The following is a 51,084-nucleotide window of genomic DNA, read 5'->3' as shown; positions in this document are numbered from 1 at the left end:
CATAATATCCATAATATATAACTATTCAAGTTTGAGAAAAAGCAAAAATAATATTTTTATCCATTAAAAAAGTGAGTGTAATTCACTCATTTCAATCTTGTGCCAGCTGGTTTCTTCACTAAAAATTTTCTAGCAGTAATATTTTCGCTAATGCCAGCTGGTTTATTAAAAACATTTATTGTTTTTTTTTCCTTGTGAAAAAAGTATTTTAAATCCAAAGGTTTAATTAAAAGTGAATTAGCGAAAAGGCGACCCAGTTAGTTCATGCTGACTTATTTCAGTATTAGGGGAAGGTGCCTATGCTTGATACCATTGGAAGCTTCGTTATGACTAAATTTTTCCTATGTTTCTCAATAAACGTGACTCCGCAATAAATTTTAAAAACTGGCCACTTTCCCATAGTTTTTAAAATATGGTTGCGATGAGTCACATATATACACTCGGCTCTTCGTTATCCGGGTGACAGCTCCAAACACTGGTCGTTGATGCATTTAAAACGGTTTTTTTTACGAAGCATTCAGTTTGTCCAGAGTGAATTAATGTGTCATTTTCATTTTATCAAAGTTTTTGACCCACAATCGTGTTACAAAATGAAACATAAACACACCACAAAGAAAATTCTATTGTTTTTCGACAGAAAACAAATTCCCACAGCAGAAAATATAAAAAAAAACTTTGACCAGATTAAAAAATCCAAAATGTCATTTTGTCTCCACGTCAGCCGGATAACGAAGAGTCGAGTGCATTGTGAAACATAGAAAATTTAGTCATTACGAAGCTTCCAATGGTATCAAGCATGGGCACTTTCCCCTATCATTATTTTATAAATTTTCTTTAATATTTTTTTTATATTATGTTTCTGAGTGAAACAGTGAATAATTCTATGGATTTAGAAGAAGTAAAAAAGAATTTCATCAGTCCAAAAACAAACGTTTAAGTAGCACTCTTCGGAAAACGATCCAGTTATCCCACCTTACTATAAACAAAAAAATCTTTAGAATATTTTGATGTTTTTTTTATGTCAATCATCCATTTGACATTTCGGTCCCGTTCACACGGATAAGCGAGTCTACTATACTTCCAATTTGATGTACACCACATCCGCGAAATATATGCCCCTTGATTAATCACTTAAAAGAGAAAAAAACTCATTGGACCCATGTTCCACTCATTCTAAAAGCTTTAAAAACATTAACATCTCAATTTCCTTGTTATATATTTCTTTTGTAAAGAAAATTAATTTTTTTATTGCGAATTCTTTCAAAAATATTTTATTTTCCCTTTGGAATATTCCTCTTCTGAATTATTCAGGAGCTAATCGTTAAAATGTATGCCATTGGGTAAAATTGAACAAAAAATTTTAGAAGTTATATTTCCCTCTCAAAATAAAAATTTAACTGCTGTACCTCTCTTTTTTGCATGTTCCAGCAATTAAGTTTTTTGTGGAATTATTCTTCTCATCCGACAGGACGTCATCATGTCCGGAAGTTCTCAATTGTGCTTCTCGGCTGCCCACCGGAGAAGTGCCTCCCCCTTTTTGTCCCAAAACATGGGAAATCACTCCTGTGTGCATACAAAATGCAATTGCAGTCAAGTTTATAACTTAATTTATCTGCCTTTTTTGCCACCTTTCCATATTTTCTCAAGCGCCCGTCGTCAACCCAGAGCACTCGACAAAGAGCGCTAAACGCTTTTATGGGCGTCTCTGCTCTCTGTGATTTCCTTCTTCCCCAACATGCAGGTAATAAAAAAGATCTTCAAGGGAAATTGGCATGAAAAAGATTCGTTTTTGTTTTTTTTTTTGTTTATTCATCAAATGTCGCAGGATTTTTTTTGTTTGCTTAATTGTAACCATAGGACTTGATGACTTCATTGTGTTGGGCAGCTCTTGGGGCGATGACTTCGCGAGCCTTGAGTGTCAACTTTTGCAGTTTCCTCTTCTGCACATTGGCCACCAGTGCCTTTGCCTTCCTCTTGGCCTCCAGATTCTTGATCACATCCAAATACTGCCATCCCACTTCATGAGCCAGACGGCCCAGGCTGCAGTATTTGCGATCAGATCGCAGGCAGAGAATCCTCATGGCAATCGGCACGCATACAGTCTTCTTCTTGCTGTAGGCTGGCGGGATGCCCTCGAACACCTTAAGACGCTTCAGAGCCTGCTGTCCACGCTTGATCTTGTGTGGCACCATTCCTGCAACAAAATAAAAATCTCTCAAGCTTCCTGACTCCTGACCAAGTTTCTTCCGGACTCAAAATTTGCACTTTTCAATTTAGTTCAGATTTTTAGAATTATCCTATCACTGATCATTCAGATAATGTAGGTAAGTTAGTATAATCATCACGAAAGAATTCCCTCAGCGAACCACTGTACTTCCGGAAGGGATTTTTCTTACCTCTAACGGCCTTGTAGAACATCCTTGAAGGAGCTCTAAAGTGGTATGGACCACGAGCTGGGTTCACATTGCAGCGCTTACGCAAATATGATAGGTATTTAACCTTATTTCTGCAAAAAAAAAGCCAATTAGAAAAATTCTCAAACTGTGTCAACATTTTTGAGCGGGAACTGTACCTGTAGAAGTGTCCGGATTGATTGAGTTCTTCACATCGGACAACGACGACTTTTCCACCCTGCAGCAGATACTTTGCCACAATTGAGGCAAGACGCCCAACCAAATGGTTGCGGCCGTCGATTATGATTCGCTAAAATGAGAGAAAAAAAGAATTAGAAGCATTTTCATCAGAATTCCCAGAAGGTGAAAAGTGAGGTTATGTCTCTTTCCCAAATCCCAAAATTTTAGCATTTTCTCTGTTTTTCCTATTTTTTTGTGTTCTGTAACCCCAAAAGTAACACACTCACTATCAATTTTAACAATTCCCTATGAGATTATCCCAAAAAGAAGAAATTTGTGTGGAAAACAAATGAAAACAATACACGTGTAAGCCGCATGAAGCAATACAGTTTTCTCCATTTTCCCACAAACTCCCACACTCAACTCCACCTAAATTCACTTTTTGAGAATTTTCAAGACATTTTCCTTAACTTTTCCACCGCAGAAACTCTGTAAAACCTTGCAAAATGATAAAACTTACTTTGCCCGTGATGCCAGTCATTTTGAGGTTGAAAACGAAAAGACAGAACGCCGGAAGCAGTGTTGCCAATATTACGGTGCTCTCCTAAATGCGAGATGCTCAAATCTCCCAAAGATCTCCTAAATTTTAAATGTTTGAATTTGAATTCACTGGGAGTCCCGGTCCCGGGACATATATGACCCGGGGTTTCTCCGAGTTTTCACGCAATGGAAAATATTTTGCCTCTCTGAACTACAGTAGACTCTCACTCAATCGGCTCTTTCTCAATCGGGCGACAAATTTTGTTGACAATTTTCACGTTTAATTATGAAGCTAATTCCCTCAAATTCGCTATAGTTCTTCCTATTTTATCGTGATTCTTTATAATCTTTATAATTGAGCGCTTTTTGTGGAATTTACAAAGGCTTTGACGCTCAATACTATCGCTAAACCGGATGACATTTTGCCCCAAATGCCCAATTGAGAGAGAGTCTACTGTATTATATTTGATCATAAAGCATAAGGAAAAACTCAATTTTACATGAATTCATCTGCTGAATAAAAGTGTGACGCGAAAGAGTTAATTCAAGAGAGAGTTTCGTTTGAAAATGCTGTTGTTGACATTTTTCATGCGTTAGATTGTATTTGTCGCAATTTTTCTGATAAATTTTATAGATAATTTCGATAATTTCTAAAAAAAAAATATTCTCCTAAATAATTCTCCTAACTCCTAGATCTAGATCAAAATTTTCGGACCTAAATGCCCAATAGAATCTCCTAAGAGAAAATCTCCTAGAGTTGGCAACACTGGCCGGAAGATGCCATCTTTCGCAAATAAATCGCATGTTCGAATAGAATTTTCGAAGTCTCCAAAGTGGAATTGTCCGTGTGAAATGTCCGTGGGACATGGCTTACTCCGATGATGAATCAGAGAGAAAAACAAGTGCAACATAATAAATCCCTGTTGTATCAATTTTCGCGATAAATGTTAGTGATAATCTCATAGGAGGGAATTTGGTGATAAGATAACCCACCCAGTGAATGTGAAAAAGTGAATTTTTGAGTAATTTTATGCCTCTGTGAAGCACAAAAATTGTCGTCTTCCCTTGTTTTTTGAGGTTATAAACCACTCCCTGGGGGCATATAATTTTCATTTGGGGCTTTTTGTGTTTATTATTTTGTGCAATTTGTGAGGAAAATGTGGAAAGCGGCTGCAGGACGTGACACCAAGGCATTCAGTGAAGTGGATGGGGGTGATGATGACTGGGAAACTGATCCGGATTTCGTCAATGACGTCTCAGAAGAAGAACAACGATGGGGGTCAAAGGCAGGACGTACAGCCGGTGCAATTGAGTAATTATTTTATTTATTTGGTGTCATTGTCAAGCCATTGAGATGATTATCATTGTTGCTTGGTGTGCAGCATGGAGAAACTGAGAATTGAGACGGAACAGGCAGATGCCACGAGAAAGAAGAAGATGCTGGATGAAACGAATCCAGGGTATGGGTATGGGGGGAAGTTTGGCCTAGAAGCAGACCGGATGGATAAATCAGCCATGGGGCATGATTATGTGGGAAAGGTGGAGAAGCATGCTTCGCAAAAGGACTACAGTGAGGGATTTGGGGGGAAGTTTGGCGTGCAAACTGACCGGGTGGACAAGAGTGCTGTAAATTGGGATTACAAGGAGACAGTGGAGAAGCATGCTTCACAGAAAGACTACGCCACTGGGTTTGGTGGGAAGTTCGGTGTGCAGAGCGACAGGGTGGACAAGAGTGCTGTGGGATGGGATCATGTGGAAAAGGTGGAGAAACATGAATCCCAGAAGGATTACAGTCGTGGTTTCGGTGGGAAATTCGGTGTTCAGGAGGATAGACAAGATAAATCTGCCCTGGGGTGGGATCATTTAGAGAAGCCACAGAAGCATGAGAGTCAGTTGGATCACAAAAAAGGTTTCGGTGGACAATTTGGGGTACAGCAAGATCGAATGGATAAATCGGCCGTGGGATTTGGGAATACCGAAAAAGTGGGCACAAACTACACGAAAGTCAAGCCGGACATTGGTGGGGCCAAGCCATCGAGTTTGCGGGCCAAATTCGAGAATCTGGCCAAGCAGACCGAAGAGGAAGCTGCCGCCAAGGCAGCCGAGCAGAAGAAATTGCGTGAGGAGAAAGATAGGCGCGATCGCGAAGAAGCTGCCAAGCGTCAAGTGTTCGAGAGCGAAGGTACTCAGGATGACCAGAAGCCACAGAGGAAGTCGGCGATTTCAACGGGCAGGGCTGAGGGTGTGGGAAATGCTATAAGTGCTTTCAATACTCCTTCAGTCCAGGAATCCGTTCCCGAGCGAAAGCAACCCATTTCCATTCCACGAGCAGCACCTGAAGAGGTAAGAAACCTCATTTCTCAAAATACCCTAAAGGCCCTAAAGTAGTAACAAATTATTTTCTTATAACCGGTTCAAACCGATTTTTAAATATCACAAAAATAGCATAAATCCAACACAATAGATTTTTTTGTTTTTAATAAAAATTAAATTAGGGGAGTGTGGGGTAGTTCACGAATACATTACTTTCGAAAATCAAAATTTTTAGGACGAAAAATAATCTTTTAGGAATTGTCTTATTTTAAAATAGTCAATAATTTCAATAATATAATAATAATACATATTCGTTTTTAGCAAATTAATCCTAAAAAAAGTTCATTGCCCTACCCTGTGCTATAGATTGGTAATCGGTTCACAACCGATTGGAACCGGTTTAGATAGAAATTCATAGACCTTTCCAAAGAATTCCAACTTGCCTAAATCGGTCGAGAATAAATTATGCTCTCTAGAGTGATATTCGAATAATGATTAGATATCACTTCACAACCGATTCTTTGTTCTTACTAAAATTAGTTTTAATACGTTTAAAAATGAATTGATACAGTAGACTCTCTCTCAATCGGAAATATGGGGCGAAATGTCATCCGGTTTATCGATAGATTTGGGCGTCAAAGCCTTTGTAAATTCCACAAAAAGCGCTCAATTATAAAGAATCACGATAAAATAGGAAGAACTACAGCGAATTTGAGCGAATTAGCTTCATAATTAAGCGTGAAAATTGTCAACAAAATTTGACGCCCGATTGAAAAAGAGCCGATTGAGTGAGAGTCTACTGTATGTAGAAGTGAATTTGACTCTTATTTTGGACAACTTGGTTATTAATTTGGACAACTTGGCTGTAAATTTGGACAGCTAATCCGCCATTGTACTTCATTTCATGAACCAATCTTACCAAGTCCTCTTCCTGTTCATGTAAGGGAAACGTAGATTGTCACAAGAAGCCCGAAAACTTTCCATATCATTCATTAAAGTGAATTGACTTCGATACTCCAAGTACGTGCGGATTCGCTCATTCCCTGGCCTTTACGGGAGCCTTTCAAGGCATTTCTCGCTACATCTCTTTCGTAGAGATGATGCTCCTTTGTTTCTCCAGGCATTTGTCCAACCTAGTCATCACAAAAGCTAAAACTTCACGAAATTTCGTGAGAAAAACACGTGTCCAAAATAAGGAGTATCACCTTATTTTGTATCACACTGGTAAATGTCTTAAAAAAAATTTCGCATTTTTTACACGAAAAATCTAATTCACAAGGCAAATCTCACTTCAGATCAAATGTACAAATCACTACTAACGTGAATCAACACAATGTTGAATGAATATTCAATAATATCAGTCAAAAAAAGCGAAGAAACATTGTTAGTACTTCACCACAGCTAAATAAGACTGAAGTAAACACGAAGTTCTGTCATATTTCTCATAAGCAATTGCTCACACTGAATTTTCAACAAAGCAATTTTAACTCAAATCATATTCAAAATTTAACGTATTTTGTGTTAAAAGTTAAAATCTTCCACAAAGAACAAATATTTAGATAGAATTAGATATTTTTAGATAGAATTTAGATAGAATTAGAAATATTTAGATAGGAATAAAAATCCCTAATTTTAATCAATTTATTTTTAGTGTCCAATTTTATCCTCAAAGTGTCCAAATTAAGAAACTGGACAAAATTATGAGCCTTTCCCCCATTAAAAAAAACTTAGGTAAATTCTAAAATTTTGTACTAAGCAGTAATAATATTTCAACACAGACATGTTTGAAAGATCCTCACTCTCCCCTAGCCGTCATTTTATTTTTATTTTTAAAATATAATTACTGAAAATTAACTAAAATATCATTATTAAAATCCTAAGTTTACCTAGAGTAAAATTATGCAAGGTGGATAGATACTTACGAAACTGCCCCATTTCATATTTATTTATGTGCTGAAGTGTCATTTTATAGTCCGATTTTCGGTGTGTCCGATTTTAAACACTACTGTCCGACATTTAGCAAGGTACCCTAATTCCATTTATTTTAATACTATTCTTATTTTTGTAGTACCTATTCATTCACATTTTCGTGATATTTTGAAAAGAACAATGTTTCATTATTACGATAACTTTATCAGTGATCTTGGAAAAAAGTTCTTCCGTTTTTGCTGTGTTTCTACATTATTATCAGTAGATGATTCACTTAACAAAGCTTATTTATAGAGGGCACATAAAGTGAACAAGAGAGTATCATAGAACTTTAACATTCTAGTTTAAAAACATTTAGTGATTTTTTTTAAATAATTGTGGGAAGTTGGGTACCTTTGAAAATGAACTTTTTTCTTCTATTTTTAAAAGGAATTAAGGCTTATTATAAATAATAATACGGTAATGTCCAGTTCCTTTTAAAAATTGGAGAAAAAGTTCATTTTTAAAGCTGCCCCAATTCAAAGTTGCCCCACTTCTCCCTAAGGTCAGGTTAATAGACCATTTAATAATTTTTTGTGGCTTTGTAAAGGAGAAGCCTGAGGTTCATGAGGAGGTCAAGGAGGAACCAAGAGTGGCTTCTGTTCAGCCCGATATCATTCCTGAGAATGACAGAATCGATCCACCAGCCAGTTTTGCCAGTGATTCAGTACAAGAGGACACCCAGCAAGTTGTCACAAATTCTCAGGAGATCCCCGAAGAGGCAATTTATCAGAATTTAGCTGACTACATCGAAGATACTGGACTGAAGGCTGTAGCACTTTATGACTACCAAGCGGCTGCAGAGGATGAAATTTCTTTCGATCCTGAGGATCTTATCACGCACATTGAGATGGTGAGATTTTAGATGGAAGGAAATGCTTTTAAATTTATTTCAAATGAATGATTTTTTTTCTGCAGATTGATGAAGGATGGTGGAGGGGCTTGTGCAAGAATCGCTATGGACTCTTCCCGGCTAATTATGTGCAATTGCAGCAGTAAGATACGGAGCTCAAAATGGGAATACTCCTTTCCGCCAAAATTCGAACAAAACATTAATAGTGATTTTACTTGTTAACTGGGCAAGGGGGGAGGTCATTTCAGTGGAAATTTAATAATTTTCCAAGCATTTTAAACAACATTATTTTATCCCAGTCATGAGTAAAAACGAAAAAATATCTAATTTTCGACTGTCTCGTATTATTTCGTATGTATTATTTTTATATTCACAGAAAATGTCTTTTATAGTTGAGACATGTGACTCCTTTGAGTCAGAGCAATTGTACTTCTTTTTATTATTGTGAAAGAAAAAACAAATCACTTGAAATTAATAAAGAAAAAAACTATGATGATAATGTTCGTGGGAATTTCTTTTAATTCTTTTATATTTGAGTCAACGTACGTGATTGATGGGATTGATGAGAAACACGGCTACTTGGATGATAAGTTCTACGTGGTTACAAAGTAGGCACTGGAAAAACCCTAGGAAAATGTTTTATCAAATGAAGAGTGAAAATGTGCAGGTAATTTTTTGAGTTTGGCGCCATGAAAAGTCTCCAAAACGCACGTTGAATGTTGAAGCATATCAAATGTCAGAGTCAGATGTTACGTGGAGGGGGCCAATATAAAGAAAAGAGCTCATCTTTCTCCGCTAATTTCCAAATGAATTTCCTGGCATTTTTCATGGTGTAGCAGTGGTAAGTGGACAGAATTACATGTGGCAGTGATTTGGTGGACTGTGTGAGAAAGTGTTGCGTGTGAAAAAAGCCCTGGGGCCAGCAGTGTTAGTGAAAACGAGGCGCATTTCTTTTGGGATTATACCAGCACAAACTACCTGGAGTCAGGCCACTTGTCAGGTGAAAGATTTTTCTTACTTCGCAGCACCTATTTCACCGTTCAATTATTTGGCATTGGACTCAGTGTCATTGCATGGAAGATGGTCTGTGATGTTGCTGAGAAGTAGCATTTGGGCTTTTGCTGAACATTCGGCAAATGTCACAGCAATTTGCTGCTTTTTATTACACGCACAGCTTCAACACATAAAAAGTCCCACTGATTGAAGATCTTTGGAGTTTTTGTTCAGAATACTCTTACCTCATCTCTCCGGAGGGCAAATTTCTCAGAAACTAATCTCTGTACTACCAACTAATTGGACTAATTCGAAGAGAATTGCACTAGAATTGAGTGAAACCTCCCCCTAAACCTTATCAATCAACACAATGATCTTTTACAATATCGGTATTATTTTTTAATAATTTTCTTTGTATCGAAAAAAATGCTACCTGACACAATTTTCAAATTCATAAATGATAATTTATTGAACGGCAATGAAGATGATCATTGACATGCATCAAAAGTGGGGATCCACCTTCTTGGAGTCTTGATTGCGAATCATTATGAACTAAACAGAGAGAAAAAGACCCTCCAAGACAAGCTATTTGCAGAGGTACTAATGTTGGGTAAATAACGAAGATAAATAGTGTATTTGTCGCAATAAAACTCCCCCGAGAATATATGGATCATATCGCAATCAAGGGGAAAATAATTAAGAGAATTGTACAACATTTTAAACTTTTAGCACATCCATGTACTAAAACAGACATGTGCTAAAGAAAAAAATACCAAAGTGAATGGGGTAGCCTGCCGGCCAAGGTACTCAGAAATAACAAGAAAATAGCAAGAAAATTCCATAGAGAAAATTATTATAAGTAAGTTTTCTTTAAAGAATTTATTTGAGAATAATTAGTATATCGATTTTATTACAAAAACTTTTAACTGAAATAGGGTAAGTGTGCCAAATTTCGGCATAGTTGCATGCAAGCGCCAAAGTCTCAAATTTGAAATGTAATATTTTTAATACAAATTGATTTTTTTTTAATTCTTTTGTAAGAGTGTTGCTTGGAACCTTGTAATGAGTTTACCGTCTTTATTTACTCTAAAATCATTCTTAATACATTTTAAAATGAATAAAAATATAGAAATAGCTTTGGTGCCCTATTTCGGCCACCTTCATTCTCATAGTTCCTTGCCTTTCGGGAATTCTTCCAATATCTTTTTCACGCCATCTCGTTTGTCGAAGCTACATTTTTTGTTATTCTTTTGCATTGTATAATCTCTAGAGTACGTAAAATCTGAAAGTCCTTGGAAATTCGAGGAACAAAAAAGGCGGCCGAAATTGCAAGCTGCTCGGAATTTGGCACACTTACCCTATATTTGGTGTAGCTTATCAATACAAAGAGGGTCGGTAAGCTTCCCAATAAAATACAAATACTTCTTTTTTTCATTTTTATGTTTCTGCTGTACTCAGTCGGGTCTATACCCAGTGAGAACCAAGTGCTAACTGGTTTCAATTCAGCTGAAAACACATGCATTTTCAGCTGAATTCTGCTAACTTTAAAACGACACTCGCGACGCAGTGCCATCTCCATTTATATTTGGTTAGCACTTTTTATTCGAGAATTGCTGACCGGACAGCATATTTTTGCTGATAGATTCAGCAAAAATATGCTAAAAACGCTGCTTTCTTCAGCTAACTGTCTCAACAATGATTATCGTATCCGGGTGACAGCTGTCAAATACCTACAAAAAGTCAAAAACCTTCAGTATGTCACTTTCTCTGTCATTTTAACTCGAATATCATTCAGATATCGGATAATTGAGTGTAAGAAAAATCAATTTCGCACAGCAGTTAGCAACGTTTAACTTTGCATGCAAGTATTCCAAAGAGTTGTTGACATTTTTACATAAAATCAGTCAAGAATAATATTTTTAAATCTTTCAAAACTGACATACGACTGTAGGCATGAAAAAAACATAACTTCAAAAATTCAAAATCTCTAATTTATTTTTAGTACAAATTAGAGGATTTTGTTTGTAAACGTTAATTTTGTCTCGTATACAGTGATATTATTTTATTGATTAATAATGAGATTTATGTGGTGTCCAAGAATATTGCTTGTCTTTTGACAGGAAAAACAGAAAAAAAAACAGTCAGTGTTTGTGAGTCAGTAGGTTTAGTAATACCAGCGCGACATTTTTGATGTTACACTAATTTAAACAGGTCTATTTCTGCACTAAAAAGTCACAGAAAAAAAACAAATTGTGGTAGCACCGGTAGAACCACATAGGGGCAGTTTCGAACACTTTGAATAGAAGACCTATAGGCTAACTGTACTAAATTTCGGCCGGTTTGTAATTTCGGTCACTTATTTGTTCCTCAAATTTTCAAGAATTTTTAATTTTTGTATACTTTAGAGATGAAATGTAAAAGAACAAAACAAAAAGTCGCTTCGACGAACGAAAGGATGTGAAAAAGACTTTGTAAGCATTCCGGAAGGTTAAGGAACTTGAGAATCAAGGTGGCCGAAATATTCCCCAAAGCTTTATCTATATTTAATTTATACTAAGAGATAATTAATAAATCCATTTAAATTGTTATACTTAAAATTCTTTTTTCGAAGATTTTTTTTCTTTTGTGAAAATAACGAACTTTATTTCATGATATTCATGAATTCCGAATTTTTGAGAACGAAAAATTTATTTGCCAACCGTTATTTTTATTTCGTCTGCCGCCAACTTACCTGCTTTTATTCACTTTGGAAAAACGGAAGAATGCAGAATGATTCAATGTATTAGGCTATTTAAGAAAAAAAGAGATTTTATTGCAATAAGTAAAGAAAATGAGTAACATATTATGATCAGTGATTCGTAGTTTTCTACCGTTTTCTCCGATGAGATCGGTTGTGAAGTCGGCGGCAGACGCAAATTGGAGATTGGAACAATAAATATTATTATTATATTATTATAAATTTTTCACTTAGCTGAAAGGTAAAAAGTGAGGACTATACTTCTACGATAATAACTACTATATATTTCGAACATTTTGATTTGAATTTACTTATTCAAATGAGGCAACAAACTTTTGACGCATCAAAAATGATCAACTTTGGAAAAAAATTAATTTTATATGAAATAAATATTTTTTTTAAATACATAAATAGAATCTACGAATTATAGGTATCTCATTTGCAAAAAAAATGAAAAATATATTTTTTTCTTTCATTTTTTCGACTTGATTTCTTGGACATACATTAGGCAATAAAGTTTTAACGCTCACTGTAGATACGACAAAAAATATGGTCATAATGGTCATAAATCAAGCTCGTGTCGTTGCTGTAAATTTTAAATAGTTAAAATATGGAAAATGAAGTATTCTTTTTGAGTTAGAAATTTTTATTGTATGCAACGATCTTCCAACGTAAATTTATTGCGCTAATATTAAAATATCACTTATTTGAAATTACAGAAGGGATCAATTCGCTTTATTTTTTTGATTTTGAAGTTATAATGTAATTAGAAAAAGAATTTAATAAATTGTCATATCGTAATTAATTAAATTTCTTAATTAAAAATACTTTAATTTTTTTTACTCTTATTTACTTTATTTTCATAGAACAGGGGATGAGTTAAATTTATGTCATGAGTTGACTTTTGTGGCTCTGTTAGAAAGATCTAGAAGTTACGGAGGTAAAAGTCGGTTCTTTTGATTGAACCAAAGATGTTTTGAAAACCAAAATAATTGGATGTTTGGACTGGTGCGATAAGTGTTTATGAAGATTATTCAGTGAACTCTAGTGGGATTTAAGTCACCTCAGGATTAAAACACTTTTTTAGGTTTCCCCAGAGCTTACGGTTCTGATATTCGTGAGTCAGAGTCGACTAAAGTGATTTCGAATCAAAAGCGTGGAAAACTAAAAAAAAATGCTTTAATTTTGGGGTGACTTCTCCCTCTAAAGATCATCGGATAATCTTTAAAAAGATAAAATTAATATTTTATTTATAAAATAGTGGACTAACAATTAATACAAAATGAACGATTTTCGTTCAAGGATTAGTATAAGAATATTTTTTTTTAATTTGCAATAAAATTAATCTCTTTTAGTGTAAAGTGATACAAGTTGGACAGGGCTTTTTTTTTCTTGATAATTTTAGTATTTCATTTTTATTTGTATATTTTTAATGCTTTAGTTTTATAATTTGGTTCCTTATGTTTAAAAACAAATTTTGTACTGTATTTATCAAGAAAAAAGCCATGTCCAACTTGTACCGGCGAATTGTCCAACTTGTAACACTACAGTAGAGCCTCGCTATAGGCCATATTTGGTTCCAGATGTGACACTTGGGTCGCACTATAGTCCATGTCATTTTTTAAAATTATCAACGACTTTTAGTATTGAAATTGCTCGACGGCTTCCACTTTCTTTGCGATTGTGGTACTTGTCCTCGCTCTCTTCATTATAGATCACAATTATTAGAACTACTCAATAAAATTTGCCAAAAATATTAAAATAATTATGCCGACAGCCGTAAAAGTAAAATAAAGAAGAAGAAGAAAAAATAATTACAGTAGACTCTCACTCAATCGGCTCTTTTTCAATCGGGCGACAAATTTTGTTGACAATTTTCACGTTTAATTATGAAGCTAATTCCCTCAAATTCGCTGTAGTTCTTCCTATTTTATCGTGATTCTTTATAATAGAGCGCTTTTTGTGGAATTTACAAAGGCTTTGACGCTCAATTCTATCTCTAAACCGGATGACATTTTGCCCCATATTCCCGATTGAGAGAGAGTCTACTGTATGACAACATTGCATGTTGTGTACTAAAAAACATAACCTAACTTAAAATCAGTGTTTTCAAATCAACGGTCGATAAATTGTGGACTATAGAGCGATGGCCTATAGCGGGGTTCTACTGTATGTCCAACTTGCATCACTTTACCCTATTCTGTTTCCTAAAAAAAAATGGTAAAGTTAAGTCGATCTTCTATAGTTTTCAAAGAGTTGTAAAACAAGAATTTTAGTGCTTCACGGAATTTCATAACCTTATTTTATGGATTCACAGAATTACTTCATTTTTTTTATTTTAGAGAATTTTCTTCAAATTTAACCAAATCAATAAAAGTGTTTTCAAATACTATTGGTTTATAGAAGGAAACTAAAAAAGTTCTAGTTTTCTTTTAGTACTTCAGATGGCTCATTGTTTATGGTTGTTCTAAAATTTTATTGCATATTTCGAAGTTTGAATATATTTTTGAAAACTTGCAATCACTTTTCGCTTACTTTTGCTAAATTTTAGAAAAAAAAATTAGTAATACTTGGTGTCTTTTGGATCATTTGAAGATTGTACTAAATTTCTTTTAGTACAAATTAAATAAAAGATATTTTAACAGCGAAAAGTAAAATCAAATTTCTGAAACAAAAATATTTCATCAGTATAGGCTTAATTTTGCAAAAGTTGATCGCCCTCAGAGAATTGCAGACATGAAAATTGGCGGAAAGTGCAATTTAGTGAATTTAGTAATTTATGAGATTGTGACTCTAAAAGTCATTCTTTTGTTTTATTGGCAGGAATGTCGGTCAATCGGGGATATGAGGATGATAGTCAGAAGGAGGTGGACATCATTGAGCCCAAGAGAAATCACCAGAATCATCAAGAATCTGAGCCACCCGATGAAGGAACTCTCCTTTCGGGCATCCAAACGTACTTCTCTGACGAGAAAGTGCTCATCCCGCAAATTGAGAAGGTGATTACCACAGCAATTTAACGGCTGTTTTCTTATCAAGAAAAATTATGTCCTCCCTCTCCAGTATCCCCTTCTGCTCCACGTTGTTTTTCGTGCTGGAAGAAATACTGATAAGCCATTTCATTATCTGCGTTAATTCCTCAATATTTTTCTTTGAACCTACAAGTCCAAATCACACTAAGCAATGGCAATTTTTGTCGATGGGAGATCATTCGCTTTATTCTTCCACCGACGACGATTTTTTTTATTTATTTGAAAAATGTCCAATCGGTCGATTATATCAATTTGTGGAGAGAAACAGTGGCGAGAAGAGTTTGGAGTGTACTCATCGTAGCATAATTGATATTGATAAGAAAATGATAAAAGAATTATTTCCTTGAGATTCAATGTTATGAAGATATTGTGTTCTTTCAGGATGGATTCAGTTTTCGGAAATTGTGGGCTTTCACGGGACCAGGATTTCTCATGTCAATAGCATATCTTGATCCAGGTAAGAGATTTGTGATCCGGAGACATATGTTGCAATCTTATCAGAATCTTTTGCGTCATAAAAGAGGATGAAAGTTTGCACGAATGAGGTCGTGTTGATTGTCAGTCTCGATTGAAAGTGAAGATTGAGGATTGATAAGAAAAAAAGCCATTGAGATGGTAATGAGATTTTGGCTTAGAAATTTCAAGAGTTTCAGATTTGAACAGTAAATTATAAAATGATTATATTTGTTGGTTGATAAGTCAAAAGAAATGGAAATATTCGGATTCATATTTTAACAGCAATGTTTTTTCGATTGGCAAATATTATCTATATGGTGGCGTAATTAATTACGAGGCTATTGAGGCTATTTAACTTTGGGACTTTGGGATATTTTTCTAGAAGTTTGGTACAAAGATTTGTAATATATCTAAATGTTTTTAACTTTTCTTCATATTTGCCACATGAGAAGCTAATTCAAGAAGTCGCTTTCCGCTTTAATGTTTTACAAAATAAGCGTCTTATCTATGGGTTGGAATAAAGTATTCCTAGAAGGAAAAAAAAACCATTCAGGTTTTAAGAGATTTCGTAATAATTTATAACGACAATTCGATATTATTCCCAGTATACCTAATAAAAAAGCAGTAATCTCGTAACAATCACAATTTTTCATAAGCAATAATTTTTGTAAACACAAGCAAAATATAAATATAGTCGTGATAAGCTTAAATGAATTTTCTCAGGTGCTTGTGACTGTAGGTGTTCAACATATTTACTTGTATTTTATAAAACGTACAATTTAGTATTTGATTTTTATAATTGAAGAATAAAATTCAATTTAATTTGATTTTTATATATGAAGCATTGGTTTTCATGTGAGAATATTATGTACAAAAAATTGATTATTTTTCTTTATTAAAATATAGTTTTCCAAAACGGATGCCTTAGTACACGGTAAAAACTTTTGGACACTTTATTATTGGAACAAGTTTTCCTTGGAATAATTTTTTTTTGGAATCAATTTGCACCTAGAAAAGATATTTGTTCCAAAAAGTTTTCTTTACAGTTTTATTACGAAATATAGTTACAATTCTGTTAGAGTTTTCTTTTAGAACCGTTTTGATACGATGGAATGTCTACAAATTTGAGTTGATTACGTTTTATACAAATTTGTTCCTGAAAGTTTGAATACAATTTGTTGCACTCGGCTGTTTTGTTCCCACTACTGTCAGGCACAAATTGGTACATATTTTTTATAACAATATTATTCCTACGTCTGTAACATATTTGTTCCAAAAATTTTCGGTGTCCGTGGACGAGGTAATTTTTGGAACGAAATTATCACTCATATGGGAAATCTTTTTGTTCCCATTGTCGGGAACAAATTCATGTAAAAGCTTTCGTCTTACAATTAAGACCTATACTTCAGTCGAGATGGATTTCGGTGGCGAAAGTTCATAAGAAACATCAAATAAAAAACAACTTAAGAGTGTTTTATACTCTTATGTTATATTATTATTATTATTATATGTTTTCAAAAATTCAAGCACACGATTTTTTTAAGTCATAGGTATATTTGGATGAAATGTTTACCTGGATGACTTCCAAAATAGGGTAAGGGCTCATAATTTTGGACAGTCTGCTTATAAGCATCGATGTTCAACAAGTTTGAAGTGCGATATTTTCAATACTAATTGACATTTCTTGGTTCTCTCAATTCATAAGGTTTGTTTAGGAACTTGACAAGCTGTTTATTGTCTTTGTTTTTACTAAAATTAGTTTTAATACGTTTAAAAATGAATTGATATGTAGAGGTGAATTAGGCTCTTATTTTGGACAACTTGTTTATTAATTTGGCCAATTTGGCTATAAATTTGGACAGCTAATCCGCCTCAATAGGATGCCCATTATTCTTCATTTCATGAACCAATCTTACCAAGTCCTCTTCCTATTCATGTAAGGGAAACGTAGAATCTCACAAGAAGCCCGGAAACTTTCCATATCATTCATTAAAGTGAGTTGACTTCGGTACTCCAAGTACGTGTGGATTCGCTCATTCCCTGGCCTTTCCGGGAGCCTTTCAAGGCTTTTCTCGCTACATCTCTATCGTAGAGATGATGCTCCTTTGTTTCTCCAGGCATTTGTCCAACCTAGTCATCACGAAAGCTAAAACTTCACGAAATTTCGTGAGGAAAACACCTGTCCAAAATAAGAACCATCACCTCACTGGTGAATGTCTTAAAAAAATTCCCATTTTTCACACGAAAAATCTAATTCACAAGGCAAATCTCACTTCAGGTCAAATGTACAAATCACCACTAACGTGAATCAACACAATATTCAATGAATATTCAATAATATCACTCAAAAAAAGCGAAGAAACATTGTTAGTACTTCACCAAAACTAAATAAGACTGAAGTAGGCCATGAAGTTCTGTCATATTTCTCGTAAGCAATTGCTCACACTGAATTTTCAATAAAGCAATTTCAACTCAAATCATATTCAAAATTTAACGTATTTAGTGTTAAAATCTTCCAAAAAGAACAAATATTTACATAGAATTCATTATTCATCAAATATTGGAATAAAAATCCATAATTTTAATCAATTTATTTTTAGTGTCCAATGTTATCCTCAAAGTGTCCAAAATAAGAAACTGGACAAAATTATGAGCCTTTCCCCTATATCCAAACATAAAAGAAATCGTAGGGACCGTTTTTGAATAAACAAAAAAAAAAAGGATTTTGGAGGGTATGGATGGGTGGGAAAAAGAAAAAAAACAACGTCGGGAGATATTGTTTTTTAATTGGGGATCACAGAAAATCGGAAGTTTACCGTTTAAGCTCCAGGACGGTGACAAGCTCAAAAAATAAAAACGGATAATATATCTGCACCCTCTTGAGTTCGAGCAGTAAAATTAAAATATCAAACATTTTAGGCAGATTCTAAGATAATCTTTAGATCATTTCAGGCTTTAAGATAATCTTTAGATCAGGAGCTTTTACTTAAGAACGTATGCGTAACAAAACCAATAAAGAAAAAAATCGTAGAGTGCTACATCTTCCAAGAGAATTAAGATTCTGAGCAATTTTTCTTTTTTCTCGAAAAAAAATATTTTAAAGTTTTATTTGAATTCTGAGATAAAAAAACCTTACGGACCGTAAAGTACTAGACGCATTTACGGCTTATGCCGAGAGGCGGCTTATATTCAAAATGGGTGAGGTCGTTAAGAATCTCACCTAACAATTATTAGAATACATTCGCGGCAGTTTTCCACTAAGTCGTCTCACGGCTTAAACCGTACGTCTATCTAGGCCGTAATGCCTTAGACACACTTACAACTTAAGCCCGAGAGACGACTTAGTGGAAAATGACGGAAATGAAGTCTAACCATTATTTCAAATATAATTACGTTAAGCCGTCTCTTGACTAATCCTCAGGTCTGTCAAGGCCCTAACATACAGCGAGCCAATTTGACGATTTTTTTGATTAATATTATTTTAGCTCAGGAATTAATTAAGCTCCTACAAAAAAATACTTATATTTGGAAATACTTATAGTTTATAATCATCCACAAGATTTGGATTTTTATCAATTCTAATACTCCAAGAAACAAAATGTTTTTCTCAAAATATCTATATTTTCCTTTGCATACTTTTAAATTTCAAAAGATGCCAAAGAATTAAAGAATAACAAGGGGTAACTCATTCCCATGTTTTCTGACAAAGGTTTCTGGTTCCTCGGATTTCTCGATGCAAATCTTGGGTTTCTCGGGTTTCGCGAAGCGATTCTCGGACAATTCACAAGGTTTTCTCAATATAAGTTACCCCTTGAAGAGAAAAACTTTCCTAATTATTTTGTGTGAAAACTTAGGATTTCTTGTCATAGGTTGAAGACATCATAACGAGATTTGAAATGAAAGAGATTCTGAATAAGTTGGACATTTCTTGTTCATTTTATTAATTTTATAAAGTTTGTTGCTAATATAATATTATTAATACATTGTCCAGTGCCTCAGATTTCCTGAAAAGAACCATGGGCTAAATACATCATGAACATAGAGAAAAATTGAGTAATCCGAAGCTTGAGTCATCCGAAGTTACTGCGCTTTCCTCTAATCAGTTCTTAACGAATTTATTGGTCTTGTAGTATAATTTCTAGAACGAATTAACAAGTTATTTTTTCTAGGAAATTGTTTGCCTAGAATAGGAAAGTTATAAGCGAAATTATTAATATTCTTAATTCATTGTACTTGCACGTTTTATAGCCATTTTTTATTTATGAATGGGTTTCAATCTCCTATCTGAAGTCCACACAATGCAAAATATTTTATTCATAAATTATTTCGGTGATTTTGGAAAATTCATCAGTAACGAAAACACATCTTAACATTTTTTCAACACATTTTATTCAAAATTGTGTTAAGCTGGGGATTTTTTTTTAAATTCACTTTATTCAAGAGATAAGTAAAGCATTGTTTTACTCACAAAAAGTCAGAAAACGATATTTTTCTGAAAATTCTAACAACCAAAAATAGGTATAATACAAAGCTTTACTGCAATAAACTGATTTGAATTATAGGAAATATACTTCCGTTTTTAATTCATTTTTTTGTACAATTTTTATCTATGTGAGGAAAATGTTAAATATACCACTCAAATATTTTATTTCAAGGCAGAAGCTCTGTATATAATCAATCATGTGTTGTCAACTCTGTATAATACGATTTTTTTTGTAGTCTATTATTCTAATAATTATGCTTCGTAGGTTACGTAAATGTTTTCATGTCGTGTCGTAATGAATTGTTATTTACACCTCTTTGATAAAACCTGATGAAACGCAGAATTTTCCCTTGAATTCTTTTTTGTTTTCAAGAAATTTACCCAGTTTTTGAAGTTTTGAAAATAAACACAAAACTCTGATTAGGAAGGTTCAAGTTTAAAGTTCAGTGGCCTTTAATTCAGAGTAAGTCTGAAATTACCTTCAAGTATCTCTCGGTTTTATTATCTTTTTATTTGTTCAATATAGGAGTTTTTATTTAAATTGTGTTGATTTTTTTCAGTCACGGGAATAGGAAAAAAAAGATTCAGTGTAAACAAGACTGAAAATCGTGTTCATTAACGTGATCTTTTCTCAAAGTTATAAATTTCACTCACTTTGTTATTACAATTTTATCGCAACTTTTTTTTCATTGCAAATCTTGTGTGTAGAATACATAGAAGTTTAATTCACAAGTTGAGAAGAAGACTGTACTAAAAATTTAGAAGAAATTGCAATTTGAAATAAAACATTTGTGAAGGTTTTCTCTATTTTGTTGAGTGGTTGCACAGCACGAAAAGGGTTGTCAATGAGATTTGGAAATTACACGACATATGAATAAAAGGTAGTTCATAAAATTTCTAAATAGAACACAAAAGATAGAACATATTAATTTATTTTGTTCTCTAGAGTCTGTGTTTAAAACTGATAAGAAACAATGCAATATTTCCATGTCTTCTAATATATTTGAGACTACAGCACCTCCGGTGTTAGTTACACAAACTTTATTAGTTCTGAAGAATTGTTAGCTATTTAAAGGCCTTCAACTTTGTCCTAGTGAAAAATTCAATTGGTTCTAGAATCAGAGCTACAGTGACTCAAACATCATAACATAGGAAAAACAATTTTGCCTAGATTAAGGGGCTCGCTTAATTATGGAGCCAAGAATTAGATGATTTTTTTAGAACACAAAGAAATTACCAATCTTTTTGAAAATTTTATTATATGTTTTTTTAAAGTGCTTAAAATAATATTTTTCGTAAAAAAATATTACATAATGGCGGACTAATTAGCAATTCATTGAAACGTTTCAAGGCCATAGTTCCTATTAGGGAGGAAATATACATCCCGTAATTCTTGTGTGAAAAAGAAATATATAAGTATTAATTTCTTGGTTCAGATAAGAAAATTCGAAGAAAATTGTGAAATAGGAAATTTTTTACGGTTTCAAAAAATGTTTTGGTATAGAATATTGATTCTAACGTGCCGTAAAAAATTTTAAAAAATTATCAACAACTGTTTTAGAACAGAATAAGCCTTCATTCGTTTTATTCGAAAAAATTCGATGTGGAGAAAACGCGCCAGAGTGAAAGGTGGACTCTTAAGAAAAAGTTCAATTTCAGCATTTTTAAGCCGAATAAATATTTATTATTTTCATTTATTTTGTATCATGAGATTCCTTGTGAAATAATCTAACAGAATCTTAACAGTTTTTATTAGAAATTTTAACCAACTAATTAGAATATTCAATAAAATTAGAAAACAACACTTTTTGAAAAGATGGACAAAATTTTTGAAAGTGGGACAAAAACTTTTGGAAAGATGGACATAGTGATATTAATGACAAAATATTATTCGAAATATATAGAAAATCAATTGTTGGGGGTTTTCTGCGTATACTTGCACATTATATGCTTATTATAATCCCTGCTTTATGTCCGGGTAACAGTTGAGGAATCCTAATTACCAAGAACTACCTGGACGTCCAACCAAAAAGAGGTTCTGTAAATTTCACAGACGCCTCGCACTGTCCAGCAGTTATAGCTTTAAAGCGGATGCAATTTTTAGCACATTTCAATTCCCCATCCGCCCAAATTCTTTTCCACTTGCTTTGGGAGTTCTGTAGAGGCTCTTATTTGTCTTTCTTCAGGTGTTTTTGCGATATTTACTATCCATTCTGTCAGAAAAAGTGGTGTTCGGAATCTGGAAATGTTTGCAGCCTTTCTCCAGGAGATTTTCTCCTTATCAGCAGCGAACCGCTGTTGCAACTATTTCTCCGGATACTTAAGGATCTTTGTCTTCCTTATGAACATGATTTCACTGCACAAAACCACCAAATTCATTCACAAAATCAACTTGTCCAAGATATCATAAAATTTGTTTTGAATGCAATACGAAATTAAATCACTTTTCTCTCCATTTTATCTTTAATATTTCACAAATTATGCCAAAAAATCAAGCAACACAGTTTGATACTTTCCTAGCAACTTCCATAAGAAACAGGGAAAATTACAACTACCGTGTGAAGTTATGAATATCACGTATGCAATACATTTTTCAAATTCTTCTTGCAAGCCACCCTTTGATTGTTTAATTACGACTTTTGCATTTTTATCTTCTCAAACAATCACAAAATTAGGTTTAATATTCTTTTTATCGAAAATTGAAATATTTAATTGATTTGTTATCAAGTTGTTAGGGAGGTGTCCCATATTTCACACTGTTTGGTCCCACTTTCCAGACTGTCTCACTTTCCAAATTTTACTAGCTTTTTTGCTTTCGTCTCTGTATCTTCGAAAGTATTTCGAATTGGTTTTTGAAATTTTTGTAGTATATTTTAGATAGTATACAATTTATCGATTTTAACAATAAAACACAATCCTTTTGTCTTGAAACTCAGGTAACCCCCTTAAAGCGGTGGCAGCCAAAATCCCGAATGTTCAAAATCCTGAAAGGGATGAAATTATATGGAGGAAAATGTTTAGAATAATTTCCCAAGACACTGAAGATTTCCCTTTGTCTCCCGCGAGGGCAATCGCGGGAGTAGCTATGACACTTTTAAAAATTCGGGATTGTGGCTTTCGGGATTTTGGCTTTCAGGATTTTGACTTTCCGGATTTTATCTTTCCGGATTTTGGCGTTCGTGATTTTGGCTTTCAGGATTTTGACTGGGACCCCCCTTAAAGACGCAAGAGCAAACTGAAATCAAATTTTAATTGGATTCAAATTTTCCCGTTGTTCGTCAAAGGCAGCTTATTTTTCTCAATTGAAGAAACTAAATTTTTTCTCCAAGTTTTTTCAATTCATAGACGCTGCCTCTGAACAACACCGGAAGATTTGAATCCAACATAATCCGATAGATAACTTACTTATAGAATTGCGTTGCATATCTTTTCGATCAGAAAAAATGTAATATTCCCATCCCCTTCTTTATCAAATAATGTTTTGCATATGCCTCCCTGCTCTTTCGCGTTTAAATTTAGATTAAACGAAATTGAATTTGGCGTGACGTTTGGAATTTTGGGATTTTTTAATTTTTTGATTTTTCAGGAATTTGCCTTTAGGGATTTTGGCTTTTCGCGATCTTGACTTTTCGGGATTTAGACCCAATCGGAATTTCGACTTATTGAGGATTTTGTCTCTTTGATATTTAGGTTATTCGGGATTTTGACTTTTGAGGATTTTGTCATTCGGAATTTGGGCTTTCGGTATTTTAACTTCTGGTTTTTTGATCGGAACCGTGGCTCATGTATTACCTGATTGAAATTAGTTCAGAAAAAGAAGAGTCTGAAAAAGCGGGATAGATGTAATGGAAAACGTTTGAGAAAGAAAGGAATGTGAATTTTTCCTAATCTAAAAGCATATCAAATTTCCTGACTTAAATTATTTGTCTTACAGGAAATATTGAATCGGATTTACAGAGTGGTGTGGTGGCTCAATATCGATTGCTATGGGTTCTTCTAAGTGCCACAATTTTAGGTTTAGTCATGCAACGACTGTCAGCAAGGTATTATTAAATTCATATCATTAAAATGTAATTGCAGATTTATTACATGAACATTATTTTTATCTTGAATTGCAAAATAGATTGGGTGTCGTTACGGGTCATCATTTGGCTGAAATGTGCTACAGACAATACAAACGGGCCCCTAGAATAGTTCTCTGGCTCATGGTGGAAACTGGTGAGTAATTTATTTTCCCTCTATATCTCTTCAGCAAATTAGCCTAATCGTACATTGATCTTGTCTGGGGTCTGTGCAAATTCCAGCAATTATTGGGAGTGATATTCAGGAGGTGATAGGAACAGCTATTGCTATTTATCTCTTATCGAATAAAGTGTAAGTGAAAAATAAGAATAAAAGAGAAATGGACGCTAGATGATCAAAATTGGTATCAAATACTTGATCTTCTTTGTCAACAGAGTTCCCCTCTGGGCTGGAACGCTCATCACGATTCTGGATACTTTTACATTTCTGTTTTTGGACAAGTATGGCCTGAGGAAGTTGGAGTTTCTTTTTGGTTTACTAATCACTGTCATGGCTGTTACATTTGGATATGAGGTAGAAAAAATTTGCTCATTTTATTATACAAAATTCTTTTATTTGGATTATAGTGTGGAAAATTTCCGCTATAACTTTTTTTATGTAATCTTATTTAAACATTTCTGTTTTCTTCCCAGAAGAAATCCCCGCATTATTAATTTTATTTGTTTTATAAATGAGTCAACTTTCTGAATTATGCTCGATAGGGAATAGTTTTCAGTGTAAAATTCAATGGTATTGTTTTGGTGATTCTAAGTTGATTTGTTTTCAATGTTTATTTCAAATAATCAAACTTCAAATAAAGTTTCAAATATCATTGACTAATAGCATAGTTTTAGCACTATTAGGATAAATTTAATTAAATAAACTTAATAGGTAGTTGCGGTTATTAATTTATTAGCGTATCTCAAAATACAAGTTGGAAATGATTCATAAGATAGAAAAGAAATAGACAAAAAATACAGCGTTGTCAAATTCTTAAGATATTCATCCACAGAGATACTTCACCGAAGTTTTTCTCGATATACCGATTTAAAATAGATTAAACTGGTTGGCAAATGAGTTCAAAGCTTTAGTGAAATATTACATAGAATTTGCATGAATTGACCCTTAAATTCTGAGATAAATCTTGAAGATTCAAATTCAGCTTTAAAATTATCATCTTAAAGCTGAACTTCTTGAAGGTATACATATTAATCTCAATTGCAATACAAACTTCATAAATAGTTTATAAAGTCGATCGAGAAAAGTCTTAAAATTTTTAAGTATAAAAAATTTAAGTCACTTTGTAATACATGGGGGCACTCGGGTCAAAATGAGAAAGTACTCACTCTATAATGCAAGTGCCCCAGGTTGAAATCTCCTTTGAAGTCATAAACTTTTTTTGGCGTTAAAAGTTTTCGAAGTTACTTAATTCCACGGGATATGGAATTGACAATCGCTTCTCTGTAATTAGAAAAAAAATAATAATGCATGTTTAGATCTCCCCTTTCAGAAATGTCTTAATTCCTATATAGAACGTTATGCCAGCTTTATTGTTAATATTTCAAGACATGTAATTAAATTACCTTACCCTTTAATTCATGACTGATCGAGTACTGGTCAAAGTTCCGAAAGCTAAAATCCCGATGATCAAAATTTCGAACGCCAAAATCCCGAAAGCCAGAAAAGGGTCTAAATCCCCAATAGGTCAATATCCCGGATGGATTAAAATCCGGAAAGGCCAAAATCTTCAAAGGCCCAAAATTCCGAGTTCTTAAAAGTGTCATAGCTACTTCCATCGATTGCACCTGCGTTTGCTTGCAAAAGAAAATTTTCTGTAATGTGGGATATTATTCCAAACCGGTCCCTGTCAAAATCCCGAAAGCCAAAATCCCGAACGTCATAGCTACTACATATGTAGTATCACAGCTACTTCCACGATTGCACTCGCGTTTGCTGGAGGCAAAGGGAAATCTTCTGTGTCTTAGAAAATTATTCTAAACATTTTCCTCCATTAATTTCATCCCTTTCAGGATTTTTAAATTTCGGGATTTTGTCTTTCGGGATTTTGACTTTCGGGATTTTGGCCTTTTCGGGTTTTTGGCATTCGGGATTTTGGCTGCCACCGATTCCATTCCAAACATTATCCTCCGTATAATTTCGATTCTTTAAGGATTTCGATCAGTCTGGATTTTGGTGTTCGGGATTTTGATAGTTTGCAATTTAACTTTAAGGATTTTAGTTATTCGGGATTTTGGTCTATTCCAAATTTCGACTCTTTGGGATTTTTGTTTTTCGATATCTTGATTTTTTGGGAGTTTGGCTTATCAGGGTTTTAGCTCTTTCATGATTTTGGCTTTTCGAGATTTTGACCCATTCAGGATTTTGGCTATTCAGGATTTTGGCCCATTCTGATTTTAGGCTATTCGGGATTTTGATCCATTTGAGATTTTGATTTATTCGGAATTTCGACTCATTCGGGAATTTGACATTTTGGGATTTTGGTTTTTCGGGATTTTGTTTCTTCGGGATTTTGGTATTTTTTTGGGGGGAATTTTGACTTTTCAGAGTTTTGGCTCTTTCATGATTTTGGTTATTTGGGATTTTGGCCCATTCAAAATTTTGGCTATTCGGGATTTTGGTTCATTTGGGATTTTGATCTATTCGGAAATTTGATTCATTCGGGAATTGGACTTTTCAGAGTTTTGGCTCTGTCATGATTTTGGCTTTTCGAGATTTTGATTTATTCTGGATCTCAATTTATTCGGGATTTTGGCCAATTTAGGATTTTGGTTATTCGGGATTTAGGTCCATTTGGGATTTTGATCCATTCGGGATTTCAACTCATTCGGAAATTGTGATTTTTTGGGATTTGGTTTTTCGGGATTTTGTCACTTCGTCATTTTGGTTATTCGGGATTTTGGCTATTCAGGATTTTGATTCATTTGTGATTTCGACTCATTCGGGATTTAAAATTTTCCACATTTTGATTTTTCGGGATTTTGACTTTTCCGTATTTTGGCTTTGGGGATCTTGACCGGCACCGTGGCTGATGTATTAGGTTCAGAAAATTTAAACTAGCTTAAGTGTAACTAGACAAACTTATGGTCGATTCTTGGTTTTATAATCTGAAGCGAATTTGATTTCTCTGTTTTATTGAACGGAAAAGTGATCCAGATTTACAGAAAATAGCGGAAGTAGTAGTACTAAAAAGAAAGAAGTAGTACTAAAAAAATATTTTTCTGGAATAGCACCATTATGGTCTTTTGTTTTCTAAGACAGCTCTTTCTGATTCGAAGTCGTCAATATTGATCAGAAATGTTGTTGACTCAATGAAATTTCCATTTTTTACTCTCAAGAGAATCAAGTTTTTGAAATATCTTTTCGAATATTTTGTTATTTAATAAAATAATTTTTTAATAGACAAAAATTCTAATATACCGAGTAAATTGCCAATTTAAATATGGATTTTTATTCTGAGAAGTAAACATTTTATTTTCCATATTCTGTTGAGTTTGTTGTACGTTATAAGCAAAAACTTCCAGAACTAAGCAATTTCAATTAATTTTTTATGGTTTGGTTAGGTGTGTAAAAGTTATAACGACCGTAGATATCTGCGAGAAATATTGTGAATTATTAAAGAAAAGATGACTTGAGTCATCTAAATGGAATCTTATCGCGTTGTTGTTTTTTTCTAATTGCGAATAAAGACTAATTAGTAAATTAGAAAACGTATTAGAAATTATAAGATTATGGTCATTGATCCATTCGTTGGGATTATCAATCTTCAATTTTGTTTAATTCATTCGTAATCAACTTAACTGATCGAAAAGTTTGAATGTGTTTGAAGTTGGAAGTATAATGAACGTTAGGCCGGGGAGAAGGTCACAAAGCATCACAAGTTGTATATTCACAAGATTGTTAAATTAATGAAAATCAATTTTCCTGAATAATTGTTATGCAGGGAAAATTAATTGATTTTTTTGTTGTTGCTGTCTTCAACAGTATGTGGTTTCAGCACCCCCACAGGGGGATGTAATGAAGGGTATGTTTATACCGTGGTGTGAAGGCTGTGACTCACGAACACTTCTTCAGGCCGTTGGAATTGTCGGGGCTGTAATTATGCCACACAATCTCTATCTGCATTCTGCTCTAGTCAAGGTAAATTTCCGTTTTTGTTTTTTGACAAATTTTCCATCAATTTCCTTTTGAGATATTTTCTTCTTGAATGATTCTTCTGTCTTAACAGTCCAGGGATGTCGATAGACGCAAATCGTCAAATGTTCGTGAGGCGAATTTTTACTTTTTCGTTGAGGCCTGCATCGCATTATTTGTTTCATTTATTATCAACGTATTTGTTGTGGCTGTTTTTGCACATGGTCTTTATGGGAAAACAAATAATGAAGTTGTAAGTTTGAAAAATCATAATAAACTTACAAGGTTTTACATTAAATTTGCAGCAAACTCAAGCTATTTTTATTTCTGTAAATATTTATAGTTGGATACGTGTCAGAATTCAACAATGTACGAAGATATTTCGTCAGTTTTCCCAGCGGACAATGATCATGTGGATGCTGATTTGTATAAGGGCGGCCTATTCTTGGGCTGTACCTTTGGCATTGCAGCCATGTACATTTGGGCTGTGGGCATTTTAGCTGCTGGGCAGAGTTCGACGATGACAGGAACGTATGCTGGGCAGTTTGTCATGGAGGGTTTCCTGAATTTGCAATGGGCAAGGTGGAAGCGTGTTTTGGTGACGCGAATGATTGCCATTGTTCCAACATTCTGTGTGGCTTTCTTCAGTCGAATTGAGGATTTGACGGGAATGAATGACATTTTGAATGCCGTGATGGCCCTTCAGTTGCCTTTTGCTACTATTCCCACCATTGCCTTCACGTCAAATCCCAACATCATGGGAGAGTTTGTCAACGGAATGTGAGTAATTTTAATACAAATCTCATATTTTTTTGATTTTTTTTTGTTTAAAAAAATATTTTTAACCCTTATAAGAGCCAAGTAGAAAGCTTCCTAATTTTCTAGAAAGCTATAATAGAGCTATCGTGTAAGTTTTAGCGGGAGTTTATCGAATGTAAAACTTATTCAAATTACACTTTTTTTAAAAGACAAGAAGCGCCTCTTTTGGTAAAACTTCAAACTTGGGATGATGAGAAATGTTTTACATAATTTTAATTCCTTTCACAAATTAAGTTTGAAATTAAGAGAAGAAAAACACGGGGTTGGGACCTGTTTATTCCATGTTCAAATTTCTATTAAACAAATTTTAAGTTAAAAAAAAATCAAAAGATTATATTTCAATAATTAATTTCAGCATATTTTAGGTGAGATTTTTTTATTTTGAATTTTGACCTTTCAAAATTTCCAAATATTTTAGGTAAAATGTATGAAATTTCGGCCTAGTTGCATTCAAAGGCCAAAGACTTTAGTTTAAACTGTACTCCCTCTGTCCCAAAAAAAAAGTCGTACACTCTTTCATATAAAATGTACTAGCAAACGTAGGATAAGTGTGCCAAATTCCGGCTAGCTTGCAATTCCGGCCTCTTTTGTGTTCCTCGAATTTCCATGAATTTTTAGTTTTTACATACTCTAGAGATTATACAATGCAAAAGATTAACAAAAAATATAGCTGCGACAAACGAGATAACGTGAAAGAGACATTGAAAGAATTCCCGAAGGGCAAGTAACTGTGAGAATGAAGGTGGCCGAAATAGGGCACCAAAGCTATATCTACATTTTTATTTATTTTAAAATGTATTAAGAATCATTTTAGAGTAAATAAAGTCGATAAACTGTCTACAAGGTTCCAAGCAACACTCCTTTAGATCTTTAAAAGAATGAATAAAAAATTGAATTTTATTAAAAATATTATATTTCAAACTTGAGACTTTGGCGCTTGCATGCAACTATGCCGAAATTTGGCACACTTACCCTACGACTTTTTTCGGGACGGAAGGAGTAATATTTTTAAGACAAATGATTTTTTTGTTACTTCTTTTTAAGGAGTTTTGCTTGGAACCTTGGAGATAGTTTATCGTCTTTGCTTTCTCTAAATTATTCTAAATACATTTTAAAATGAATACAAATATAGAGATAGTTTACGATAAAGCTTCGGCCACCTTGATTCTAATAGTTTTGCCCTTCTGGAATGCTTACAAAGTCTTTTTCACATCATTTCGTTCGCCGAAGCGACATTTTTCGCTTTTTATTTGCGCTGTAAAATCTGTAAAGTATGCGAAAACTAAAAATTTAGGGAAATTTGACTAGAAAAAGAAGTGGCCGACATTGGAAGCTGGCCGAAATTTGCTACAGTTACCCTATATGAGACTTGTGTAATTACACTATGCAACAAATTCACAACTTTTTTTGCTAACGGAGATCTCACATGGTACGTTTGATAGAGTCAAGTCCCCAGAATAAGAATCTGGTCTTAGTTTTGATCTAACACGTAACATTTTTTTTGTATTAATACTTTTATATTTTTTCTGCTTTGCCTTACATTATCCGTTATATCTCAGGTTCTAGTGAACAGAACTTAAAAAATGTGGGTCCGTTAGAAAGCTCATTAGCTGTGCTTCAATTTTGATAATAACAAAAGACTTTGTAAAATCACTCCTTCAGGGTGTAAAATTGGAGTTTCTCTAAGAATTACCAAAAAAAAATGCTCTTAAAGTGAGATTTTAAAAATTTGTATAAAATAAACTAAACAAAATATTAAAAATTCATTGACACCAGACGATAGGCACCACTTAGAACTACAATTTTGCTTATCTATGACATCTCGCTCCGATCACTCTAAATGCTTCATTTGTTGGTTTTTGTCATTTTCCAAAAATATGAAATACCTATTTTAGAGCAAATTTCCTAAACATTTCTGAGAAAATATCTTTTAAAACTAATGTGAAACATATATAAATATTGAGGTTCTTCTTTAAATCTATCGGGAAATCATCAACATCATATTCATTAACATTCCCAATCAACCCTCGTTAAAAAGCTCCCAATTTTCCTTTAAGTAATTCAATTTTTGTTTCTATTTATTTCCATCCATCCATCTAATACTATTTCTAGTAGAGGCTAATTTTAAATGAAAGTATGATCTAAAGTCATTGAAATATATTTGCGAAATGATCGCTGATGCGTATTCTACCTATCATAAAAAAGCATTCTAAAATGAATTTAGGGGTTTCTTCTCGCTGCTGAATGTTAATTGGGGATGTTAATGAAAATTTTGTTGATGGTGAAAATGTAAGATTTTATTAAACTAACACAAGTCGTTATATTTAATACCTAGAAAATTTTTGAGAAGTTATTCGCTCGGTCTGCGTCTGTATAATATTTCGAATAAGCATCGTGGAATTATGTTTTTGCCATTTTCGGAGAAGATTCAATCGATAAAATCAATTTATTAAAGCATGTCCCAGATTTAAGTTCTAAAAAGACAAATGACTCTCATTAAAAAACTATAGTACATATAAAAATACTATTTATATTTCTTGAAATCCGCGGATTTCGCGGATTTTTGCGGCTCGCGAAATTTTTCGCGGATTTTTTCAGGTCGCGAAAAATTTCGCGGCTTTTTCGGGTCGCGAAAAATTTCGCGGATTTTCGCAAGTCAAATTTGAGGCCTCTATCTCTGATAACTTTAAAGTTTTTTTTAGAAATTTTTATGCAATTTTCTTCCAATTTTCCTCGTTTTCAAGTGAAATTTTGCACTTCTCAAGCCTAAAGGAGACTCTATCTAATGTAATGTCAAGTTTGAGGAGGCCTCTATCTCTCATAGTGTCCGAGAAAATCGACTTTAAATATTTTCAGATACTTTTACGCATTTCTCATCCAATTTTTTTCATTCCTTTAAAAATCATTAAACGAAATTTGCATTATTTATGTATAAATATCGTTCGAGTTTGCCACAATCCAAATTTCCAATGAAGGAATCGCAAAGCTGATCTAGGCTTATCACTGGCTTTTTCTTATACTGGATGAGATTGTCAGTCCCATGCCACGTGAAATCAAGTGCAGTGAAGCTCACTGGATGCAATTCGAACACATTTAATGCCAGAAAAATTTCTGGTGACCTAAAGGGGAATCTAACCCAGGACACTTGCATCATAGAGCGAGTGCTCTACCACTTGACCCATTGAGTGCCCTGCATAAGATATTTGCATAATCCCATCATATGCATAATTCCGGGACCCCTCTGTAAGTGCTTCTTAGTCTTAAGCACTTAATAAGACCTTATCCTTAATATATTGCATCGCCATAATTTTAAGTTATTGTTGTAAGAACAACTAACTTCTAGCTAAATGTATCAAAATGAAACAATCGCGAGAACATCTTCCCCTGTGTTACCCGAATACTTTAATCACTGAAAAAAGAGGGTACGATTAACATTTTTTCCTCAGAACTTTAACACTTTTTAGGTGTAAAAATATATCAACATTTTTTAATGTTAATTTTACACCTTTTTAAGGGTAAAATTAACATGAAAAAGCGTGACTTTAACCCCCAATACACATAAAAAGGGTAATATTTACAGCGATTTCGGATCAATACTGCAGGGTAAAATTAACATTTCCGGAACTTATTTTAACTTTTTCGGATTTCTCTCAGTGATAAAATTTTAAGAATTTTTTTAATTCTTTAATTTCGAATATGTGATAATCATTCTATTTTCTGTAAAGTTGTACGGGTTATTAACTTTATTAAACTAGATTTATAGCAATAATATTAATCAACTTTTGGGGTACAGCATCTAAGTTACGAGTCTAAGCATTTGGCAAAGCTGGGATACTTTGCTATCCTGCTATAAATTGAATTACCTTTTTTTAAAAAACTTCAAAATTGCTATATTTATTTTTTTTTGAGCTGTATATGAAAATAGTTTTTTTTGTATTTCAGTGGAAACAAAATTGTATCCATACTTCTGAGTATTCTAGTCATTGCCATCAACATATTCTTCGTTATTGATCAAGTCAACCATTCCGATCTACATTCTGGCTGGATGGTACTTATTGGTATGTAGATCATATTCAAATCGATGCGATTTTCATCACAGCCAAGTAAAATCACCTTTTCTCTCTCCCTTCACTTCCCTTCAGTTTTATTTGGAATTGCATATATTTGCTTCAATATCTACCTTGTTATTCACATGGCTGTTAATATGGGAAGTGAACGACTTGCAGAAATGCCGGTGAGACTCATGCAAAAATTATTTTCATGGATTTTCTTATTTTTGGAGATTCAAAACTGAACTGTGACTCTTTGTTGTTTTCAGTTTGTTCAAAAGTATGTGACACACACAAGCAATAATTTGGGCTTTGGACCCCATCGAAATACTTATGCCAGGTAAGCGTCGTATAATTTATCATAAGCGCTCTGCTCTTGTTTTCTTGTATCTTCATCTTCGAAGAGCAGCTGCATTTTCGTCAAAATATGCTCGCTTTTCAAGAAAACAAAAATCTTTTGCTTTTTCTGCACGCTTCCTGCACTCTTTGGAAGATGAAGCTAATGCCTGAGCTTCAGCATCTCACTCTATGCACGTTATGTTGCATCTAACAAAGTATAAAATCTAATACAACATTTTGCAAAGAGATTTCAGTGCTTATTATAATGAATAATTTGTACAGTATTCGTTATCATTTATATTTAGTTTTGCGCCATATTGTTAAAGGTTTATTTTTTAGGAAAAAATATATTTCAGTTAATAAAAATTTACAGCAATTGCATGGAATTTCAATAATTTCTGAAATTGAAAGTCTTAGGCTCAATGGTTACTAAAAGGAAAAAAAAGATGGTTTACATCTATTGCGAATTGGGAAACTTTTTAATGCTGTTGGTTGACTAAAAATACTGAAAAAATCGCTTTAAATTACGGAATGGGTTTTGGGTTGGAAAAGCTTTCAGTTTTATTAAACAAAGTAAATATAGATTTATCAATTCTCGTGAAGGAATATTCTGTGGAATTAAAAAATCGAGATTTATTCAAAATATCGTTAAAAATGAAAAAATAGGAAATACAATAAGAATTTATTATTAAAAAATAACAGGATTCAATTTTATTAGCTTTGGGTTAAAGAAAATGTGTTATCCTAAAGATGAATTTAAACTCTTGGTCCTAGCACAGTCAAGCAAACGCTTTACAATTTTACTAATTGTTCTGTCTTCAGTAAGCTAAAGTTCTAAAGCAAATGGCATCATCTAGAGGCGAAATTGTTTAAGGTCCAGACTTTGGGTCAAACTACTATAAGAAAAACAATTTTATTAGTCAATTTGAGTAAAGATTAGGACTAATTTCTGAGGTTATGCCCAAAAACTCTGAACCGATTTAAACCGATATCGGACATGCGAATCTGCGAATGATGTATCTTCCGCAAGCTTAACTCCGCTATATATTGTATTTTCCTTATTTATTTTTTAAATTCTTTGTTGAAGATGTTTTTTGTTGATAAATGCAAAAAGAAAGAAATTTATTATTGTTTTATTTATTATTCTCGGGCACATTTACCGGGATCGGGAATCTTTGTTTTTTCCATTTTGTTTTTTTACACTTTTGTTTTTCCTAGTTTGTCTTTGGAATCTTTGTCTTCGGTAATCTTTGTTTTAGGAAACTTTGGAAATCTTGTCTTTCATACATTTTGTACAAGTATCGGAAATTTCCTTTTGTCCCAAAGGACGAAACTAAAAACTTCTTAAAACACAGAAAATTTCTCTTTTCCCTGAGGGTGTCTATACATTGTAAGAATTTTTCGTCAAAAATTGCTCTTTTGAAGGAAATCGTCCGCACTGTTGTAGGTAGAAACGTCAAAATTCTGTCAAAAATGCGATTTTTTATGAAAATTGCTCCCAATGTGTAGAGGCTTTAAAAGACGAAACCAAAAAACTTCCCAAAACACTGTTGTAATTGCATTATTTAAAAAAATATACTTGTTTAAAATATATTAAAGACAAGATTTCCAAAGACAAAGTTTCCAAAAAAACAAAGATTACCGAAGACAAAGATTCCAATGATAAACTGGGAAAAACGAAAGTGTAAGAAACAAAATGGAAAAAACAAAGATTCCACAAACCCATTTACCACATAGCACCTTCTTCTGTTATATTCATTTTATTTTTACTTTTTGATATGAAAATTTCCTTCTATTATTGCTTTTTACTACTCCATACTCTCTATAATTCTTCTTAGTTAAAATTATCTCAAAAAAACTTTTTTCCTGGACGCGGTTTGACCAAGGATCGAACCGAGGGCCTCTGCGTCACAAACCCAAATTTTTGCCACATGAACTTTTGATAATCCTAAGAAAGAAAGGGTGACAAAGGGTTCGAGCTCTTTCGAGCAGCTTGAACTTTCAAGAAGATTCTCCTCATAAATATTCTTTTTTTGCAAATTTTTTAAGTGAATTAAGAGTTTAATATCGATTTAAGTTGGTCTATAAATCGTCATAAAACCATCCCGAAATGAAAATTGATCAAAAGGAGGGTGTTTAAAAAAAAACATTAACCTTTTTTTAATTTAAATTTTATAAAAAAAAGTGCCGATACTTTACCGATTTATTACCGATTGGGACTGAATCAGGTTTGGACTTTGAAAACCTTTCAAATAAATCCAAATTTCAGCAAATTCGTTAAAAAATAAGCACTATCTAAGGTGATCTCGCATAATTCAAAATGGCGATTTTTCCGGTCATAGGTGTTTGTGTATAAAATATTCGGCTGGACTAACTTAAAACATAACCGGAAGTCTTTGAAAAAGCTTGAATCGTTTTTGCGAAAAATTAGATAAACCTCCTTTTTGACGAGGTCATCCAAAACCGAAAGAAAAATCGATATCTCTTAGCATTTGAATTTTATATGGGTCACACGGGTCACAAGACTGAATAAAAGCGGAAAACAGTATTTTCATTACTGATTATGACAGATTCACTTAGGTTTGAAACTTCAAGACCTTTGTAATAAAAATCCAGTGCATAAAAATGTCTGGACAAAATATTCAGCTGAACTAACTCGAAAATAAACGTCGAACATATCCGAAAATAAACGATAGTGGAGAGGACAATTTTAAGATAAATCAAAAAGAGGTAGCCAAGCGTCCCAGGCTGTGCGAAGTACTGGAACTCGTGACTTAGGGCCCAAATAGACTCAGGTTGATCCTCGAGAATATTTAGCACATACAATTTTGCAGTAAAGGATTAGATAAAGGAAATTTATGCAAAGGACCTCTAATTTATGATCCTGAGTCATTAGTGTATGGCAGTTTGGGATAAATTTTTACTCCCAAATTCTGCAGGCTAAATATTCTAGAGGATCAGCCTGTGTCTGTTATAGGCTCTATATGTTACCTCAAAAGTACTTTCGGATCATTTACTGTTTACCTAGTTCTTAACCGATTTGAACGGATTCATAAATGACTCAAAAGATCTCACAAAATAGTTTTAATTTTAAAAGTAATAAAATTGATGCCGGAATAAATATTATTTATCGCTCTTCATAACCGGTTCATTATCAGATCAGAACCGATTTGAACCGATCGAGAAATAACTCAATACATTGTCTAAAATACACCTTAGGAGATAATAAAATTTTGGATAAAAATTAGTTATCGGATATGAACCGATTTATTACCGGTTCATAAGCGATTGGAATCGGTTCAGCGTTGTCAAGAATTCCAATACCTATTCAACGAGCGCAAACATAATACCATTTGCTTGAGAAAAACGCTTTAGGGTAAGATGTGACAATTTGGAATCATGTCTAATTTGGACCTTTGAGATTTCCTACCAGTTTTAGATGGCAAAAGGAAATAAAAAACGAAGAAGTACTCTCGAACGTAAAGTTTGGTACTTCTTCGTGGTTTTCTTTTTCTTTTTGATCATCTGAAATAGTACGAAAATCTCAAAATTTCGAAATACACATGATTCCAAATTATCCTATCTTACCCTATAGAGCCTTTTTTACCTTTATCGTTAAAAAGCCGTTATTAGGAATGATTCTATCGTGTTTTCTTGTAATGTCCGCCCGTTACAGCCTTTAAAACATATCAAAAAATGAAAAAAAAATCGTGAGAGTATACGAGCAATCCCAAAAAACATTGTTTTGGAGTAGATGGGGAAGCAAGGGGGAAAATAAATAATGATTAATAAATAAGGATAGGCGGTTGATTATAAATATATTGCCCTCTCTGTAGAGCTCGAGTATTAAAAGATAAAATAAAATGAGATAGAAAAAAAATAAGAAAATTAAAACGGCATAAAAGCTAGAATTAAATCAGGGACACTTCTTTGTCGTGCATCCGTAATCCATATTTCTGATGGTGTGAGTCTGAGAAAAGACCTATATTTAACGATATAAGTGACATCTATAGAGTTAACTAAAGATTAAACTTCACATTACTCTTAAAATGATTATCTATACAATGTTCTTTAGTAGAATTACCAATTCTAATTAAAACTCCACAGATTATTCTTTTAAAATAAACTCTTCATGAGAATTGATAGAATTAATCAGATTTCTAACAAATGTGGCTAATGCTAACCACAGAATTTAATAACTTTTCTTTTTTATAAAGTGTTAGATGAACTGAAGATTTTTATGTTATTTCAGTACAACAGCAATCATATCTGATGGAAGATATTGAGCAAATGATCCTTGCTTGATTAAAAGTTTAATCGAAGATTTCTAATCTTTTTCTCTAAAAATGAATATCTTGTAGAAGAATAAGAGTTCAATTGTAAAATATTATAAAAAGAAACAAATACAACGAGTTAGAAAATTTAAATGAATAAGAAAATGAGAAATTCGGCACAGAAGCGTTTCAGTAAAATTCTTTAACTAGACCATTGTCTAATTGAATAAAAAAAAATTGCGATAATTTTTTACAACTGTCCATTCACTCTTTTGTGCATTTTACTTTTATTTGGTGCTGCTTTCTTTTTTTTTGCTACAGTTTAACGCTTGACATTTTCGTGCGGATTTTTTTTTGTTAAATTTGCAGCAGAAAAGAAGATTTTTGCAAGCTTTTTGGCTTTTACATAATTAATGCTGTCGTATGCGATTAAATAATCCTTTCCTCATATATTAACAATGAGGCTTTTCTTTCTCTCTCTCTTTCTTTCTTTTCATACTAACACCCAAACACACATTCATCGCAACAACATGAAAAATACTAACAATTTGGGTCATTTGCATTTTCTGGGTGAAAAATAACAATCAACATTTGATTCGATAAAACAACCGTGTGCGATTCTTTTTGGACCAACACCTCTAAATTCGATCTGAAATAACACTGAAAAATAGTTTACGTTCCTATCCATCGTATGGTTTGAATCAAATTTACCACGCTGCGTGATTTGTAAGTATCTATTGAAAGAGTGCTAAATAAAATTGTAGGGCTTTTATTTCTTTGTAACAAAACTAATATTTTGGTTGATTGTCTTCTTAATTCTCTTTCTTTTTTTTCTTTTCACATCACCGTAGAATTGAGTCATTTCGGTTCATTTGACAAAATGACTTTACTTTGTGTTTCTTGTAGTTTTATTTTCACTCAATTGAAAGAAAACAAAAAAAAAACAAAAGAAACTGAAATATTTAAAAGTTATTTCTTTTTAAATTCCCTCCCAGTATATTCTCCATTTACGACATTGGAATGTATCGAAGAACACAAAATACTGCGCAGTCATCACATTGATCATCTGAGTATCTATTTTGTTCTTTTTTAAAAATTCTTTTATTAATTCCCCAGACTTTTGATAAAAATCAAAGAAATGTGGAAATTCATTCCTCTTTTCAATTTTGTGCCTTTCTCTCATGGAGAACTTTTTAGAACGTAAGATGTGTTCAAATTAATTATTTTATGCAATGACACCATTATTTTATCATGTCTTGCTGCTGATATTCGTAAAAGAAAAGCTATTCGGAGTTTAATTTATTTATGGTAAATACTAATAACAAAAAACTTGATGTAATCAATTATACAGTAATACAAATGTTCTAATGCGGTTAACACAATTATTTTTGTTTTGAAATCATGTTTTTGAATCTTCGCATTTGAGTGAGTGAGATAGAACTAGAAAATTCTGTTGATTGTCAAACGTGTATTTAGTAGGGGAGACCGGGGAGGTGTGGGACACTTTTCATGTTTTGACTTTGAGACACTATTCCAAAAAATCACGATAACGTATCATAATTTTATGCGGTCTATAGGATACTTATGGGTATTGACTTTATAAAAAGTACTCGATAGAACTTGGAAAACAACTGAATTTTCTTAGAGAAGATAAAACATTTAACTTGACGCTTTGTCCCAAACCTCCCCGATTTGGGGCAGTATGGGACACACAAGGGAATGTTTGGGACGCGTTTTTTCTCGCAAAATTTGCATTTTTGGAGCGCGTTAATTAATTTTAAGAACTATATTAAAAATATTTCTAATCAAAATAAAAATGTTAAATCTTTTTTTTTTTCATACTTAGAAATTAATATCAATTTAATTTGTAAAGTAGAGTCATTTATTGTCAATCAGTTATTTAAAGTATTTTCTTTTTATTTTCCATCTACCTTTCTTTGCTTTTTTATTTTAAATATTGGAATCATCATCAACAAATTTCTCAGGCGAGTAGATTTTCTTGCAACTGTAAGTTTTGAACTCACTGACGGATTCTTGTTTGATTTTACGACAACTGCATAGTACATGGTTTTTCCTTATTTCTCTGAATAAGGTCTCGCCTTGCCTTTTCTCGAGAACTTGTGAGAATTTTAGAGAATATTGCACGAGAAATTGTCGAGAAAATAGCTTTTAACGGGATTGAGCAAAGGTCGAATATCCTTTGAAGAATAAATTATTGATTCCTAAGACATTGATGATTTAATTGTCCCTGTAAACAAGTGCTCAACTGGTAAAGTTTGCACAAGATCAAGATTTCCAGTAGAAACTGGGAATTACTCTCCATTTTTACAATAAAAAATTGCATGCCACCTACAGTCTTGTCGAAAATCAACGTCCCATTCATCTCCTTTCAGGTGTCCCAAACATCCCCACGTGTAGTTTTGGTATTTAAAACCTTTATGTAAAAAACAAGAGCGTATAATCTTTGAAACTTTTATAAAAATATGTTCCCAGATTACACTGCTACCTAATGAGATAAAAAAGTTTTGATTATACACTCAGTCCCGCGATTATGCACATTTTCGGGACCGAAAAAAACGCGCGAAATGGCATTATGCATCGAGAAAATTTGCATAACCGCAGGGGCTTTCTTTTGAATAAATCGGCCGTAGAACGAATTTCGTGTGAAGTAAAAGTACTTCAAACAAAGATTCAACTGTTTAAAAGAAGTGCATCAACGAACAGTATTCTTTGGCCAGAGTTCTTCAATAAATGGTTAGAATATTTTAAAAAAAAATTACCTTAATAAAAGAAATTAAAGTTTTATTCTGAAAAAGTGGCAAAATGTTTTCAAATGTCCCGCGTCGCAAAATAGTATACATTCAGGCGTATTTCAAAAATTAGTTCATAAATTCACTCCCAAAAGGAGGCAAACTTGCATAATTGTATGTGCATAATTCCGTCAGGTGCATAATCCCGAAGGACTTAATGCCGGGACTGAGTGTATATCGCTGATATAAAATACAAAGAGCAAAACTGAGAAATCAAAAAATACAATTTTTAACAAAGTGTTCATAGAATTAAAACAATAAATCTGAGGATATCCATTCTTTTAGTCAAGATACATCTTAATATTGCCTACGATTGCGTAGTGGTTAAATCCCATTTATTTAAAAGAAATAATGAAAAAATCGACTCGTCCCATACTACCCCTGTCCCAAACATCCCCGGTCTCCCCTAATAAAATTACATTACCTTACTTAGAAAAATTTCAGTAATTTATTATTTTTTACATGCTTAAATTTTTATTTTAAATTGGTATTTTTCATTGTTTTGTTTGATAATGGTAACAGTAATTCATTTGCATTTATCAAAACTGAGCGTTTCGTGTGTGCGACCATCTCCGTCTTAGTGTTGACCACGGGCCCCGGTCAAAATTCCGAACACCAAAATCCCGCAAGCCAAAATTCCGAATGGGCCAAAATCACGATAAATAAAATTAATCTTTTGCCGTCTCACTCAATGAAAAACTAAGTCAAAAACACGATTATTAAACAAAATTTATTGTGTGCATGCCATTATTAATTTTGCAGTGCTCTGTTTTTTAAAGAATACCTTCTTTTTAATACTATACTGTGTTCAAAAAGTACAAAATCTTTCTAACATTGAAGGATGCACAAAGCTATGATAAAAAAAATTAAGCACACGAGAGTTTTAAGTGTCAAATTTGGGGTTAGATTTAGCATTTCAAGGATCATTTGTAATTATGTCCGTTTGGCTAATAAATGTGCTTCTTGCTGAAGCTTTTTTGCTTATCACACAATCTTTTGGACTGAGTATCCAATAATAATAATTAATGCACGTTATCTTCTTTTTTTTTCTTTCATTCTGTAAATTGAATCCTTTATTTAGGCATCGGTACAACTTGAAAGACTTCACAGAGGATAGTTTGCCACTTTTATTGACGTGAAACTTGTTTTTCTTTTTTTTTTTAAGAATGGATAACATAGTGTAATGAGTAATGCATAATTGTTTTTGTTTTTTTTACACACATATTTGACATATGTCTTTGTCACGTGATACACGTTGACGCAGTCTTGTAAACGTGTTTACAAATCAAAAGCAATTGTGCGTACGCCATAAGTCTGATTGTTTTGTAAACAATTTGATGTACAAAGATATGAAAGAAAACATAAGAGATAAAATCAGGAATTGCTCTAAAATCTTTTAGTGCGCTCCTTTAAAAATGGAATTAAGGCTTGCTACTTCTTGAACAGTGTAGTATTCATAAAACAAAAGTTTTTACAGCTTTATTGACATTTTGATTTTAATTAATTTATTATTAAAGTTTTTGGTTATTAGCAAAATTATAATTTACTTAGGTGTAATGCATTCCAATCTTAACCAAAAAAAAATTAATCAAGACAATTTGAGTTTTAGAGGAAAAAAAGAGGATTAAAAATCATTTTTCAATCTGTGATGTTTTAAATGCTTAAAATACAATAATTAAAAAGAAAAGAATATTTCGTGCCAAATACCAAAAGCCTCTAAAAAAAACTTGCCTTTATTAGTTACATTGAAGACGATTTTTAAGGAAAATCCCAATAAGAGCACTGCAAAAAAGCCATTTAAAAAAATATGGTTCATATTTGCATCAAGAATCATAAGATCAAAATAAATCATTTTAATGCATGATTGCGTATCAGTCTAAAAGCTTATTTTACCCTAAAATACAGGTTAATTTATCAAATAAATGAAGAAAAAATACACAATTCAGTTATTTAAAAAAAAGGATAAACAATAACTTTGCCAATTATAAGAAGAATCACTTTCTCTATTCATGTAACACAATTTTCTCTGCATTTGATCGGGGGCAATTGAGGGAAAAGAAAGGCTGAGAAGACAAAATAAAAAGAATAACACCGAGAAAGACATTCAAGTATGAAAAAAATTAAGCGTGAAAATTACTTAAACAACACTTATGTTTTCGTCAAGTGTGAGAAGAATATAGGAAGACAAAAATTTTGAGAAAAAAAGAAACCAAAATTCGGTACAAAAAGAAATAATAATGAAAAATACTATGACTAAATTGATGTCCAAGAGGCACTTTATTAATTTATAAATTTGTTTAATAATTTTATTTAAATTGTTCGGATTGAGGAATTAGACATCATTGTAAATATGTGTAAATATGAGGATGAGATAAAGTAACATAAACACTGTACAATAAAACAAAAAGAATGACACAAGAGAGAAATACACGAAGAAAACATTTATATACGAAAAACGTAATTGTGATTTTATTCTTTGGGAAAATTCCAACACTGAGAGAGATGGAAAAAGCGTCACTCGCGCGAAAATTCCAGCGAATTCCGCGCAGCGTTCTTGCATAATTTCATTTGGATTTCCATCAATTTTTCAAACAGAAGTCAGACTTCACGTGCAATAACTTTAGCAATTGCGCTGAGTGTCATTCTCATCAGGGAATACCATCAATTTGATGCACATTAAAAACCAAAACAAATTCTTTTTCGAAGCATGTTCTCTATTTTTTTTTTGCAATTCTTCGAAAAGCATCTTTGCTATATAGAATGCTTGAGAATATGCAATAGGATTTAGTGATTTTTTGGATTCAAGATGAAGAAGAAAGCCTGGATAGTGCAGGAATAAATTACTGACCATACAGCAGGTGTCTCTTCACCAAAGGAGCTGCACAAGGAGCAATTGGAGGATATTAACTGTATTCTATAGTGGAAATAAAGTTTTTAAAGTAATACCCGAATTTTTAATTTTTAATCAAACGACTACAGAGTATTTGAGTTTTTTTTTTACTTTTTTATGAATTTCTTTCTGCTTATCCTGAAGATAGTGTATAATTCCTTTTTGCAGATATCACACTTGTTAATCCTTTGTTTTTCTATGACGAAAAGCTAACATCTGGCCTGCGATTTCACATTACAAGATTAAGGGCAGAATCACATTGATAGTCAAATGCTCACCGTCGCCCGTCAGCACAGCATAACCGTTTTTTTTCCTTAATTTATGCATTTTTTTATCGACCTCATCACAACATAGACTCTGTGACACTAGGTGAAAATAATATAAGAAAATTGCAGAAAGAAAACGAAAATGCGTTAAACGGGGAGCAAAAAAACAATTAATTTCTCGTACAGGTTTTTTTGCTCACCGTTTTCGCATTTTCGTTTCATTTCTTCAATTTTCTTATATTATTTTCACTTTTAGTGCCACAGAGTATATACGGTAATATGGTAATTGAGAATTTGCGTAAGAATTCCAATGAAAATGCGTAAATTAAGGAAAAACGGTGTGCATTTGACTGTCAATGTGAATCTGCCCTAATGGTAAATCATTTATTTAATTTAATTTTTTAAGTTTGGCTACATATCGTCAGTTGGATCAGCAACAGTGCTAACTGTATATACTTTGTATCGTAAAATTTCGTAAAATTTCGATGTGGTTACAATTGGGCGATTGGGGTGGCTAATGCATGTAGTTTAGGACCCTGCGTTTCTCTTTTTCAAGAAGAAAACCTCTACAAAGCTTTGAGAAATGCTTGGGATCGTTATCCTCTTGAAAAAAAAAACCCACGCCCAATAAATCGAATGCATTAGCCACGCCAGTCACTCCATTGTAGCCTCATTGCAATTCTCTTGGATTTTCTCGACCACAAGGTTCGAGATTAGGCGCGACATCATTTCCAATCTTGGTGGAAAACCTTCAGGATGTGTGGGCAAAGTTCCTTCAGACATTTTGTAGAAATTGATCAACAGGATGCCTGGAATATATGAGGCGCTTATCAAAGTTAAAGGAGGATTCTTCGAGGAAAACTAAATTTGATGATGTTATTCATGTTTATTTAAATAAAATAATGAAGTAAAAGAAATGAAATTGCAACAATAATAAATAGTAATTTGAAAAATAATAAAAAATATATGAAAAAGTAGAATTTGGGCTGAAAATTTCAATATTCAAAGAAGAAACCCCTTTCAGAACACATCACACCGGAAACCGACCACAATCCGTACCAAAAATATTCCCTCGGTATTATTTTCAGTTTTTCTGACTCTTAATAATATTTACTAAGCTTATATTAAATGATTATTAAAAGATTAGATCAGGGAGACTGGCGCAAAATTTTTCAAAAGAAAAATTTCAATATTCTCTATTTTCTAAAATAGAAGAGACTGAGGCTTGAAATTTTTATTATAGATAGCCTTCATGAACTTTCTTAAACTTACAAAGTTTCAAGGGATTCGAGGAAGGATTATGTAAAATAAAAAATAATGAAATTTTGAGCCCTATTTTTGGAATATTTGGCTTACAGAAAATATCAATACTGATTAGTTCAATTTAAACACATTTCTCGTTAAGATAGAGAAAAATTGTCTTCGAGAAAGTTGTAGAGGAATAAATTTCCTATGAAAATATGTATTTAATATTTTTAAGGTTTGCGAGAGTAAAACGTCACAAATTATCTGAAGACTGACAAAATTTGCCCCAGCAATTTTGAGAATCTCCACAAAATCGACTTTTAGAAAATAATTCGAAAATCACATTTCTTTCGAGATAGATGAAAAATAGTCTTCTGCAATGTTGTAGAGCAGTAAATTTCCTATAAAAATATGCTCATTACAAAAAGTTTAAGTTTTCTCAGAGCTCGTGAAAGAATTAAATATGCGTTTTGACAAGTTTTGCCCCAGTCTCCCCTATTTGGAATATTGAAGTAAATTGTTTACGCTTGTATAGGAAAGATTGACAAAATTTCTTCAATAATGTAAAATATGGACATAAATTACTCCAGTGTGTAGAGTTGATAAGTCTCTTGGGAAAAATAAAAAAATCACATTATTCGAAGGCATGAACGTTCGAACTTTGAAGGGAGAGTACTTTCCCCTACTTACACATGTTTGAGCTCTTATATTAGACATTAGTGTACTAATAAGGATATAAAAATAGTTGACATAGCTTTACCTTGAAAATTTGTAATATGAGCTTATACATTCATGAGCTGCAAAGAAAATGCATCAGTATAAAACACCCTAGTATAGAATGTTTTCATCAAAAATTCTTTTAGATGTCCTAGTCTCTTCATTGAGAAAAAAACTTTTTTCCCTCATAAATTTAACACTTTAGGCGTAAAAATATATCAACATTTTTAATGTTAATTTTACACCTTTTTAAAGATAAAATGAACATGGAAAAGGGTAACTTTAATCCCTAATGCACCTAAAAAGCATAATATTTACACCAATTTTGGATCAATACTGCAGGATAAAATAAACATTTCCGGAATGTTATTTTAACTTTTTCGGATTTCTCTCAGTCAGTGTTATCAGTGCGTCACTTTTGCGTATAAAAGTCATTAATGATAAAGAACCGAAGAAGAGTCTAAAAGTGTGTATTCTTGGATCTTATAAAACTATGCACAATATCTTGTTACCATATGTCAGAATTTTACAGCTGTACAGAACTTACAGAATATTCAATTTAATTTCCCATTTCTTGATCAGTTACAAAAAGATCCAAATCCAAAGAAAATATCATAAATACTGGATTCTAGTACTCACATGACACAACTAAAGCATATAGGATTGCGTTGTCCAAGAAGTTCCTCAAGAAATCATGAAACTAAATGCAAATCAACTATGAAGTTGAATCTTGCAGAAATTCTTTTTCATGTTGCAACAATTCAATTAATTTTCCAAAGAGAGCCATGCCATTTACCAATAGGATGATGGAAAACTTGTCTAGAGGGAATTCAGGTCAAAACTGGCCAAAAGTGCGAAGATAAGCCGTGAAGGTGATGAAAAGTTACATGGTATAATTGGGGCCATTGACTATACGCACAAGGGTGTGTATTGCACCAAGAATGACCCCCAAGATATGGAGGTCGTGTAGTTCTTGGAGGCCACAGAATAAGTGTGTTTTTGGGGAGTTTGATATGGGGGCAAAAAAAAATTGCCATAGCGTAGTTCTTCGTGGTCACATGGAATGCAATGGAGTGGAAAAATGCTCATGGCACGAGTTCCCCTCTCGTGAAAAAGACATCGATGGCATAATGCGGTGAAAAACACTCTACCGTTTGTTTTTCTTCCCTCTACTCTCTTTCCGGTGGCACACGACGAGATGCCTGGAGAGGAGGGAGATGGAAAAATCCAAACTTCAATGGCAGTTCTAGAAATCATGGCTTTTTATGCCATTGTTCACCGTGAATTGAGAAAGAAATTGGTGTGATTGTCGCGATATAAAAGTACCCGATCGATTGGATTGAAAGTCAGTCAGTGTTTGAGATTTGTGTCCAGAAGAAGAAGGAGTTTTGATTTGAAGATTTCCGAGTGGTGACTGGTGACAAAGACTGTTTCAATTTTGAATCCTTATCGATCCTCTGATCATCATCATGGAGCGGATATCTTGCACAATTCTCCTCCTTGTCGGCCTCACATGTTGTGGAGTCAGTTCAGAAACCAACTACAACAAGAAGATGTACATGAAGCGTTCATCCATGGATCAAGACACAAGTGCCACTGGATATATTTACAGTAAACATGGATCAGGTCCAGCACAGTTTGTCTATCTGGATTCAGATGCTGTGGCTGCACATTTCCAAGCTGACTCGCCATCTCATCTGCCACTCATTCAGGATGCCGATCAGTTCGGAACACACTCCTACGTGGTCACCCATACAGGTGGTCAAAGTGAATTTGTACCCAGTTCGGCTGCTTCCATTGCCAATCTCTATTACCATCAGTATCCATCAGCAGCCTACACCCTAGAATCTAATTCAGGACCTCATCTGTCTTCCTACGTTTCAGCCGGAGGGGACCATTCATTTGATGGAGATGTGGACAGTGGTGATTTCGATACAAGTGGTGGACATTTCAGTGAACGCTACCACGATGATGGTGGTCATGATCATCACGACCATCACTATTCAGAAGGTGATGGATCAGAATACGGAGATGAGTATCACAAAAAGCATGGCCATGAAGCTAAGAAAGAACACGATAGTGAACACAAGTTCGAAAAGGGCTCGAAAGGTCACTACGATAAGGAAGAACATTCAGGACACTACGACAAAGATGGTGGTCATAAGAAATCTCACTACGATGAAGGTGATGAATACGGACATCATCACGAAAATGCCCATTCTTCAAAAGGCGGTAAATTCGGAGAGAAGAAGCACCACAAGAAAGGATCAAAGACCACAGGTTACCACAATGTCTTCCACAAGGACGAGTTCAAGAAGGATCATACATTCTACGACGATGCCGATCACAAGGGTAATTTCAAAAAGTACGGATCCGATCACGAACAGTTCCATAAAGGAGCTAGTAAGTACGGAAAGGGAGGTCATTACGATTCATCCCATCATGAGGCCCACAAAGGCAAGAAGGGACATTTCGACAAGGGATACCATGATAATGATGACAAGGGCTACGACAAGAAGCACGATCATGAGTATCATCATCATGACGGTGAGGAGTACTACAAGAAGCACGGAAGTGACGGGGATGAGCATCATGGCTTCAAAGAAAGCCACTATCACTAAATTCAGTCAGAATCCTCCTCCAATCTATATTAAACCTTCACTCATCCCTGTTATTTATTTCGATCAATCCCAGCAATTTAATCGACTGATCTTCCTCTTCTTGTATACCTCATTAGTACCTCATCTCAACAACAAAATGAGAATGTAAAATTGACAAAATATCAAGAATTACAAATAAACACAAGATAAACTTGTAAGAAAAGAAAAAACCCTACTAATTCAATTGGTCGTTGAGAAATGGCAAAAAAGGTTGCCGAAAGCAAGAAAAGAAAAGGTTTTCCGTCTCGAATCACACACTACTAATCCCACCACAAATCTTTTTGCCATCTTAATCAGTGGAACAATTCAATATAATGCACCACAGATAATAATTTCTTCCGTCAATGGTAGCTAAGAGTGTTATGCAATATGGCAAAAACGCGCAAGAAATGATCGACAAATGTAACACTTTGTCCCTTGTGCGGTGAATGATCTCATGGTCAATGAAATGTAACAGATTTTTCTTCTAAAGTGACATTCTTATCCTCCTTACCCATTTCGACGATCTAATTCCTGCTGAAAGTGGCAGATAACACTTAATTAACGATTTAATTGCCAAGAGAATGATGATAGTTTGGATGGTTTGGATTGAATTTAAATTTGGGATTTTACTTAAAGTCGAAAAGAACTTTAAGACTTGGGTATTGTAAACTTTCACTTTTTATATAAGATTGTTTAGAAATTCAAAAATATTGCAAATTAATCGTAAATAATTATCTCAACAGGATAAGATGATTAAGAATTTACCTGATTTAGATATACTATGAGTAGATGTAATCCTTTTATCACGGAAGTTCTACATTTCGTTGCTTAAATCACCAATTGTCGTAATTTGTTACTCAGCAATTCATATAGTGTGCATATTTTGGGTATTAGGTGAGATTCTTAACAATCTCACCTACTATAATCCTAACAAAATTTCATGTCGTCCGATCGACCTCAAATTTGGCCAAAATGTGTTTCGCCACTTCCTGATTCCGAATATATATGTGGCTAATTTACGTTCCCGGCCGGCCGGCCGGCCGGCCGGCCGGGAACGTAAATTAGCCACATATATATTCGTGATCAGGAAGTGCTGAAACACATTTTGGCCAAATTTGAGGTCGATCGGACGACATGAAATTTTGTTAGGATTATAGTAGGTGAGATTGTTAAGAATCTCACCTAATAGGGGTTTAAATGGAAAGTCCCGCAAAATACAACAATTCTTTGATATAGTTGAAGTTCAACAAATGACTACTTGGGGAACTCTGGATGAAAAAACGAGTTAAGAAACAAAAAACCTCGCTTATCTTGGCTTCTGAGTAATCGATGAGTTCAAGTTCTACGGCAAAATTATAGAGAACTTTCTGGTCTATGTTTCACCCATATATCACTTTTCTGTCAGTTCATCCAAATCCTTGATATTTTGGTTTAAATACAAAATTTGTATATTTTCACGAATTTGATTCAAGATAACTGAATGGCGTCTCCCAACTTCAGCTCCAAATCGAATTTGCATGCACTCCGAGTTAGCTCACGTTATAAGAATCTCACCTACATAAGCCGGTTAGGATTATCTGTCCCTTTTTATATTTCGACGATTTGTATAGACATTGCCATTATTTTGTCAGTTAAATCAGCATTTATCGTAACTTCATTTTTGCGATTTTGAGATATATACATATTTGGAATCAGCGTAATTTTGTTTATTAAACGCACTCAAGAAAAAGAAACTTTTATAAGCCCAATAAAAGTTATTTTAAACAAAAATTATCGTAAGTGCCCTTAATTAAGAAAAATTTATCATAATTTGTCGTAACTTCCATTTTCGGGGAAGTTACGACAAATTTCCATACAAATTTTTTAGTAATCAGCATTTGCCGTATCTTCTTTTGCTCGTTTACGTGGCTTGTAATTTGCAGCAAAATTGCAATATTTTTCAATAAAACGTTTATAAACTCTTCCAAATATCAAAAGACAGTGCGAATAGTGTAACATGAAATCATTTTAATTCAATATTTGCGAGAAAAAAGTGAGAAAAAATCCCTACCCATATGTCATTAATTCAAAACAATAATTCAAAACAGTGACGTGGCGCACAAAATTTATTCAATAAAACTTATGAAATAAAAGCTTTTAGGGACAGGGATAACAGTATTATTGACTAATTTAGTCAAATAAAGGCGCTTATTATCACTAAAATAATTCAAATTGATATATTGCATTTTAGAAAATTGTCGTAACTTCCAGAATCTCCATACATTGGAAGTTACGGCTTTATAAACGATGGAAGTTACGATAAAATATTAATGTGTTTCTTCTAACATATTTCTCAATATTTCAGTATTTAAATAATTTTATAAAGATTTTCTTGAGTTAACTTACAGTTTATTAGTGCCACTTTTATTATATTGACTCAAAAGTATCGCATTCGGGGCTCATTTTTAAGAAAAATAATATTGAACTGAAAATTTCGTCTCCTGAAAAGTTGTCAAAACGAAGTTACGACAAATGCTGATTTAACTGACGATTTACTTCTTATAAATATTATATTATGTGAGATTTACAATAACATCATCTATAATAGGGTAAGTGTACCAAATTCCGGCCAGCTTGCAATTTCGGCCACTATTTTTGTTCCTCAAATTTACATGAATTTTTAGTTTTTGCATACTCTATAGATTATACAATGCAAAGAAATAACAAAAAATGTTGCTTCGACGAACGATATGACGTCAAAAAGACTTTGGAACAAATCCGGAAGGGAAAGAACTATGAGAATGAAGGTGGCCGAAATATGCCACCAAAGCTATGTCTACATTTTTATTCATTTTAAAATGCATTAAGAATGATTTTAGAGAAAATAAAGAC

At 33.3% G+C, this 51,084-nt stretch overlaps 4 protein-coding genes across 10 annotated transcripts; 3 read left to right on the top strand and 1 right to left on the bottom strand.

The window, feature by feature from the left end:
• Window positions 1–1,782: 1,782 nt before the first annotated feature.
• Window positions 1,783–3,178, bottom strand: LOC129799781 (60S ribosomal protein L13a). Its single transcript, XM_055843996.1, has 4 exons — window positions 3,094–3,178; window positions 2,573–2,703; window positions 2,397–2,506; window positions 1,783–2,194 (listed from the first exon to the last, which is right to left on the bottom strand). The coding sequence occupies exons 1-4, from the start codon at window positions 3,112–3,114 to the stop codon at window positions 1,842–1,844; spliced, it is 615 nt and encodes a 204-aa protein (XP_055699971.1). The 5' UTR covers window positions 3,115–3,178; the 3' UTR covers window positions 1,783–1,841.
• A 761-nt stretch (window positions 3,179–3,939) lies between these two features.
• On the top strand, window positions 3,940–8,750 carry LOC129799780 (src substrate cortactin). Its single transcript, XM_055843995.1, has 4 exons — window positions 3,940–4,425; window positions 4,496–5,456; window positions 7,945–8,247; window positions 8,313–8,750. Exons 1-4 carry the CDS (start codon window positions 4,271–4,273, stop codon window positions 8,391–8,393), a joined length of 1,500 nt encoding a protein of 499 aa, XP_055699970.1. The 5' UTR covers window positions 3,940–4,270; the 3' UTR covers window positions 8,394–8,750.
• Window positions 8,751–8,979: 229 nt separating this feature from the next.
• LOC129799779 (protein Malvolio) lies at window positions 8,980–43,404 on the top strand. Of its 7 annotated transcripts, none has more exons than XM_055843991.1 (14): window positions 8,980–9,247; window positions 14,801–14,976; window positions 15,391–15,466; window positions 23,883–23,991; window positions 24,072–24,166; window positions 24,253–24,322; window positions 24,406–24,544; window positions 28,013–28,168; window positions 28,257–28,415; window positions 28,506–28,942; window positions 32,924–33,039; window positions 33,124–33,215; window positions 33,300–33,370; window positions 43,309–43,404. In XM_055843991.1, the coding sequence occupies exons 2-14, from the start codon at window positions 14,803–14,805 to the stop codon at window positions 43,358–43,360; spliced, it is 1,746 nt and encodes a 581-aa protein (XP_055699966.1). In that variant the 5' UTR covers window positions 8,980–9,247; window positions 14,801–14,802; the 3' UTR covers window positions 43,361–43,404. The 7 variants fall into 7 exon arrangements, with proteins under 7 accessions (XP_055699966.1, XP_055699968.1, XP_055699964.1 ...); XM_055843993.1 differs by having other exon boundaries at window positions 43,197–43,404; XM_055843989.1 differs by lacking the exon at window positions 43,309–43,404 and adding an exon at window positions 41,535–42,909.
• A 3,216-nt stretch (window positions 43,405–46,620) lies between these two features.
• Window positions 46,621–48,401, top strand: LOC129799778 (histidine-rich glycoprotein-like). Its single transcript, XM_055843986.1, has one exon. It carries the CDS (start codon window positions 47,041–47,043, stop codon window positions 48,190–48,192), a length of 1,152 nt encoding a protein of 383 aa, XP_055699961.1. The 5' UTR covers window positions 46,621–47,040; the 3' UTR covers window positions 48,193–48,401.
• The last annotated feature ends 2,683 nt before the right edge of the window (window positions 48,402–51,084 follow it).

Source organism: Phlebotomus papatasi, chromosome 1, assembly GCF_024763615.1.
Source record: "Phlebotomus papatasi isolate M1 chromosome 1, Ppap_2.1, whole genome shotgun sequence".
Classification (NCBI taxonomy): Eukaryota; Metazoa; Arthropoda; class Insecta; order Diptera; family Psychodidae; genus Phlebotomus; species Phlebotomus papatasi.
The sequence above is the reverse complement of the archived record's forward strand: the minus strand, read 5'-3'. Positions and strand labels throughout refer to the sequence as shown.

Bases quoted from the DNA above. Each gene is read 5' to 3' on its own strand.
- LOC129799780 (XM_055843995.1), top strand. From the start codon at position 4,271: ATGTGGAAAGCGGCTGCAGGACGTGACACCAAGGCATTCAGTGAAGTG. The intron at 4,426-4,495 runs GTAATTATTTTA...CTTGGTGTGCAG, and splicing joins CGTACAGCCGGTGCAATTGA to CATGGAGAAACTGAGAATTG. The intron at 8,248-8,312 runs GTGAGATTTTAG...TTTTTTCTGCAG, and splicing joins TTATCACGCACATTGAGATG to ATTGATGAAGGATGGTGGAG.
- LOC129799781 (XM_055843996.1), bottom strand. From the start codon at position 3,114: ATGACTGGCATCACGGGCAAA. The intron at 2,704-3,093 runs GTAAGTTTTATC...CTCTCATTTTAG, and splicing joins TGACTGGCATCACGGGCAAA to CGAATCATAATCGACGGCCG. The intron at 2,195-2,396 runs GTAAGAAAAATC...ATTTTGTTGCAG, and splicing joins GTTCTACAAGGCCGTTAGAG to GAATGGTGCCACACAAGATC.
- LOC129799778 (XM_055843986.1), top strand. From the start codon at position 47,041: ATGGAGCGGATATCTTGCACAATTCTCCTCCTTGTCGGCCTCACATGT.
- LOC129799779 (XM_055843987.1), top strand. From the start codon at position 14,803: ATGTCGGTCAATCGGGGATATGAGGATGATAGTCAGAAGGAGGTGGAC. The intron at 23,992-24,071 runs GTATTATTAAAT...ATTGCAAAATAG, and splicing joins ATGCAACGACTGTCAGCAAG to ATTGGGTGTCGTTACGGGTC. The intron at 24,323-24,405 runs GTAAGTGAAAAA...CTTTGTCAACAG, and splicing joins TATCTCTTATCGAATAAAGT to AGTTCCCCTCTGGGCTGGAA.